The 60,960-nt window shown below is 35.8% G+C and overlaps 4 protein-coding genes across 4 annotated transcripts; all 4 read left to right on the top strand.

Moving 5' to 3' along the window:
- The first annotated feature begins 16,837 nt into the window (after positions 1-16,837).
- LOC104883131 (nuclear poly(A) polymerase 4) lies at positions 16,838-23,736 on the top strand. The gene is made up of 12 exons (XM_010667585.4): positions 16,838-17,471; positions 17,572-17,649; positions 18,959-19,066; positions 19,625-19,687; positions 19,781-19,942; positions 20,449-20,562; positions 20,746-20,808; positions 20,922-21,251; positions 21,336-21,500; positions 21,716-22,507; positions 22,744-22,814; positions 22,917-23,736. Exons 1-12 carry the CDS (start codon positions 17,367-17,369, stop codon positions 22,939-22,941), a joined length of 2,076 nt encoding a protein of 691 aa, XP_010665887.2. The 5' UTR covers positions 16,838-17,366; the 3' UTR covers positions 22,942-23,736.
- Positions 23,737-26,547: 2,811 nt separating this feature from the next.
- On the top strand, positions 26,548-30,677 carry LOC125493663 (uncharacterized). Its single transcript, XM_048637142.1, has 3 exons — positions 26,548-27,991; positions 28,214-28,685; positions 28,790-30,677. The coding sequence occupies exons 1-3, from the start codon at positions 26,548-26,550 to the stop codon at positions 30,675-30,677; spliced, it is 3,804 nt and encodes a 1,267-aa protein (XP_048493099.1).
- Positions 30,678-32,330: 1,653 nt separating this feature from the next.
- LOC104883130 (hexokinase-1) lies at positions 32,331-37,369 on the top strand. Its single transcript, XM_010667583.4, has 9 exons — positions 32,331-32,938; positions 33,470-33,620; positions 33,710-33,892; positions 34,902-34,976; positions 35,110-35,265; positions 35,395-35,493; positions 35,614-35,744; positions 36,588-36,669; positions 36,766-37,369. The coding sequence occupies exons 1-9, from the start codon at positions 32,667-32,669 to the stop codon at positions 37,156-37,158; spliced, it is 1,542 nt and encodes a 513-aa protein (XP_010665885.1). The 5' UTR covers positions 32,331-32,666; the 3' UTR covers positions 37,159-37,369.
- Positions 37,370-38,246: 877 nt separating this feature from the next.
- Positions 38,247-44,018, top strand: LOC104883129 (hexokinase-1). Its single transcript, XM_010667582.4, has 9 exons — positions 38,247-38,740; positions 40,706-40,850; positions 40,953-41,138; positions 42,003-42,077; positions 42,164-42,319; positions 42,424-42,522; positions 42,603-42,733; positions 42,837-42,918; positions 43,514-44,018. Exons 1-9 carry the CDS (start codon positions 38,541-38,543, stop codon positions 43,838-43,840), a joined length of 1,401 nt encoding a protein of 466 aa, XP_010665884.2. The 5' UTR covers positions 38,247-38,540; the 3' UTR covers positions 43,841-44,018.
- The last annotated feature ends 16,942 nt before the right edge of the window (positions 44,019-60,960 follow it).

Raw genomic sequence — 60,960 nt, 5'->3', positions numbered from 1 at the left:
AATCCAATTTAAGGATTGTTGCCTCCTTTTTGTTGCGCTTGCATGATTCTATTAGTTCACTAGCAATAAGTGCTCCGTCTAGGATTTGTCTTCCTCTTATGAAGGAGGATTGTTCGGGCCCAATGAGAGATGATATTACATTTTTGGAGTCTCCTTGCTAGAATCTTGGCAATCACTTTCTACACACAACCTACCATACTAATAGGTCTATAATCATGGAAGCCATTAGGAGAGTCCGACTTTGGTATTAATGCGATGAACATGATTGGAACTTATTGGACCTTATTGGAACTTATTAACCTTATTGAAACTTATTAGACCTTATTGTCCCTGATTGAAACTTATTAGACCTTACTGGACTTGATTGAAACTTATTAGACCTTATTGGACCTGATTGAAACTTATTTGACCTTATTAGACAAAAACATTGACCATGAATAACATAAATATTACCACTAACGTAAATTCTACCCCTCAAAATTTTTTATGGAGTAATAATTATTATAATTCGGCCTTTTAAAAATAATGATTATTAATTATCTCTTATGATAATTAATTTAACAAAAAAATTTACTATTTATATATTTGCCTATACATAACTTTCACCACTAATATATCTAATAGTCTTATTTTAATTTTATAAAACACTGGTAGAAAATCAAAAATTGATTAACATTTATTGCTAACAAGTTAAAATTGGCACATATAAAAAATTCTCACTTCACTTTCATTAATGTGAAGGTAAGTAGATAGCATTAACTCCTTCCTTCATTTCTTCTTCTTTCTTCTCCTTTCATTTATGTGAATGTACTAGAAGATAAAAAGAAAACAAAAGAAAGAGAAAAAAAATGCTCAAAATCATCGTAGCTTTGCATGACATTGCTTCATTCATTTCTTCTCCTTTCTTCCTTCTGTTTTTTCTTTTTTTTTGTTTTTCTCCAATACTCCATTAGAGACACAAACATGAAGTCACCAATCATAATCACCCATCAATTTTCACTCATCCACCTTCAACACCTTTCTTCCTTCTGTTTTTTCTTTTTTATGTTATCTCTAGTTATTTAAAGACGAATTGCAAAATATTGTAATTATAATAATTATTATTATTGTTAACCTTAATTATTTGACAATGATTATAATATTATTTAATAGCAATATGAATAATCAAATAATAGACAATAATACAAGTATAATACTATACATTGTGGTACTTTAATAAAAAATTCTAATAATAACATAATCAGCTAATAGTAATATTAATAATAAAATAGTAGATATTATACAAATAAATAATAAAATAATAGACAAAATACAAATAAATAATAAAATAATAGACACTAATACAAGTATAATACTATATAATCATTGTGGTACTTTAATTAAAATTCTAATAATAACATAATCAACTAATAGTGATATGAAATTATGAATAACAAAATAATGGACAATAATACAAATGTTTATTAAACATTGACTATTTGGACCTTATTAGACCTGATTGGAACTTATAGGACCTTATTAGACCTGATTGGAACTTATTACACCTGATTGGAACTTATTGCACCTGATTGTAACTTATTGGACCTTATTAGACCTTATTGGAAATTATTGCCCTTATTAGACCTTATTGCAACTTATCTGAAATTATCTGAACTTATTGGACCTAAAACTTAATTTTTTAAGTTGAGCATAACGCACTCTAAAGCTTTGTTTTGTTAGACTAAAAGAAACTGGCCTGAACTGATCGAAACTCAATTACAGAGAAAAATTGAAATTAATTGAACGAAACTTAACTGAACTGAAAATAAGTCCAAAATAATAAGGTCTAATACATCATACTATAAGGTGGGTCAAGAGAGGGGAAATAAAACGGAAATTGAAGAAAAAAAATTACAAAAAAATGAATAAAGTAGAAGCGCGCGGTAGAACACAGAAAAAGTTATTTCTTTTAAGGTAAGATGAATGAGCCTCACATGAGAGGAAATATGAGGAATTGAAAAAGTGACATATAAAAAAGAACAGATTTTTCACGTACTCCTGAGGTTTCTTAATATTCACCTAGTACCCTCGTGTTTTCCAATATTCACCAGATACCTCTAAGGTTTGGTGAAAATTCTTGAAATGTCCTTGCCGTTAAGTTTCTGTCAACTTTGTTCGATTTCCGCCCAAATCATTCATATTAACCCAAATTAACTCTAATTAACCCTAATTAACTCTAAATAAATTTTAATTATTCCTAATTACTTTAAACCCCCACTCACCATCACCCAGCCATCCTACCCCCCGAAAACCACCCCCAGTCCCGAAAACCACCCACCGACCTCCCCAACCCCTTAAACCCATCCCATTCACCCCTTTCCTCCCATACCATCCTTCTCCTTCCCCTCCCCCGCCACCATCCTGCCACCCCCTTCCCTACAACGCCCTGCAACCCCATCCACCCCCTTCCCCTTTCTCCTCTCTCGTCAAGCCTCATCTATCACTAGGATTCCTCGCACCATCTACCCACTAAACTCCTTCAATATCGTGGTTATGACAGAGAACAAGAATTCTCGGTTGTGGGTTTCTTGGACATGGGGGAGGTGACAAGCAAAGGGAGGGTGTTTCAAAGGAAGGGGATGGGTTTTTTGGTGGTCGCGTGGGGAACAATGGTTGTGTTGTGGTGGTGCAGTAGCGCACCAGGGGTAGGGTAAGAGAGAGTTATGTGGGGAGAGGTGGAAGAAAAGATACGAGAGAGGGATAAGGCAGTGGATGGTGCTGCACTGCCCGACGAGAGAGGGTGGTGGGCTCCGATAAGCCGGTGGCAAGGAGGCAGAGAGTGGCTGCGGATAGTGGTGCAGCAGCAGGGAGGGGGGGAGTCATGTACTATAAATATTTTATTTGTATCCTCGTAGAGAATAGAGTGTGTTTTCATCAGTATAAAATAGAGAGCAAATATTAAGAATCAGATACAAAGCCTCTCGCTCAAAATTAGTTGTTAGTCACTCCTTGTGTAAGTTCATTCAAGTTCAATCAAAATAGTTATTATTCATATCTGTGTTTCTTTTTAATTGTTTTCAACATCTGTTCAAATTCTCAAAACATCTATTCAAATTTTTAAAACTGATTTCATTTACTTATTAATCCGATATTAATAAATGATCTTTTCAAAATCAAAAATAAATTTCAACACTTTTATTTGCAAAGTTTTTATAAATTCTTTGACGAGATTAATTACCTATCGGACAGTCCCCCTTTCGCTATATAATTAATCTGAAATACAACCGAGACGGTCCTAAACCCGTCCAGTCCTGGGGTCAATCTTAGTATCAGAGCCTCGTTTTGCCAAAAAGGATGCTGTAATAATATTTGTTCAATTTCAAAAGATTAATTCTCATAAAAATTACTTTTCATTAACATTTTCAATGCAGATATTCATATGATGACTCATCAAATATCCGGTGTACCACCTGACTATCTAATGAATTGTACATTCATCACCCAAAGGCACAAAAGGACAATATCACAAGAAGACAAATGAATCATTCTCCAAAATATGCAAAAGTAGCCACGAGCATGAAAAACATATTACTCCACATGAAGTCACATGAAGCCAAGGATTCATTTGAGCAAAAATCCAAAAATCAAAGTTATCAGCAAAGGAATAGATACAAAGTTCAAGTTATCAGAGGAACTCAAGTGGAAACTGCTTCTGTTTACAAGCGGCAATACTTATCAAATGTATTTCACAAACAACCAAAAATCATGTACTATAAATAACCTATTTGTATCCTTGTAGAGAATCAAGTGTGTTTTCATCAATACAAAATAGAGAGCAAATATTAAGAATCAGATACAAAAGCCTCTCTCAAAATTAGGTATTACTCACTCCTTGTGTAAGTTCATTCAAGTTCAATCAAAGTAAGTTATTATTCATATCTGTGTTTCTTTTTAATTGTTTTCAACACCTGTTCAAATTCTCAAAACATCTATTCAAATTTTTAAAACTGATTTCATTTACTTATTAATGCGATATTAATAAACGATCTTTTTAAAATCAAAAATAAATTTCAACACTTTTATTTACAAAGTTTTTATAAATTCTTTAACGAGATTAATTACCTACTGGACAGTCCCCCTTTCACTATATAATTAATCTGAAACACATCTGAGACGGTCCTAAACTCGTCCAGTCCTGGGGCCAATCTTGGTATCAGAGCCAAAAAATCGTCGGGGGTTAGGATCTGCCGATATTAAGTCTAAAATAGTCTAATTACTCATACTAGTACTACTAATCGTGTTAAAATTAAGATGGGTTACTATTTCGTCCTTTTGTGATTTCGTTTCTTAGTGATTTTGATGTACATCATTCATTTCCTATGTGAACATGCTAGTAACTACAATTCCATGACAAACTTCTGCTATATTATATTAGAATAGTTTATGTTTTGATTATTTAAAAAGAAAATCTATTATCTTTATATGTATTAAGTTTAGTTCAACTATCTAGTGTTAGTATTTTTCACTAAAAGCTACCTCTATATCATATAATACATAATTTTGCGGGTTTAGTAGTTAAGAACTTGCACTAACTGTTGGTCAGACGTTGGCCAACCCTTGTTAAATCCGTTGGTCAGCCGTTAAGAGGAGAAAAGGTGGTCCCGATAAGGGTGGTCCTATTGGTCCCATTTATATGCATTTACTTATATGCTACATGCACTAAATTTTATTACTATATGATCATGGATACTTTTTGTAGAAAGTTATTTTCACATGATAGTGATAACTCAAACATAGTACATAGTAAGAAAATATATTTTCCGATTAATTTTCAAAACTGGACTATACCTAAAAAATATGTAGACATTATCCCCATTGCTTCTGTCAATGTTATTACAAAAGATAATAATGAAAAAGAATTTTCATATGAACTTATAGACAAAATTAATGATATAGATATAAAAAAGGAATACCTTTTAAAGTTAAAAGATATTGTTTGTATAGAAGAAAATCCTACTAGAACTGAACCAGTTACTTTATCAAAAATATTTGATCGTTATCCAACTCCTAATATTTTTAAACAAATTACAACTAAAGACTTACAAACTGAAGTTAACACTCTTAAAACTCAAGTAAAAGAGATTAAAGAACAATTGTTAGAATTCAAAACTAAAGACTTAGAACTTCAAACTAGAATAGCTTTATTAGAATCAAATAATAGTCTAAAGGATCAACCTTCTACTTCAAACTCACCTCCTATTCACATTTCATCTCTAGACTCTAAAGAAGATCAAATAAATATTATAGATAGAATAAATTTTCAAAAATGGTATATTCTTATTTCACTTAAAATAGGTAATGATTTTAACTTGAATACTATAGCATTACTAGACAGTGGAGTTGATCAAAATTGTATAAGGAAAGGACTAATTCCTAGTATCTTCTACAAAAAAACAACAGAAAAGTTACATAGTGTTAATGGTGACCTTTAAAAATAAAATATAAGCTCCCTAATGCATATATTATTTGTAATCAAGGTTATTGCTTTGAGAATACATTCATTTTGGTAAAAGATATAAATAATGAAATAATACTTGGTACTCCTTTTATTACTCAAATTTATCCTTTTTCAGTTGATCCTACATGTGTTCATACTAATATTATGGAAAAAAATATCTTTTCAATTTCTTGCACCAGTTTACCAAAAAAGATTTGGCTATATTTACAATCTTTATCTATATTTCAACAAGTAAATATAATAACTAATAAAGAATCTCAAATTTCTCTTTTACAACAAGAAATATCATACCTAAAAATAGAAGAAAGATTAAAAAATCCTTATATTCAAAAGAAAATATGTGATTTAGAACAATAATTTAAAGAAGAAGTTTGTGCAGATATGCCTAATGCTTTTTGGGAAAGAAAAAAACACATGGTTTCACTCCCCTATGAAAAGGAATTTTCATAAAAAGTTATTCCTACTAAAGCAAGACCTATTCAAATGAATCAAGAAATGTTAGAATTTTATAAAAAGGAAATTCAAACCTTATTAGATAAAAATTTAATTAGACCATCTAAATCTCCTTGGAGTTGTGCTGCTTTTTATGTTATGAATCAAGCGGAAAAAGAAAGAGGGGTTCCCAGATTATTAATTAATTATAAACCTCTTAATAAAGTCTTACAATGGATCAGGTTTCCAATCCCTAATAAAAAAGATTTATTGAGTCATCTTTTTAATGCAAAAATCTTTTCAAAGTTTGATATGAAAAGTGGATTTTGGCAAATTCAAATAGAGGAAAAAGATAGATACAAAACTGCCTTTAATGTTCCTTTTAGACATTATGAATGGAATGTAATGCCTTTTGGAATAAAAAATGCTCCATTTGAGTTTCAAAATATTATGAACGATATTTTCAATCCTTATACTCAAAATATTATAGTTTATATTGATGATGTCCTAATATTTTCATATTCCTTAGATCAACATTTCAAACACCTGAATACTTTCTTACATGTTATTAAAAAAAAAAAAATGGTTTAGTCGTCGTCTCTTTTCCTAAGATGAAAATATTTCAAACTAAAATACGGTTTTTAGGACATGATATTTTCCAAGGTACTATAAAACCGATTAATAAAGCTATAGAATTTGCAACAAATTTCCAGATGAAATTAAAGACAAAAATCAATTACAAAGATTTTTAGGATGTCTTAATTATATTTCAGACCTTTTTCCTAATTTAAGACAATTGTTCATGTCTTTACCAAAGGTTACGGAAAAATCCTCCAGCTTGGTCACCTAAACATACACATATTATACAAACGATAAAAGAAAAGGTCAAGTCCCTTCCATGTTTAGGTCTACCAGATTTCAATGCATTCATGATAATAGAAATAAATGCATTCGACATAGGTTATGGAGGAATTCTTAAACAAAAATTACCTGAAAATAAAAATGAACAAATAATTAGATTATATTCCGGCCTATGGATAGGTTCTCAAAAAAATTATTCAACTATTAAAAAGGAAATTTTATCTATTGTTCTTTGTATTTCAAAATATCAAGGTGATCTCTATAATAAAATATTTTTATTACGAATAGATTGTAAATCTGCTAAAGAAATACTACAAAAGGATGTTCAAAATATTGTTTCAAAATAAATTTTTGCCAGATGGCAAGCTATATTATCAGTTTTTGATTTTCAAATTGAATATATAAAAGGAGAAAATAATTCTCTTCCTGATTTTTTAACTAGAGAATTTTTACAAGGAAAAGGCAATAGTAGTAATAATTAAAGTTCAATTATTACAGGAGGCAAAATGAATCAAGATTCTAATGAAGGCAAAGGTATTCAAAAACCAGAAGATTATGTGATGAGATTTCATAAGCTCCACCCATCAAGTGAGAAAACATCTTCATCAGATAAGCTCGACGCGTTTTCCGATTTTCCACCTTTATCTTATTCCCAAGCAGTCAAGTATCCTACTCAAACCTCAAACTCAAAATCAACGACTCAAAAATCCCAATCTACAAATTCCGAAACCCACAAATACATCACAAAACCTCATATGGAACACCTATTCCTTACTCGTTTCATAGAAACTCCTCAAATTCCTGAACTTATCAAATTTACTAATTCTTTTTTCCCAATGTATTATCAATATCGACCTGAAACATCTTATAAAACTCAGAGGTTTTATGTGTTGACCCTTGAGTTTTGAAGATGACTTAACCACAAAAGACATAGTATATTTTATTTATATTGTTGCAAGGTAATTCATTCTCGAGCTAAGAGAATACTTGATTGAAGATTAAAACGGAGAATTAATCAAGATCGAAGTAAAGATGTTCGAGAGATGAAGAATCAAGCATGGAATGAAGATTAGAATACATTAGGGTATTTATTAATCTTCATGTTAAGGTTGAGTAAAAGCTTAATTAAGTTCGTGGTGAATTCTCAAAGGAACTTGGTTCTGTTCCCATGAAAGGAACAGACCTGACACTATAGGAACAAGGTTAGGGAACAAGACTTAAAACTGATTTAGGAACTCCTAAGAGACTCTAATGTTGTGAGCCTAAGTTAAACTTGTGCCCAATATAGTTGTTAGAGTTTTTAGAGTTGTTTTAACTAAGATCCACTATTTTAGGAATTTAGTTTAAGTTTGTTAGGAAAAGATTTTAAAAAGATTTTCTTATTTTAATTTAACCGATTTTCAAATGTTATCTTTTATCTTTTATATTTTATTTAACGGTTATTTCACCAAATACCCCCGACAAATCAAGAAATTCACAATATACCCTCAATGTTTCAACAATTCACCATATACCCCTGACATTTCATTTTTGCGCACCAAATACCCTTTTTTTAACGTCCTTATTTCTCCGTTAGCTTTATTTATGATTTTGCCATTATTAATCCTAAACCCTAATTCTAATCTAACCCTAACCCTAATCTAACCCTTAAACCTAAACCCTCACCCCAAACCCTAACCTACCCAGCCCAACACCCCTCCACCCCCAGGCCCAACCCCCACCCCAGCCACACTCCCTCCCCCTCCCCCGCCAAGTGTGTGCGGGCCTCCCCCACCCCCACCGCGGCTACTTTTGCCGGCCTCCCCCACCCCACCGACGCATCGTCGACCACTCCCTGCGCGTCCGACCCTAATCAGATTTCAACCACGAACAAAGGAGAGAGAAAGCGAGTGCGACGCGCAGCTCCGACGAGCGGAAGTGCGTGGTGATTTCGAGCAGGGGGAGGGGTTTCTGCGACAAAACAGACGGGGGATTTGCGCAATGAAAACAGAGAGGGGAGAGGGTGGGGTTGCGGCGAGGGAGGGGGAGGGGGTGGGAGTTGCGCGACGAAAATAGAGAGGGGAGGGGGTGGAGGTTGCGGTAGAGGGGGGGGGTTGCGGCAGATGGAGGGGGAGGGGTGGAGGTTGTGGCAGAGGGAGAGGGAGGGGGTGGGAGGTGCGGCGGGGGGAAGGGAGGGAGAGTGGTGGGGGTTTTGTGTTCGAAAGGGAGGGTGAGGGGTGGCGAACAAACGCGCAGGGAGAGGAGGGGGTGGCCGGCACGCGCAGCGTCGGTGCGGTGGGGGAGGCCGGCCAAACATCGACGGTGGGGGAGAGGGAGGGGTAGAGGCTGGGTGGTGGAGGGGAGGGGGTGGGGGCTGCCAAGGGGTAGGGTTAGGGTAAGGGGGAGGGTTTAGGGGTAGGATTAGGTTTAGATTAGGTTAAGTTTAATTAGAATTAGGGTTAATGATGGCAAAATTGTAAATAAAGCTAACTGTGGGTTAACGGCAGTTAGGCAAAAGGGTATCTGGTGCACGTTTTCGAAAACTCAAGGGTATACGATGCATTTCTGAAACATTGAGGGTATATTGTGAATTTTTTGATTTGTCGGGGGTATTTGGTGAAATAACCGTTTATTTAAAAGATTTAGTTTTCGAAAATTAATATATTTCCGGTTTTTAAAATGTTTCGGATTTTAAAATATAAAACTGTTTTTCGGGTTTTATTAAAGATATTTTGAAAAAGATATTTTTCCTAAAAACTAGATAAAGTATTTAATTTATTTATTTCCTAAAAATTGGATTGCACACCTAAAGCTACTGCTACACGATTTATGTAGTTAGTGGATTTAGTGGCTTAGTTAACTACAAGTATTTAATTAAATTAAATGAGTTTAATTATTCTTCAAGTTTTGTAAAACCACGTAATGTGTTCTGCTTCTCTTATGAAGTGAAGTATGGATTAGTGGATTTATTACTTGACATAGAATATTTAATTTATTTAATTAATTAATTAACATCATGGAGATCATGTGATAATGGTTAATTAGTGGAGAACATGTCTTGTCTTAATTGTATAATAATAGGCGCCTAATTCATTTGAACAAAGTGTGTCTGACTTAGCTAATTTGTCTTAAGTTATCTAAAAGAGTCAGTGCCTTTTCCTTAAGAGAATTCATACTTACATTAATCGAGTTTATTACTCTTCCATATTTTCAAAGTGTATTTTTGAGAAAAAGGGTTTGAGTGAACTCTTGTAAGTGTGAGAAGCTTTGAGTGAAGCAAGAGAAAGAGAAAGAGAAAAAGAAAGGAACTTCGAGTGAAGTTTGAGAGAAACGTCAGTTGTGGGAACTGTCGTTGGGAACTTGAGTTGAGTGACTTAAGTTGAGAATCGAGAGAAAAGTAATAGGTTGTAATCAGAGTTGTTTTGGCCTATTATAGTGGAAAGTTGTTTAAAATCCCTTGTGGTCGAGGTTGTTTCTTCCTACTAGGCCTAGGAAGTTTTTCCTCGCTAAATCTCTCGTGTTCCCATTGTTTGTTCCCAAGTTTACTTTTAATTCCGCAAAAAGTATAGCTTATTATCTCACTATACTTCACCCCCGGCCCCCCTCTTATAGTGCTCATATTATACAACATTATGAATTCATACTTGTTGATACCAAGTCCGTAGAAATTGAGCATAGTGAATACATAGCCTATTCAAAATGCAAAATCAAGAGGATCATTCCACAGACTGAATGGGTATCTACTTATGTTCCAAAGGAATTCTCAGCCCCCTTTCAGCCACAAGAATATAATTATATCGACTATCAGATAGCATGGTTTCGAGTATTCTTACTTAGAGCATTTAATTATTCATGGTTCTTTTCTATTTGTCCTCAATGTCCAAATAATTTCCCCATATGGTTTTATGAATGGTGGCTCCACTTTGGAAGTTCTCAACAAATATGGCCGATGGAAGTACAAAAATCTTATGATTTCTTCTGCAGTCATGTACAAACTAACACCCCATATTCCACAGACTCATTATTTCATTGAGAATTCGATGTCCCATGGATAATGTGTTGGTCTTATAACATTATTCAATGGTATCAAACACCACTTCCCATGTCTTTAGTAAGTGAATTCAAGATCAAGTGGTGGGAAAAATTTGCCATTGAAAATTTTTGCTCATTAAAGACTGTTCAAGATCAAATGGTTGCAGATAATCAACTTATCAAAGCAATTAAAGAAATTCCTAATCCTCCTACTCCACAAAAGGAAAAAGAAACCATAAAGCCAGAAATTCAAGAATCCGGAATTGAGTTACTCAAAAAGGAAATCAAGCTTCTCAAAAGACAAACTCAACTCTTAATCCGAAATTCAGACCATTCATCCGGCTCATCAGTCCATTCCTTACCTGACGACCCATTCGGAGGACCTTGTGCTCAAAACCCTCATTTACAATAAAAGAAAAAAATTTATCTTTAAAATAAAATAAGCCCGCAGGATTTTCCTGGCAAAAGTTAGGGCATTAAAAATAAAAAATCCGCTAGTGAATATCACTTAGGCAAAAATAAGAGACATATTTTACTTACATTTTCAATGCAGGTATTCCTATGATGACTCATCAAATATCCGGTATACCACCTGACTATCTGATGAATTATACATTCATCACCCAAAGGCACAAAAGGACAATATCACAAGAAGACAAAGAAATCATTCTCCAAAATATGCAAAAGTAGCCACGAGCATGAAAAACATATTACTCCACATGAAGTCACATGAAGCCAAGGATTTATTTAAGCAAAAATCCAAAAATCAAAGTTATCAGCAAAGGAATAGATACAAAATTCAAGTTATCAGAGGAACTCAAGTAGAAAACTGCTTCTCTTTACAAGCGGCAATACTTATCAAATGTATTTTACAAATAACCAAAAATCATGTATTATAAATAGCCTATTTGTATCCTCGTAGAAAATCAAGTGTGTTTTCTTCGGTACAAAATAGAGAGCAAATGTTAAGATTAAGATACAAAAGCCTCTCGCTCAAAATTAGTTGTTACTCACTCCTTGTGTAAGTTCATTCAAGTTCAATCAAAGTAAGTTATTATTCATATATGTGTTTCTTTTAAAAGATAGTTAAAAACTTTGAAAATAAATGTATTGAAATTTATTTTGATTTCGCAAAGATCATTTATTATTATCTAATTAATAAGTAAATGAAATTGGTTTAGAAAAGTGTTGGTCAGCCCTTGTTAAATCCGTTGGTCAGCCGTTAAGAGGAGAAAAGGTGGTCCGGGTAAGGGTGGTCCCGTTGGTCCCATTTATATGCATTTACTTATTTGTTACATGCACTAAATTTTATTACTATACTTGGTACTCCTTTTATTACTCAACTTTATCCTTTTTCAGTTGATCGTATGGGTGTTCATACTAATATTATGGGAAAGAAAATATCTTTTCAATTTCTTGCACCAGTTTACCAAAAAGATTTGGCTATATTACAATATTTATCTATATTTGAACAAGTAAATACAATAACTAATAAAGAATCTTAAATTTCTCTTTTAAAACAAGAAATAGACTATAATATTTTGAGTATAAGGATTGAAAATATCGTTCATAATATTTTGAAGCTCGGATGGAGCATTTTTTAATGGAATATGTTAAAAATTTCGCATTAATTTACCGTATCTATTTTAGACTTTTATCTTCTCAACTAAATCCAAAATGTTTACTTCATCCCATTATAGATGAAACTATACTCTTAAAAGTTGAAACTGAAAGTGCAACTACTTTTACTCCTAAAAAATTAAAATGGATTGAAATTAATCTCGTTAAAGAATTTATAAAAACTTTGAAAATAAAAGTGTTGAAATTTATTTTTGATTTTGAAAAGATCATTTATTAATATAGGATTAATAAGTAAACGAAATTAGTTTTAAAAATTTGAATAGATGTTTTGAGAATTTGAACAGATGTTGAAAATAATTAAAAAGAAACATAAGTCATACTATCATATGGAATTTCATCTTGACCCACACTTTCTCTTAATTTTAGGAATATTCTTCGAGAAAATAGGGATGGAAGACTAGATATAAACATTTCTTTTCAAAAAGATTTATTGCAATCACCTCGTCTAAAAATATTACTAAGGAATACATCTTTATACCAGCGATAATCATCTAGTGTAGGACACCTAAGATTAGTAAGGACTACTTGGTTTGTTGACATTTCTTCCTTTGGATTACCAATAAAATGCATAGCAATCATATTAATAAGAATCGGGCTTCCATTTAAGGCTTGTTGTTCATTTTCTAGTTTGATGTGATTAAAAATTTGAACTTTAGTTTCCATATTAATACTGTTGTCCCACCAATTTCTTAATTGACCAGTATAACCAGTTGTGAGAAAATCTATAATGATATGTTCTTGACAATTCCTTGATCTATAAGTAATTATGGCCATATTCATTTCGAAAAGAACATTTAATATTTCATATTCTGATTTTCCTCAATATTCCATTCATAAACTGCAGTTCCATCATATTGTGAGTCTCTGAATTTATGTCTTTCTTCATATTGAATATCTGGTGGAGTAGGTCTAGTATAATAATTTCTACTAGAGACATTTTTCCAAGAACTATTATTTATTTTATTGATTTCATTTTCTTCATCATCTGAATTGATTAGTTTATTTGAATTATATTTATCCAAAACATTAATATTATTAGTTGACTTGAAAGTGCTTAGGTTAGATAATTTTTCTTCAATCTTACTAATTAGAGGAGTTGTTTTTTCAGGTAAATTAAGAGATTTTTGACGATATATAGGAATACTTGAAGTATTAATATGCGGAGCAACCGAGCAACTATGTCGAAGGGAAATTTTATTTCCTTTTTATTTATAGATAATGTTCCTAGTTTAGATGTAATATCATCAATATGAGGAGATTTTTTTTTACTCTAGTTTTATAGATAATATTTCTATTTGTTTTGAAATGGTAGTGAGAAGTTGGTTTGAATATTATATTTTGGTGATATATTTTTTTTTATGTCACCTAAACTAGTAGAGGAGGAGTTGTCATCTTCTCTACCCCTTTTAAAAGGAGCCATAACAAAAGATCCTTCATTATTATTAACTTGAATTTCGGTTAACTTTGAATTAAACTAATTGTCATGTTTATTTGATTTTTACTGAAAGGGTAAAATATATTATTTTTTATGGTATAGGTTGAAAACCAGGTGAAAAAGGAATATTAATTTCTAATTTTTTCATATCAGAAATCCATTCTAATCTGACATGATTTCTAGCAATAATTTGATCAAAACATCCAAAGAACCAATCTTTTTTTATCATTATTTAGTTTTGAATAAAAATCATTATGAATATATTCTAAGTCTATTTGAAATTCTTTTTTAATAACATTCATATAGGAAAAGGTAGGTGGTTTCATGGCTGAAGAAGTATGTGAATTGGAATTAGTAGAAGATTCTCCTACTGGTTCAGGTATTGGGTTTTTATAGCGAAATTTTGAAGATTCTTCAAAATGTAAATTTTTCGAAGCAGACATTTGAGGATTATTATAAGAATTTTCTTCATATGAAGGTCGAGCATTTTCATAAGAGGTTGATGGTCTAACATTTTCAAAATTAGTACCTAACTTTATTATTACTTGACCATCAGGTTCTTCGATAGTTTGATCAATTTTCTTTTGAGTAATATTTCTAGGAGGAGGATTATAATGAATTAAAAATTATTTAGGAATAGTAATTTCATTCCATTTTAATTTTTCAGGAGTAAAAGTAGTTGCACTTTCAGTTTTAACTTTTAAGAGTATAGTTTCATCTATAGTGGGATGAAGTAAATATTTTGGATTTAGTTGAGAAGATAGAAGTCTAAAATAGACACGGTAAATTAATGCAAAATTTTAACATATTCCCTAAATTGTACTGTTCAATTATTTGAAAGATGGACATCTAGAACTAAAGTGTCTAGTATCCATGGATCGGTTAAGTCTACTGTAAAGTTTGGACAACAATTAAAGTAGATTGGGCCATTACAAATATTAGTTTGAATCATAGCTAAAAGGGAACCTTTATAGCCAACTAAGCGATTATCTCTTAGAGCCATATATATTGGACAATTAAGACCTTCTCTAGACAGTGGTTTTAAGGCTATTTGAATCATACCAAAATGAATATATCTATATGTTTTTAAGTATTTACCTATAGATGTCTTATTAAGTAATTTAATACTTTGAAATTCTTGATTTAAACTCGTGATTTCCTCGTGATGCTTAATAGAAAAAGCGATCTTAAAGTCACATTTTCCTATTTGATAAATTGTATCGATATGTAACCTATGTATAGTCCAGTTTTGAAAATTAATCGGAAAAGATATTTCTTTACTTTGTACTATGTTTGAGTTATCACTATCATGTGAAAATAACTTCCTAACAAAAGTAGCCATGATCATATAGTAATGAATTTTGTCGCAATACTAAATTGCTCTGGTTCAATTGAGTGAGACTGAGATTTTGAAGATCAAATAATTTAATCTTATAAATTGGACATATGATCAAATGCTATAATCACATATTGCACACTACACTTATAGCTATTACTATATATATCTAAAAGAAAGACTAAATAATGCTACACATCATCTAATTAAATATATTTTCATGACTTAACAAAAACTATATTGTAAAATGGATCTAATTTTGAAACATAATTCAAACACCCTTCAATGGCAATTTTTTTTTGATATTTTGAATTAGGTCGCAAAAATATATTCAATTTACATAATATAATAATTTAGGTTGTTTATTCGAAACAAAACTCTAATTTTCTGCCTATCCAAAACTCTTCTAATTTTATGTATTTATATATATGTAGAACTCTATTTTTTAAAATATTTAAATAAAAATTAATGACATGGTAATCCTACATGGCATTCTCTATTTCATAAATTGTAGAATTATATTGTAACTGAATCTTATTACGTAGCATATTTAGAGTACTATCCAATAGTACAAAACTTATAATATTTCAAATTACGTATCCTATTTGAAAGTATTTTTGTTTGAATAAAACAACAAAAGTTATAATGTAATAACTTGAAATGTTCTAATTCTAACATTAATAGGTTTCGTAGAAAAGTCCTAATTTTGATTGAATTTCTAAATCTAATTGCAGTTGATTACTTTAATACGTTAACCCTAATTCTAATTGAATCGCTAATTTCAATTGCAATAAGTTACTTTAATACATTAGTATAGTCAATACTTTATTTTATATGTTACTTTAATATAAATATAAATTTTAATTATATTATAAATGGATCTTATTTTAAAGTACTTCTTAAACACTTTTCAATGATACAAAAATTATAATTAAACATGGCTACAAGAGTATTTTATTACTAGTGTTAACCACTCTGAACCATTAAATCCATACTCATCTCAACTCAGAGCTGGCAAATTTCTCTCTCAAGAAGGCAAAACACTCTTATTCAAATTATTAGAAAATTGTCCGCAGGATCTTCCTGGCAAAAGTTAGGACATTAAAAATTAAAAGACCCCCTAAGTGAATATCACCTAGGCAAAAATAAGGGACATATAATTTATTGATATTGATTCCTTTTTCTTTACAAGAAGAAAATTATCATTTATTGAAAAGCCATCCACCATCTACATTCATTGATAAATGAGATATGAAAGTAGATATGAAAAACAACTAAAAATACATCATCCAAATAAGTGAGTATCTGAAAATATGTTCGAGCCCATTTAAATCGATGTCTACACATCTTTAACCAAATTTTTACTAATCATGCTCTTGTTGTAAATCAGATTTTTCATCTTCCAAATCACATTTTCTCTTGATATTGATTGTTATTGAGTTAGTTTGTGAGTTCCAAAGTTTCAAAATTCTTCTCAAGTTTCAATCTATAGTATGTATGACACAATTACTACTATGGGAGTTTGGAGTAGCATACTAGGCTACTAGCATTGACTAGATACCCGCGTGGACTCTTTATATCTCATACATCATACATTCATACTCCAACAACCTGACGTAAATTCCTCAAAATCTCCCTTTCCATGTTTAATTAGGAAAAAAATCTCCGTTTCCATGTTTAATTAGGAAAAAATCTCAACATATTTATTTTCCACCCCTTTATTTACTCCCATTTATTTACTCTATTTATAAATCAACTTATTTCATTTCATCACAAAATTCTCTTCTCAATCAAATTGGCCGTCACTCACACACTAACCGATCAATCTCACTTTCTCTCTCCTCTTCCCTTCCCCCAAAATCAATTGGAACCCCCTTACAATTCGTCCCTCCTTCCGATTTTTCTAGGGTTGTTCTTTATACTTCTTTATTCCTTCAATTAGGGTTCCAATTTATTAAACCCCCGATTTTTTAATTCTCAATTTTCTACTTTCTTTTCTTTGATCGCGATTTTGTATTTTGAATTTGATCTCGATTTCAGATTCATTCATAGAATTTAGATAGATCATCGCATAATTAGGGTTTTTTCTTCTTTAATTTGCCGAATTTCGGTTTGATTTTGAATAAATTACAGCGTTTTTGTGGAGTTAAAAGATGGGGACTGCGGAGGGATTGGTGATGCAGTTTGGAGTGACGAAGCCGATTTCCATGGCGGGACCTGCTCCTGCGGATTTGAAGAGAACTCGTGAATTGGAGAAGGTTTTTTTTTTTTTTTTTTTGATTCTTGATCATCTTTTTCAAGTTGCAATTCTCGTTTTTTATACTTTGGTTTAAAGATTGTTGCTTGTTTGTTTACCAGTTTTTGGTTGAATCTGGTCTATACGAAAGCGAAGACGAGGCTGCTAAGAGGGAGGCGGTTTTGGCTCGCCTTAGAGAGGTATATGAATTATCTACTTTCGATTGAAGTTATGTTATTTATTTATTTTTGACATGAACTGAATGCGCAATTGTGTCCATATTCGAGCTCAGGTTATGGTTTAATTATGTCTTGACCGTCATGTAAAAAGAGGATCTTAGGATTATATGGAAAGAATTGGATTGAGGGGATGTGTTAAATTGTTCAAAATAAATTGATAATTTTGTTCTGTTATCAGTCAGCCAAGCTTCTTTATGATCTGAAGCTTTGTAGATGTTTATCTTCTACTGCATTGAATTATTTGTGGCATTAAAAAGTTCAATATGCTAGTATATTACTCACCAATTTGATTTTTCCATATTTCCGCGACTTTGGGTTTAGGGTTAGTTATTTACAAAATCTAATGAGATTTTTCTAATCTATAGTTTTGAAAATTTACTTGAGATTTCCACATCTACATTATATTGGATCACTAAGTACTGTTTACAGCAATTATGGTGACCTCTTCTACATTAACATGAACTCTGCTGGACTTAAGCATTTTTGGCAATTATAATGAACAAAAACTTGCCGAGCGTTCCTATTCTTAAGGGTTGATAATTTGAGATTTAGGATGAACATATTGTCATGTTAACTAGAAGACAGCTAGGAGTTCAATCAATGAGAAGAAGACCTTATGCGTGAAAGGTGGAACTGCAATAGGTATTTAGAAGAAGAAAAAAAAAACTAGAGTAGTAGAATTGCACCTCTAATGCAAAAAACACTAACCAACATTTGTCCACTACTACATCACTAGCTTGCCGAACACTCAGTTCTTTTTCCAGTAGTGTTCAAATCATGTCTTAACTTTTTGCAGCCATCTAAAACACTAGTAACGAACTGACTCAATATTGATAACAAGACTGTGAGGAGCTCAACCAATGACATTATCTGTAACTGTTTTCCGCTTATGTTTTGTGGTGGGGTGGATCAGATTTTTCACTTTCTTTTTCCTACAATACTTTGTGACATGAGTGTAAACGGGCTGCAAGAGTCAGTTTTCTTTTGATAAGTGCTAAAATCACTTATTTTTGCTATAGTCTGAAAGAATGATAGAAATCCTGGAGTTGGATTGTAGTTGCATTACTGAATGTTTTCTCATGCTCCAGTCACTACCTGTCTACATTTTTCTACTTAATTATGTGACTGCATGTGCTTTTATTACACTTGCATCTCTGTTATACACTCGTTTTACATTCATTTACTCCCATTTGTATGTATTCCTTTCTCCCTGATAACATCTGCTCTCAATCACTTATTCTGCATATTGATTTATGCTGCAACTTGTCAGCTTGTCAAAGATTGGGTGAAGCAACTTACTCGCATAAGAGGGTACACAGATCAAATGGTTGAGGATGCTAATGCGTTGATACTCACTTTTGGTTCTTGTCGTTTGGGGGTAAGAAATTTATGATTTCATCCTTTTGCTGAAACACATTTTGAGATTTTAAACTGACACATTGATTCATGTTTGAAGAGCTTTATATTGTAGGTAGAGTCTAGCATTTTGATATTCCTACTATTGAACAATATTGGAGGTGTGATTGATGTTTGAAGAGCCTATATATTGTTACTGAATTGGAGTTATATGGTGGTTTAATGTGCTTTTGTCTTTTACCGCAGAGAATTACTATAAGGTTCAAGCATCGTGCTATGTACATTTTCATTTTTTTAAATATTGGTATTAGGTTCATTTAGTATATCTTGTCCTGACTTGCTTTCAGCATCCATGCTCAGTTCATATACTTTATATGACCTTATGGTGAACTTAATAGAGCGCTCCTCTAAAATAAAAGAGAACTTAACAGAGCGCTCCTTTAAAAATAAAAACTTAACGGAGTGTTTTTTGTTTATACTTCTGGAGGCTTCTGTCCTAATTTGTGATGGTGATGTAATAGCTTTCCTCTTTTCCTCATTCTGTCTCTATAAAACTTCTCATTTACATTATGTTATGTAGGTTAATGGTCCTGGTGCTGACATAGATGCTTTATGTGTGGGGCCATCATATATCAGCCGAGATGTAAGTGTTGGATTTGAATTTAGCAATATGCTCCCTTTCATTGATTTTGCAACATATATTTAATCTTGTTTCACTTGCACCCTGTGCCACTAGGAGGATTTTTTCTACTTTTTCCATGATATTTTGGCGCAATTGGAGGAAGTTACTGAGCTGCAACCGGTTCCTGATGCCCATGTACCTGTGATGAAATTTAAATTTGATGGGATCTCTATTGATCTTCTGTATGCAAGTGTTTCTGTCTTGGTTGTACCTGAAGTAAGTAGCAGTTAGTTTTCTTCCTGATAGCTTGTTTAAATTTCTTTAGACTACACTTTGCTTCATCATTATGAAGTACTTCTATGTTTTTCTGTTTCTGTTCTCGTGCCATTTTAAAGGGATTGGTAAGTGTGACCGATGAGGCAATGCTTATGTCGAAGTTTTGTAACATGTACTTGTATCATGTCCTGTGGAATTGCATGTTAATTTTTGCATAGGGCAGTTGATATTCTAGTGTATCCTGTTGGTTAGCCCATCACATTTTTCTTATTACAATATAAAGTGCATATTCGAAGTGTCTTTTGACGCTGTATTTATTTATTTATATTTATAAATTTTTTGGATTACTGTTTTACATTTTGTATAATTCTTCATTTTTAGATTGTTTTCATCTTTATTTCTTATAGTTATAATGACTCACGCACACATAGAAATCCAAACATAACATCAACATCATACCCTTGATCCAGATGATTATATTAATTTAGTGACAAACATTTATGCAGGATTTGGATATCTCCCATGTTTCGGTGCTATACAATGTTGATGAAGCTACTGTTCGAAGTCTAAATGGATGTAGGGTTGCAGATCAAATTCTTAAGCTAGTTCCTAACGTTCAGGTTCTCATGTTCATGAATATGGGCTCACAATTTTGTCTCTCTTTTTTGCTCTTTTTACTGTCGATACATCTTTGTATACTATAGATTCTACCTGTGGCTTTTATCTGCAATACATTTATGGTCCATTGGCAGATTTTATGTGCAGTTGATCTTGATCTCATCATAAATTATCTTCCGTTTCAGCATTTTCGCACTACACTTCGGTGTCTCAAGTTTTGGGCTAGAAGAAGGGGCGTTTACTCAAATGTGAGTTTTTGACATCGCTCCACAGTTTTTAATGGCTTTTTGCTACCCCAATTCGATTTTTACTATTATTATCATTATTTTTTGTTGTTGAATCTATTCTTCTGTTGGCTTAGGTGACTGGGTTTCTTGGTGGTGTAAATTGGGCAATTCTTGTTGCTCGAGTATGTCAGCTTTACCCAAATGCAGTGCCTAGTATGCTGGTTTCTCGGTTTTTTAGAGTCTATACCCAATGGCGTTGGCCCAACCCTGTGATGCTTTGTGAAATTGAAGAGGATGAGCTTGGATTTCCTGTTTGGGATCCTCGTAGGAATCACCGAGATCGTACACACCACATGCCTATCATCACACCTGCATATCCTTGCATGAATTCTAGCTACAACGTTTCACCAAGTACTCTCAGAGTAATGATCGAACAGCTTGATCATGGTAACAAAATCTGTCAGGTGAGGTGGTTGGAAGTTTGTTTTCCTTCATTTTTTTGCTGGACACCTACTGATGCCATACTCTATTTTATTTGATTATGGTAGGATATTGAGCTCAATAAGGCACGTTGGAGTTCTCTCTTTGAGCAGTATATGTTCTTTGAGATCTATAAAAACTATCTGCAAGTTGACATAATTGCAGCTGGCGCCGATGATTTGCGTGCTTGGAGAGGTTGGGTGGAATCCCGGCTTAGGCAGTTGACTTTGATGGTAAGATATGTGATTTCTTGTTTCAGTAAACTAGGTAGGGATTAATCTTGTTATGGATTTTAACTGCCTGGCCAAGGCCTTTCTTGCATTTGTTATTCTTCTAGTTATTGCACTTACTTGCGTTTCTTTTCCTTTGCTTTGTATAGTTCTTTTTCTTTGTTGGATGCTTATCTAATTATTCTCTGATTGGACCTTTGTATATGTTGAATCTTCAGATAGAGCGTGATACTCTTGGGAAACTGCAGTGCCATCCCTATCCACATGTCTTGTTTGATCCATCTCGGCAGTGTGCTCATTGTGCATTCTTTATGGGCTTGCAAAGGAAGCAAGGAGAGGTTGCTCAGGAGGGACAACAGTTTGATATACGTACAGCAGTTGATGAGTTTAGGGACTCGATAAACATGTACAATTACTGGAAGCCAGGGATGGATATATGTGTGTCCCATATCCGTAGAAGGCTACTTCCAGCTTTTGTCTATCCAGAGGGTTACAAGCGTCCTCGACCATCAAGGACTCTAGGTGATCGGCAAGTACGAAGTTCAAGTAGTTCAAGTCCTGAAAATAATTGTAGCAGACCTCTTAAAAGAAAATGTTCTGTTGAGGATGTACCTAGGCAGCTTGGGAAACAACAGTCTCTTAGCCCAGGTGGGGCTTCAGTTTCTCCTGATTCAGTGCTTCAGAATTTTGGGTCTCCATTGCCGGAGAGTGTGGGATCTGCTGAGTGTGATGTTACACCTGTGGCAGACAGGGGTTCACCACCAAGGATGGTAGCACAGCATGAATTGTCAAAGAAGGATTTGGTGTTGAACAATAATGCAGAAGATTTAGGGATGGCCGCTCCACTCAGTGATGTTTTAGTTACAGACAATTCCGGTATTACAAGTTGCAGTTCAGAAGGAAGTGTTGACCAGGGTGTGATTTCGATTCCTTCGTTTGAGGCAGTTTCTGGCTTGCTCACCAAGGATGTTGGTTTGAAGGACAATATAGCTTTGCGAGATGGATCTGAGGTTTTATCTTTATACTCTTTTATCTATTAGTGTGTCTATACAATTACCTTTCCCACTCTTTCCCCTTCACCGCCTACTAATCCAATTGTCTCCTTGCCTCCTTTCGAGGCTTGATTATTAGCAGTTTAAATGAGCAAAAGCCTGTTGGCCAATGAAACTTGTTCATTTGTCTTGAATATATTATGTTGTACTTTCCCGAGCTGACTACTCGTAACTATCTTGTTTATTTTGTGAAGACACATGGAATTGATGGCGTGACACTGAAGGCAAACACCAAAGCAGACGCTGGAAAAATACAAGACTTGAGGCATGCATTTTTCTGACTTGGATCCGTTTTTGACGTATACACATTATAATGTTCATTTTTTATATTGCTTTTCTGGTTGCATTTTCTGTGATCATTTTGCAGGCTAAGTCTTGCTTCAATTGCTTGAAGCGGCTTGGAAGAATTTGAAGAACAGATGCAGAAACCTGGAATCACATCACTGTGCTTCTGGCTCAAGTACTGGGGGGGAGAGAAAGCCAGTTTCTCGGGTAAGTGTAATATTCTGGCTTCCTTCCCTTTGACTGTTTCAGGTTTGCTTGTGGAATATTTGGTTGCTCAATACCGTAGAGTGGAGGACATCTTGAAGACAGATCCCACTTCTGGCCTGTAGTTATATTTGTACATTTAGTTTTAGGCTATTTGACTTTCATTTGACAGCAGAAGTTGGGATTTTAAGAAACATCAAAAGAAAAAAATATATAAGAAAAAGAAGAGATCGTGATGAGAGAGAGAGAGAGAGAGGCAGGGAGGGAGGGAGAGAGAGAGAGGCAGGAAGGGAGGGAGAGAGAAAGGAACAACAGTACAACACCAAGCAGAAACCGAGTAATCATTGACATTTCTTGGTGTGATGATGGTGGCCTCTTAACCTGGTGGAACAATCTGTGCTGCCCCGCCTGCCTTATTTGGGAGGTTTTGAGGTGCTGCTAGTTGATTCAGCTCTGGCCTGCCTGTTGCGCTGCAAGATCGCCGTGTACATTCTTGATTGGAAGAGCACCTAGGGTTTAAATGTGTAATTCTTTGTGTATCTCTGAAAGGTAGTTTTGGGCGGTTGGGGTGGGGTGTTGGGGTTGGTGCTATGGTTAGGTAGTAACATGATGTGTGGTTTTATTGGAATGAAAACAGCTTCTCCTTGTAAATTTTTTTGACAGATTTCATTGCTAATGAAAAATGTCAATTCTTGTCCTGTCTTCTCTTTCCTTGTGTTGGTTTTTTCCCCCCATTTTTTGCTTTTGAAATTCCTTGCACATGCAAACATTTAGCATAAAGAGCAACCTCATCTATGACCGAAAAAAGTGACTAAAAAGAAAAAAAAAATCTATCGCACTCATGATCAAAAACCAAATGATTGATACGGATCGGAACTTACGTGTAAACTGTAATGTTGTACGATTTTATTTTTTTTGTCTTGTCAAGAGCAAAACTACCATTTAATTTACAAAATATGAAGAATTAAAAGACATTGTCTAACAGTAATCTGTTTAACAATATAGACTTGCGACAATGTTATGTTATCAGAAGAGTCTTCTACAGAAGACTTGCTTTAATAATAAACGTCGACATAAGTATGTTCATGTAAGCTATATGAACTCGTTACCACCACCACTTGGTGCCATGAGGTGTGGTCTAATCCAAGTTTGATGCCTTGACTTTTTCATATTCTAACTTTATTTTGGTTCGATATTACCAAAAAAAAATTCAAGTTTAATGACTTAGTGTTCACGTTAGGTTAGAGTTGAAAGTTCGATGTGTTGTTCAGATTTAGGCATTAATTCAATCCATTATGAACAAACTTTGAATTTCAATAATCGAATTCAAAATGAAACAATTAGAGTTTGAGACTAATTCAATCCAATTTGATATGAATTTTCAAACGTTAGATTGAATCATATCCGACTTATCCAAATCCTGATGCTTGAAAAAAATTTGGCTCGATCATCAATATAAAAGTGTTTGATAATAGAAGTATTTCATACGATTTAATTCAAACAATCCCATAAAAATTCATTAATAAATAAATAACTAATAATTCATTACAACAAAATGTTCAACAACAATTTAACAACATGTTCAACTACACAGCAGGTTCAACTTTACAGCTTCAAGTTAGAGTTTTAACTTTCAGGGAAAGAGAAGGGTTGCTAGATCATTTGATTTTTTTGAAAAGAAAATCAGTTAAGCCAAATCATTAATATACAATATAAGACCTATTTACTATTTGGTTATCTTGGACTTTTGGATCCAATCACTCTCAATCCAATCCAATTCAATTAAGAAAACCAATTTTCTTAAAAAAAGTCAATTCGAATCCAATCCGAATATGGCTCGAGTCTAATTCGAATTACTAGTACGTTAGATGTTTTACCCATACGTTAGATAACTTTTATCCTGATAACTTTTACCCGTACGTTAGATGTTTGTTTCCTTGAACATTCACAATTGCTTAAATTAAATTTTGATTTTTTATGACAAAAGCCAAAAAAGTACTTAAAAAATATTTTGAAAAGCTAAGAAATTACTAAAAGAATCCTTAGAGCTTTTTTGAAAAATCCTAGTAGAAGAATATAAAAATATATAATTTTAGAAAATCCCTACAAATTCTCAAACAACCCTAAAAAGTTTCAACGAAATCCAAAAAATCACAAAATGGCATAAATTTATAGAATACAATGAAACAAATGATGAACATATTTATATTCCTCATTGTCATCCATTGTTTCCAAGAAACTATTAGAACTACGTACCTTAGTACTTTGAAGAAAATGGAACAACGAATTAACATGTTCATCGTACATTTTTTCTATAAAGCATGTCATTTTTTTGTGATTTTTTGAACTTTATAAGGGTTTTTCAAGGATTTGTAGGGATTATTCAGAATTCTTTTTATGTGAGTTTTAGGATTTTCAAAAAAATTTACAAGGATTTTTTGAATAATTATTTTAGCTTTTAAAGTATTTTTTAAGTAAACTTATAGCTTTTAAATGAATTTTATTTTTATTTGGTTAATAATTTGAAATCCTTATGAATTGTGCACATGACTTTTAACTAACATTAATTGAAAGGTATCAACAAGGCTCAAGTTGCCCGTTCAAAAGATGCAATAGGGATGCACAAAGATACAGCTGGAGGTAACCTTCCCGCCAATCTCGTCAACCCTCAAAATTCAAATTGGCAACCAGAGCGAAATTTAGGGGAAGGATCAAGATTTAACGCTCTTAATGTGGAGAATATTGTGGAAGTCAATGAAGAAGCCCCAGATTCTAATGAAACTCACTTGGAAGATATCTCCTCAAAAGAAGTGGCCCCGAAACCTAACTTCGAAGCCCAGCCCAGCAGTCCAACCCTTTTCGAAACCGTAGATTTGGCTGCGGGCTCTCAAGATCTAGCCCAATGTAACAAAGGACCGAATCTTTTTATGTTAGGAAAAACAGATAAATTCAAAAAGATATCTTCCCAATCTAAAAATAAACAGAAAATCAAATCTCAAATTCTGAAAATTCCGGCACTCCAAAATTCAACAAATTTGAACCCTTCTAAAGCTACCCGAGCTGTGGTTCCCATGAATACGAAGCCGGGAAAAGAAAACCAAGTTACACTCTATACAAATCCTTTAGCAGCACCACAGAAGCAAATCCAAGATGCAACCCCCACAGCAGTTAACAATGTCTCCCCCACAACGGATCCCACCCATGTTTCCCCCACCTTCAGATGTGATCATATTGAAAATGCCTCTGGAGAAGATTCTATGCGTGGGTCAGCCCATGGAGATGCCTTACCTGGGCATAGCAGACCCCCTGACCCATATTCTGGAGGTCAGGATGGGACATGGGTGGAGCGTTCCAGACCCCGGAATTGATATACTCTATCTATCCCGAATAGAATAAGCAGACTTTATCAGTTATTGAAAGACGCTTATTTGAGCACTTTTCCCTCTATACCGTTTTTAATGGAAGATCGTATTCCTAATTTAGCCTCTAATTCTCTCCCGATTTCCTGAATGGTCTGGAATGTCCAAGGAGCGGGAAGTAGAGCCTTCTTGGTTGCTCTGAAAGAACTTGTCAAAGTTCATAAACCAAACGTTATTGCCTTGGTTGAGACGCACATGGGGGGCCATCATGCGGAAAAAATTGCCAACTTACTTCATTACTCTGGTCATACGCGTGTTGATGCTCAGGGTTTCAGTGGGGGGATTTGGATTTTCTGGCAACCCGAATTAGTTACGGTGGAACCTATCTTAAAACATGAGCAATTTATATTAATGGATATTAAACGAGTTGGGGGAGAACCCTGGTATTTTACTGCAGTATACGCGAGTCCTGATCCTACAAAGCGAACGGAGCTATGGCAGCATCTTAGGGATTTTGCTACTACTCATAATAAACCCTGGCTCCTTGCGGGTGACTTTAATGACACGAGATTCACTTGGGAAAGAAGCTCAAGCTGCGCAGAAACCTCACGTAGGACTGCCAGGTTTAACGAATGGGTAGAGGAGATGGGCTTGTTAGAAGTTGAATTCTCGGGGCCTAGTCACACTTGGGCCCGTGGGAATTCGCTTGAGACTAGAACAAGCGCGCGCCTTGACCGAGCCTTATGCAATGGAGATTGGAGCCTAAAATTCGCTAATGCTGCGCTCAAAAATCTACCAGTAATTCAATCTGACCACTGTCCGTTGTTGATTTCTCCAAATGGGTTTGTACCAATCTCAAATATTAACCGCCCCTTCCGGTTTCAGGCGGCTTGGCTATCTCACGAGAAGTTCAGTGACTTTGTGGAACATAATTGGGATAAAACTGCACCTCTTGTTACTCATCTAGAGGTAATGGCGGGGAAGCTTCAGGATTGGAATAGCACTCAGTTCCATAATATTTTTAAGCAAAAACGCATGCTCATGGCTAGAATATTGGGTGTGCAACGCTGTTTAGCGGTGACTAGATCCCGAGATCACATCAAACTTGAAGCGAAATTACGGAAAGATCTGGATGAGGTTCTGGCCCAAGAAGAATTACTTTGGTATCAAAAATCACGGGTGGATTGGATTCGAGATGGAGATAGAAACACGACTTTCTTCCACCTTAGTACAATAGCAAGGAGGTGGCGTAATCGTATCTCTGCTATTAAGGATTCGAGGGACGGATCTTGGCTACATGATAAGGAAGCAATCAAAAATAATGTGGTTGCTTATTTTAAAGAACTTTTCACTGATGATTCGGGTCCATTAAATACTGACCTACCAGTTGATATCTTTCCAGAATTCTCTTTGGAGGATTGGCGCAACCTCTCTCGCCCTTACACAAAGTGCGAAATCGAGACGGTTGTCAAAAATATGCCGGCCCTTAAAGCTCCCGGACCTGACGGATACCAAGCCCTTTTTTTCCAGAAACACTGGAACCTTGTTGCAGATAATGTTTACCAACTTGTTTTTGACGTCCTCGCGGGAAAAGGTATGCCTCCCCATCTGAATGATACCTTTTTGGTCTTAATACCGAAAGTTGACAATCCGGAACTAGCCTCCCAATTCCGGCCTATAGGTTTATGTAATGTGATTTACAAGGTGATAACTAAATGTATTGTGAATCGCATCAAACCTATGATGCCTCATTTAACCTCTTGTACTCAAACAAGCTTCGTCCCTGGCCGATAAATTACTGACAACATTGTTATAGTCCAAGAAGTTATTCATACCATGCGCAACAAGACAGGAAAAACAGGTTTTATGGCCATAAAAATTGATTTTGAAAAATCCTACGATAGGCTGAAATGGGAGTTTATTCGCGAGACCCTTGCTGAAATCCGGTTCCCTCAGCTTTTAATTTCTGTTATTATGGAATGCCTTACTACCTCTTTAATGAAAGTACTGTGGAATGGCGAGCCAACTGAAGCTTTTCATCCTAGTAGAGGGGTGAGACAAGGCGACCCACTCTCTCCCTACCTATTTGTGCTATGCATGGAACGATTGAATCAAGTCATAGAGGAAGTTATTATCGCCCAACGGTGGAAACCTATCTGTGCAAGTCGAAATGGCCCCCAATTGTCGAACTTATTTTTCGCAGATGACATAATCTTATTTGGAGAGGCTACGGTGGATCAGGCTGTAGTAATCAAAGAATGCTTGCAGCGATTTTGTGAGGCTTCAGGGTCAAAAATCAGTTTTAGGAAATCAAGGGTTTATTTTTCGAGAAACGTTAACCTCGAAACTTCAATGGCTATTAGTGAGACACTTGGTATTGAAGCTACTGAAGATCTGGGGCTTTATCTTGGGATGCCCACATTAACCAGTCGGATAACCAAAAATACTTTGGTTACTTGTGTGAGAAAGTGGATCGCAGACTTGCCGGATGGAAGACTAAATACCTTTCTCTGGCGGGTCGTATTACCCTGGCGAAATCCACTCTTACCTCTCTAGCCTCTTATGCTATGCAAACAGCTAAACTTCCTAGAACAATTTGTGATGAAATTGACAAGAAAACACGTAGATTTGTATGGGGCGGCGATGAAGAAACACGCAAAATTCATCTGCTCTCTTGGGAGTGTCTTCAAAAACCCCGAGATCAAGGTGGGCTAGCTATTAGATCAGCGAGGCAAACAAATGTAGCGTTTCTCACAAAGCTGGGGTGGAGGGTTCTAACCGAACCTAATGCATTATGGTCCCGTGTTTTAAGGAGCAAATATTGTAAGGGTCGCTGTGACTTGGATATGTTTGAACGTAAATCGAATATGTCTAATGTTTGGAGGGGAATCACGGATAATGTGAATACCTTGAGTACGGGGGCTCGAGTGGCAGTGAATAATGGTTGTTCTACTCTTTTTTGGGAGCACCGTTGGGCCACGCAAAATCCTTTGAGGGACTTGGCCCTGAATGACATACCAGCCGAAATAGAAGGTGCAACTGTGGCGGAACTTTGGGACCCCAATACTGGATGGAAATGGGATGAGTTTGCTAACCTTCTCCCGACAAACGTAATAAGAGAAATTGATGCCTTTGAGCTGAAGAATGACCATTCAACAGGGGACCTTCTCTACTGGAGTGGAAATAACAAGGGCAGGTTTACTATTAAGTCAGCTCTAAATATTATCCGACGTGATGATATAGAACCAAGTGATGGATGTTGGGAATTAATATGGAAACTTCGGGTTCAACAACGCATACGGGTCTTTTTGTGGCTCTCCATGCATGATAGACTCATGACTAATGTAAATCGCCATAAACGCAATTTGACAGACAACCCACGTTGTGCTTTATGTGAGGATGAAGATGAATCAATGCTTCATGTCCTTCGTGATTGTAAAGCGGCTAAAGAAGTATGGCGTCAAATTGGTGGCCCAGCTCGTGCAGCTTCCTTTGGCACAGGAACCCTTCGTCAATGGCTCATTTGCAACATTAAGATTCAAGCTCGAAATGATCTTTCTCCGGAAACATGGCCTATATTTTTTGCGATTGTGATTTGGTGGCTATGGAGGTGGCGGAATTGTGTTGCGTTTGGGACTACTCAATCCATTCCAATTGATGTTCACGCTTTCCTCATGTCGAGGTTTGAGGAAGCTTGGAGAACGCTAGGTGACAGCGTATTGGACTCAACCGAGGCAGATAACACTAGGGTTGAGTCATTTATTAGGTGGAAGGCTCCACCTGAAGGCTGGATGGCGTTAAATTCGGATGGGGCAGCCAAGGGAGCTCCTGGACCAGCAGGTGGGGGTGGAGTCATCCGCAACAGTTTGGGGGTCCTCCAGTACGCGTACTCTCTCAATTTTGGGTCATGTAATGCCTTTATGGCAGAGGTAAAAGCTATTGAATTCGGGTTGGATCTTGCAAAAAGAATGAACATCTCAAAGCTCCTAGTTCAAATGGACAATCAAGCTGCTGTAGCCGCTCTAACCAACCGGGAAAATTATGGGGGTGCATGTACTCATATTATCAACCATTGCCGGAAGCTACTAGATGACCCAACCTGGGAAGTGGAAGTTAAACATTGCTATCGTGAAGGGAATAGAGTGGCTGATTGGTTAGCCAATCAAGGTGTAGTTCAGAACAACAAAATCGAGTTGATTCAAGTCCCCCCGCTTATGCTAGGTCGCATTCTTTTTGAGGATATTGTTGGTGTGGCTTATCCACGCTTCATTCCTCCCTAGGTTGTTTTATTGTGTTAGTTTTGTAGTTTAGTTTTGTTTGCTTTGTTTTTCGGCTTGTTTGTTTCCATTTCCTGAGCTTTGCTCTCATTTTGCAACAAAAAAAAAAACAAGGCTCAAGTTTCAACTTAAATTTTTTCTAAAGTCGAAATTAGAAAGTCAAAGTTGAAATTACAAAGTTAAGAGAGAGGTGATCATTTGTGGGTTTGGGCGAGTTGTGGATTGGGCCTAACCTTAAATTTTTGTCCAACGGACCTAATATGCCTAGTTCAAGTCCTTTTATATGGGCTTAAATACTTGTCCATGACCCGCCCTAATAAGCGCGCGAGCTTGCCTGCGAGCTTAATGGGCCTATTAATACCTTTATTTTTTAAAAAATAAGTCTAGCTAATTTTCTTTAATATATATATAGATTAAAACATAATTTTGGTTAAAATAGAAAAAAAAGAGTTGATAATCACAATGTAAGATAAGAGAAAATTAAAAAAATTCGTAAAAGAAAATGTTAGAGGACGACAAATTAAGTTGTAAAGGTAAGAATAAAGATAATCATGTGTTATCAAAGCTATATTAGTGCAAATAAACTATATATTTCAAAAGATACATCAACACTAATGATTATGATTATAATAAACTATATATTCCAAAAGAATAAACTATAATTATGAAGATTATTATTGTTAACCCTATACGACCATGATTATAATATTTTTTTAATAATAACATAATCAACCAATAGTAATATGAGTAGTAAAATAATAGATAATAATGCAAATATAATACTATATAATCATAGCGGTACTTAAATTAAATTTTTTAATAATAACATATCAGTTAATCGTAATATGAATACTAAAATAATAGACAATATTACAAATATAATACTATATAATAATCATAGTGGTACTTTAATTAACATTTAATTCAAATATTGATCATTGCCTATTTGAACCTTATTGTAACTTATTGGACCTGATCAGACCTGATTGGACTTGATTGGAACTTATTGCACCTGATCAGAACTTATTGCGCTGATTGAACCTAATTGAAACTTATCTGAACTGAATTGATTGTGCCTGAAACTTAATGTATTAAGGTGAAGAGAATGCAACCTAAATTCGTAAGATTAAAAAATTAAATTTCATAAAAAAAAAGATATTGTGATAAACGGGTCAAGCGAGCTAGCCGGCGACATGTTTGAGGTTTTCCATATCCACCTATTAATATTAGCAGGCCGGACTTTGTCCGTCCATTTAACTTTTTTTTTATCAAAATTTATTGTCCAAGCCCGGAAATTTAACGGGGCGGTTTGGTAGGCTTAACGGACCGTCACGTCCGTAAACAGCTCTAGAGGACTAAAGTTGGAATTTTCCTTGTTAATTCCTCACCCAATTGTGGAGAAAGTATAGTCCCATATCCGGTATGGGACAACTTTTTTTCATATCAGTTACTTGCTCAGATATGATTTAATAGCGAACTGATATGATTTGATGTAGCCCAGATATGATTTAAGATTTCAACTAACAAGCTCCCCAAAAAAAAATGAATTTTTTTTTTTATAATTTTTTAATACTACTGTTATCATAAAAATTACATAAATACCATGATATTGGCACATACCTGATATGGGAATATCATTGCTCCCCAATTGTGTTGGTGTCACTTGCTATGGAAAAACGTTTACCCAACTTTACAGGAGGAAAAACACCTTTCAAGTTTGAAGAGCAAAACCCAAAAACAAGCAAAGTTCCAAATCTCCCCACCTCTCCAATCACTTTCTTTAAAATTCCTCCACCACCATTCTATAACATTATTATTACTCTACATACTCCTATCTCATAGGAATATTATACTACTATATCTTCACTCTTCTCAAAAAATTAAGATTCTAGGTTTGATGGGTGATTGATTTCTCTTGAAATCCTAAATTCTGGATCTTTTTATTTCCGACTTTTCTGAGATTAAAAATTACTCATTTTGATATTTCAGAAGATGGGTAAGGTGGTAATTGTTGCTACAGTGTTGGGAGCTGCGGTAGTTTGTGCAGTAGGGGGGTTAATTGTCAGCCGTCGGATGAAAAATGGGGCAAATTGGAGGCGTACGATGGAGATATTGAGGGATTTTGAGGAGAAATGTGGGACCCCAATTGAGAAATTGAAGCAGGTGGCTGATGCCATGGTTATGGAAATGCATGCTGGTCTTGCTTCTGATGATGGCAGCAGTATTAAGATGCTTATCAGCTATGTTGACAATCTCCCAACTGGGTATTTTTCTTTTTTCTTTTTCTTTTATTTTGTTGGGAAAGGGAAATTAGTTGTCTATTATGATGCTATTACTTTCATGTAATTTTTGCTTAATTTTGATATGTTCTTTGTATGGTAAAAGTATTTTGATCTGATAGAGTGTTTGCTGCAAATTTTATGCATAGTTATCAACTTTAAAGTGTTTTTTATGGGTTTATGCATAGTTGTTATTAACTTTAAAGTGGTTTTTTTATGGGTTTATGCATAGTTGTTATCAGTTTATGTATATTTGATATCAGTTTAAAATTGTGTTTTTGAATGTTCAAGAGACTTGCAAACAAATTGAAAATGAAGGTTCGATGAGTCACATGAATTGTACAGGTTTTTTTTTTTCTTTTCAAATTGCAGTGGTTTAGGTGTTTATAATAGTGTGTTAGAATTTGGTTCCATTCTTGTGTCTTAGACCTTGGCAATTGGATGGAAGTTATTTACTTTTTTTTTTTTTAAGAGCTTGTTGTTCTTAGTCCATGTTTTCTTTTCCCTTGTAATCAGAGATGAGGATGGTTTGTTTTATGCACTGGACCTTGGTGGTACGAACTTCCGTGTTCTTCGAGTTCAGTTGGGTGGCAAAGATGGTGGTATCAAGCATCAGGAATTTGCTGAAGTTCCAATCCCCGTGGAATTGATGATTGGAACGTCAGATGTGCGTGCTTTTGAATTTGTTGTATTGCACACTTTGATGCTGCTTATTTGTTAGACTGATATATGCTAACTGATAACTATGGATGGCAGGATCTTTTTGGTTATATTGCTAGTGAGGTTGCAAAGTTTATCGCTCAAGAAGGTCCAGAGTTTCAACTTCCTTCTGGTAGAGAAAGGGAACTTGGTTTTACCTTTTCATTCCCTGTAATGCAAACATCCATTGACTCCGGAACTTTGATCACTTGGGCAAAAGGCTTCTCGATAGATGATACGGTAAATTCAAACACACCCTTGTACCAGCTGTGTTTTTGTTTCTAATTACAGTATAGATTGGTGCTAGTCTCACTGTCACACTAAAACTGCATTGAGGGAAGTCTTGCTGAAGTCATTGGTGTTGCTATGGCTATATGATGCATGGTTGTCGGGCCTTGTTGCTCATGAAGACTTGCTAGTGTGTGTCCAGGTTGCGTGAACTTCAGATCATTGTCGGCAAGCAAATGTAATTTGTCTTAAGAGATTTTATATGGGCTAGTTTATGGTGATATTGATCTACTATTATGGACCATATTCTTGAGGCCATGATAGGATCAATAGTTGTAGATATGTTAGAAGCATGACTTGTAGTGGTGGTCCTAATTTTATCTGCCAAGTTCTCAATTCTCATGCACGATTAGTGGTCAAAGCAACCTCATAGAGGCCAACTCTTGATTCCAATGGCAAGATGGCTACTTGACCGTTAACCTAGCTCCTTCAATGATACATGGTTGCTGACTTTCTGTGATAGAGTTGGAGTGAAAGTTAGATAGAGAAGAGAAGTGTGGCTCACTTAGTTCTCAATATATTCACTCTCCAAGGACGTTATATAGGACATTCTTTAGAGAGGTGGAGATCAATACTTTTTTTGTTCTTTTCGTTGGAGAGGGGAATGGGAGCAATGTTTTGCAGGAAATTCAGGAAGAGAAATGTGGCACTTGGTATTTATTGGTAATGGTAGGCACCTATCTTGTCTGGACAGGACCCTCTTTAGAGGCAATTTTGATGTTGTATTGCTGCTAAGCTAAGACGTGTTTCTGTTGCAGCAATGTGCAACCTTGGCAGGCGGCCCAAAATTTTTCTTTATTGCTTTGACTGTTTGACATGTAGTTCTCTTGATGATACCTAATCTGCCATAGAAAATATTATCCATGATTAAATGTGATTGACAAATTGTAGATTCATTTGAACTTCTTGGATGTTGACCTGGATATATCTGCTTGCTAATTTCTGTGTATCTCTATCATAGGTTGGTAAGGATGTAGTGGAAGAGTTGGCAAAAGCATTGAAGAAGCAAGGTGTTGATATGCATGTCACAGCTTTGGTAAGTTTGAACCTGCACGTAGCAGCAATTCTCAATAAAATTATTGTATCTGTTTTCCAGAAACCAATTCAGAAGCCTTTTCTGATTATCACTTCTGCATTCTAGATACGCTGATGCACATTCTACAAACTAGGTAAATGATACAGTTGGTACATTAGCTGGAGGTCAATTCTCAAACAAAGATGTCATTGCTGCTGTGATATTGGGCACAGGAACAAATGCCGCATATGTCGAACGTGCAGAGGCCATACCTAAATGGCGTGGTCCATTACCGAAATCAGGAGAGATGGTACATAAACTGGTGTTAGCTAATACTGATACTTGAAGCTCTTTATCTTTAGGCTTGGTATCAAAGACTTTTTAACAATGTACAGGCACTGTCATACTGTGGTACCTAATTAGCATTGCTATGCTGCAGGTTATCAACATGGAATGGGGCAACTTCCAGACATCAAATCTTCCATTGACTGAATACGACTATGCTTTGGATTATCACAGTCCTAACAGTGGTGAGCAGGTGATTACTACATTTTCGATAGAATGTGTAATGCTCTGAAAATTAGGTAGTCCCTGAAGCTTATGCAATCAATAAAATAATTTGCTAATCATTTTTTTATCTTTGAATTGATTTTGGTAGATTTATGAAAAGATGATTTCTGGAATGTATTTGGGTGAAATTGTACGTAGAGTTCTGTGCCGAATGGCTGAAGAAGCTTCCTTCTTTGGTGATACCATTCCCCCAAAACTGCATATTCCATTCATCTTGAGGTATGATTCACTATAGCAATGACACCAAATATAGCGGGCTCGATCACTTGAAATTGTGTGCATAATCTCTCATCCTTCTCACCCAAGAAAAAGTTATACTCTAATTTCTGTTGTGCGAAACAAATTCCAAATGTAGTTTGTGGAGCTGTTGTACACTAGTAACCAAGCATGGTTATAAAGGGGTGGTGGTTTTGTTCACTTCTTATGGCTCGTTTGGTATTGGTTATAAATGGTGGTAATGGGAATGAATGTTCATTCCCATAGTAATGCTAATTTATCCTAAAGTGTATTTTCTTCTTGAATTTTCATTCCCATCCAATAGAGAAAAACTGCTTCCCCTTGGAGAAAAAAACACAAGTTTAGGGGTGAGATAATTTCCTCATAGAGAAAAAACACATCCTTGGGGGTTGAAATTGCCTCCCCATAGAGATTTTAATGGTGCTTCTCTTATAACCTACACTTAAAATCCATTCCTGTTACTGCAATTTATTAACAACTACCAAACGGGCCATTAGGATCATCCTCAGAAAGATTATACTCTTTTAGTGTAAAATGGCAGCACAGTGTTTATGATGCCAGAAGTTCTGGAGGCCTTTTTAGGGTGTGTTTTCTACTTATCTTCACCTGAACTTATCCTAACTAAACTTATTACACCTCATTGAACTTGATCAGATCTAATTGCTCTTGATGTTTATACATGATTGGGGACCTAATGAGTCCTGATATTACTTTATGACTTTATGTTTTGTACCTGATTGGACTTGAAACTTATTTTAGCAAGGTGAAAAGTTAAAGTACACGATTTCAGAAGGTTGGAGAACTGACTGAAACATGTTATTGCAGGACACCTGACATGTCAGCTATGCATCATGATTCATCACCCGATCTTGAGATTGTAGGCTCTACAATGAAGGATATATTAGAGGTATAAGTTTTTTTTTTCCATTTAATCCCTCTTTTAAAGTAACATGTTTTTCCTTTCTTTTTTCTCTTATTGATGGTTGTAATCTTTAACCTTCAGATACCAATGCTTTCCCTCAAGAAAAGGAAAGTCATTTACGACCTCTGCAAAATTGTGGCAACACGTGGGGCTCGTCTTGCTGCAGCGGGAATTTCGGGGATTTTGAAGATAGTGGGAAGAGACACATTGTCAAGCAACGATGAGAAGCGAAAAAGTGTTATAGCCATGGATGGTGGATTATACGAGCATTATGAAGAATTCCGAAAATGCCTAGAGCACACATTGAAAGAGCTTCTCGGGGATAAAGTCTGGGAAAGAATCTCCATTGAGCATGCTAATGATGGTTCGGGAATTGGAGCTGCTCTTCTTGCTGCTTCTCACTCCCGCTACCTTGAGGACAACGAAACTCAAGAAGATATTGTAGTTGTTCCAGCTATGCTATCAGATGATTAACAGGATAGTGCAACACTTCTTAATCATGTAATCTTGTTGGTATTTTTGCTCTCACAATTTTTTGTCCTCCCAGAATGTATTAAGCACCTTAATGGAAACACATAGGGTGAAAGTTAATGCAGAATTTTTTCTCTTCAAAATCAATAGAATGGGAAATTCAATATGGTGTAACTTCAAACATTTTATATTATATCATACCTTGGTTTAAACACTCTTTCGTGAGTTTCTTCTATCCCATAGGATTGCTACTTCCAAGTTTGACCATATATTATTATCAATATATATACATGTGGAATCTAGTCATCTAGTTAATCTGTCTTAATGAGTATTTTTAACATATTACATCTTTAAATTATATAAAAAGGTAAATGGGTAATTCTTTAGGGAATGAAGTGATACATTAACATTTAAAAGGCCTTGAAGTGCAAAGGTTTTGCATAATTTTGAAACACACAACTTTGCTTTGGGGTCTTTGCCAAATTTCTTGACCTTATTAGTTCTTTTTAATAATGACGTCAGTAGCTTTGTTTGATTTGACGGAAAATATTTTTCTTTTAAATTTAACATTTATAAGTCTAATAAGCTTTGTTTGATTTGACGGAAAATATTTTCATTAGGTTCCCCACATCACATACAATGCACAAGAAAAAAGAAACAAAGGCCTTGTTTGGTTGACAAAACAAATCATGGGAAGTGCAAATTCCTAGGAAGTAGAAGTATATGAAGGTGTTTGGTTGGCAAAATCATGGGAATTTGCACTTCCTAGGAAGTTCTACTTCCCACACAATGGGGGACGTTGCTTACCTAGTTCCCCCTAGGTAAGTGCCACTTCTCATGGGAATTCCATCTTCTCAGAGCCAACCAAACAATTTTGTTTACTTCCTAGGAAGTGAAATTTCATGGGAAGTGAAAAATCAAGAGAAGATCACCTTCCCAAATGCAACCAAACGATACCAAAATAATTGCATACAAGTAGCCAAATAGGGAAAATAGAGGATAAGGATTTATACACACAAGTGACATAACGGTCATAAATCATAATCCACAAGTAGCTAAATCTCTCAAATAGTTTTCTCATACAATTTGGTTTTGCAGCCGCCAATTCACACCCTTTCTTTTTGCTCGTTCCCATACCAAAACAAACCCACAGATCTAGAATTTATATTAATTAATACTACTAGTAGTATTATCTAATCCCAAAAAACAAGAAAAAAAGGGCACATCATTTTCATTGGAAAAGGCAAACTTGTCAACTCCATGCCAGTTGCCACAAATTAAACCCACAAAAGGCTTACTTATAAATACTAGGATATCAGATTCTCCTCACCTATAAAACTCAGAAATTTCAGAAACATTGAAGATAAAAACATAGAAGAAAAAAGATGGGTGATATTGTAAATGTAAATGTTGGTGAAAATTTGATGGAAATGGTGAAGAAGATAGAAGAAGAATTCTGGGTCCCAGCTGAGTTGCTGAAACAATTGGCTGATGATATGGAATTGATGATGCGAAAAGGTTTAGAAGATGAACATTCAAGCTCCATTAAGATGCTTGTTTCTTATGTTGATTCCCTTCCTTCTGGGTACTTTTTTCATTTTCTTTTCTCTCTATTATTGCTAATTATGTCATTTATTCTTCATTCCAAAGATAGATTAGATAAACAGATAGAATTAATTATAAATTCAATTTTTTTTTTTTTTGTTATCGTGTTAAGGAGTTTGGTTGCAAGTATTTTGAAGCAGGTGAAATTCAACCAGTCAAAGTTTTCAATTAGATTTATATCTGTGTACTCTTAATGAGATGATTTAAGCCATTCTTTGAAAAATATACAACTTTTCAAAATGGAGCAGTTTAAGTCAAAGGGGTACATGTGGAATGCAACATGCAATGCAACAGCAGCCTTTGATTTGGAGTTTGGATTTATTCCACTATTATTTCGGTGCTTTTTTTAAGAAAGAAAGTAGTAGACATTTTTAAGTAGTCTTCTTATATTATAAGCGTATCATTTGAGACCATTGACGGTGGGTCTATAATAATTTCATGGCAATTTGCATATGCAGACATATGCAGACAGATCACAGTTCATAACATTGTTAAATAGACATGATAATTAATGGATTTTATATTTTGTTTTTTTGTGCTAGATAGTCACTAGGACAGTGATGAGAAATGATCCCAGTATTTTTTGGAATCGGAAGGAAAACTCTAACCAACTAAGCTATTCCTCACTCTAGTTAATGGATCATGTATGATTCCGTTACAAATACACTCTTATTTTAAGGGAAAAAATAAAAGATAGTTTTGAGAAAAAAATATTAATAAGTTGGGAAGGTTATAAGTTAAATAAACGTAAGCCTATTTACTAAAAAGGGGCGTCTTGGTAATTGTTTCTGCCTAGAAACTATGAAAGGTAAGTGTAGTGTTGAGAGTCTTGAAATTCTGAGATGGCCTGAGGAGGTGAGGAAGAGGTCTTCGATAATCCTGCAAAATACAATGAAAAATTGGCCTGGGAGTGTTCCCAGGAAAGCCCCTCTGACGCTCAAGTCAGTTGAGATTGAGGTAGAGAGAGAAAGTGAGTAAATATAGAGAGATGTTCTGGTTTAGTTAGGTGAGAATTGAATACCTTTGTCTGATGAGACAACCCCTATTTATAGAGGATGAAACCTGTAATAAATGAGGGCATTTAGTCAGCTCCAACTGGTGGAGGATTATGTTCCCTAAAGGTAGCGGTATTTTAGTAACTTCGTCATAGATGGGCCATTCCAAGAAATGGGCCCAAACAGTAATTATTTGTATAGTATCGTGCTCTAAGTGAAAATGAATGCTTTGGTGGAATTTTGGGGAGCATACAGAAATGTAATGGACCAAAAAAAAGGATCTTAAAATTTGATAAGTTTTCAGATGATTGATATGCAACCATATTTTGGTAGGTGAGAGTTCTTGGCTCTACACTACCCAAACTTGGTGAGAGATCTTAGCTCAACCCCCATCACAACTAATGCCTTTGCCTCAATTATAATAATACTCTTAAGTTGGTTCATCAACACTTGGAGTTGTTTTCTCCAAACTTACAAGATCTTCAGTGACATTTTATTCTCTTGATGCCAGATTAGTGCTGGATGAGTCTTTGTCCTGTTCCCTTGCAGAGGTTCAATTAAAGAAGTTATTACTTCCTATCCTAGCCTCCAGGGACAAATATCTAGCAAATGAGGACCAAGATTAGTACAAAATTATCAGTTTTACTATAGTTTCCTAGTAATATGCTTCTAAACTATTGATTTTAACAACTTCAAGACCGTCTAAAACATCAACAAGATGTAATTGCAACTTACTTAATTACGATTATCGACTAGTCTTAGCTTCAAATATGATTGTCTATTGGTTTAAAGGGTGGCGGGATACTTTAAATGTGTCACTCTCTCACGTCAATTGCTAACGATGGAACAGTTATAGATAAGTGAAAAATCCTTGTATAATAGTATTTGTAGAATGTATACTCTATGGATTGATAAATGTGAGTGATTTTGTTGTGGCTGTCACCTTTCAGTGATGAAGAGGGATGCTTTTATGCATTGGACTTAGGTGGGACAAACCTCCGTGTTATGCAAGTTAAACTGCAAGGGAATAGGACTATTGACCTCAAAGCCGAATCTTATATGGTGCCTCCTAAGATGAAGGTCGGGACGTTACATGTAAGTCAAGCCATCCTGCTATTTATGCTGAAGAAGTTGTAAAATATGTTAATACTGTAAGATGTGCTTTCTCAGACGTATGACACAGAGTTCTGATTTCAGGAACTTTTTGACTATATAGCAGAGAGAGTTTCTCATGTTTTTGAAACAGAAGAAAACCATGACTTTGAAGATGTTCCTGGTAAGAGGAGGGAGCTTGGTTTTACTTTCTCATTCCCAGTGCACCAGACGAGGATCAACTCTGGGACTCTCCTTAATTGGACAAAAGACTATAATGCACAAGATGCCGTAAGTGACTTATTTTCAGTGTCTTTTCCATGTTCTGTATCTTGCATTTTGGCTGAAAGATAAATCTCAACAGTCTGACATTGGAAATAATAGCTAAGATTGTTGCCTTTTGCATGTGATATAGCCTCTAAACTAGGCGTAAGCATGCTGTATCATCTACTTTAACAGCCCATTTGATACAAAGTCATATATTGAGGGACATGGTACTTGAATAAATGTGAAATATTACAGGCATCTCATGTGAATGTCTATGGCCATGCATCATTATTAACAAGTATGTAAATTTGTTCATTGGTCTTCAATCTTGACTGAACTCACACTTTGAGATCTCTGGACTTGACTCATGACATGAACAGAGATTTATATTTTAACTCGAATGGTGTTGTAAGAAAGAGTTCATATCTCATATTTTGTTTCAAGACTGTAAGTTCCTTGGATATATAAAATAAACCGAACTTGCTGAAAAAGGAACTGTGTTAAGCTATGGTATTCAAACTCAAATACTCGTGTCAGACTCAACTATTTAAAAATAGATTTCTAATTTTTGGGTCCCAATCCCAAATAAAGTATTGAGTTGTATGTATCCATGTCCGAATATTAGGGATCCGACTTGGGGACTTTAGTGAATGTAAAGTGCGGGCATGCATGGCCTTCTCACACACGCCTGCTTTCATCTATCTGCCTGATAATTGCATTAGGTTTCAGAAGATTGCCTGTATCTTTAACTACATAATAAGTAGAATGCACAGACTTGTGGATTTATTGAACGGAATACTCAACATAGACCATGGCAAATCCATTCAGTAAATATTACTGGGATCATGAACTTTTAAACCTGACATTTCGTCATCTTAACCTGACTAGATTGGCAAAGACATGGTGGAAGAGTTAACAAAGGCTTTGGAGAAACGAGCTATTGATGTTAATGTGACTGCTTTGGTAAGTTGACCTACCAATTGTGCAAGTTAACTAATCAACACTTTTGTGAACCTCAGTAATGGCTAACATTTTCATATGGAACCCAGCTCAATGATACAGTTGGCACTTTGGCTGGAGGTAGATTTTACGACAATAATGTTGTTGCAGCTGTGATTTTGGGTACCGGAATGAATGCTGCTTATGTGGAACAGTCTGAAAACATTGTGAAGCCATATGGTATTCCACCAAAATCAGGACAAATGGTAACTGTCTCTTCTTGATTTCTTTGTGACTGCCAAAAACAAAACTGAATTTTCTTTGTCCTGAATTTATGTGGATAATTTGATGATTTGGCGCCAAAATATAGGTTATTAACACAGAGTGGGGAAATTTCAATTCTTCACTTCTTCCTTTAACCGACTATGATCGTGCGTTAGACAATGATACTCCAAACCGCCACAAGCAGGTGATGTGATAAGCATATATTGATGATCATATCGATAATTTTCTGTATTCTGAAACCTTCAGACCACTATTCTTTGTCAGATTCTAGAGAAGATGCTATCTGGTAGATATTTGGGAGAAATTGTGCGAAGAATTTTGCAACGGTTAGCTGAAGATGCTGCGCTTTTTGGTGACATTGTTCCTCCGAGACTTTGTCAGCATTATGTATTGGGGTATGTCCATATGTGTAGAATTTTAATCAGTATTATTGTCAGGATATATGTCATGTTGTTGCAAAATTTCTGAGGCCTAATTTGATCACTATGGTATATACAGGACGGAAATTGTTTCTGTGATGCATAGTGACAAATCCACTGACTTAAATGTGGTTGGGAAATGCCTAGATGAAGTCTTAGAGGTATGATTTCTTATCAATCTTCCAGGCATTTTATGGCTGCAACCTTTTTCAGGATTCTTTCCTAAGTACTCCTTTATAAGAATGTTGACCTTTCGCTAGTCAATCATTTTCCAGTCTTTATGCTTGACATGATTCAACCATGTTATCTAAAAATGAGTAGGGTAACGACGATTAATTTTTTTCCACCTAAAAAACTTGTGATTATTTATTTTCGATGCAAATTGAACTCTGGTAGCCCTTGTCTGAACTAGTTTGAACATATCTGAACTTACTATATTTTGTTTGTAACTTAATAACTTAATTAAGGTGAAACATAATTAAAGCCCGAGTAATTTTCGGTTCCATATTAAGACACATCTTTGACCAATGTTCTCTCAAACTCCCTGGATTTTTCCCTTTTCAATCATTCTCTTTCAGAACTCATATATGTTATTCTTTCCCTTGTATGTTTCATTACCAGAAATTGCTTTGTATATTTGGGTTGTTTCGAAAATTTCAAGTTAGAATGTTACAAAGTTTTGTTTGCCGATAAAGTTGTTTTATTTCTTTAATCTTCATCTAACTCCGTTGCAATTGTCATTTCTCTAAAAATTAGATAACCGATGTATCCTTGGACAAGAAGCAGCTTATTGTTAAGATATGTGATATTGTTGCTACACGAGGTGCTCGACTTGCTGCTGCTGCAATACTGGCAATCCTGAAGAGGTTAGGCAAAGACAAGACGAATAAAGGGGAGACTGTAGTTGCTATTGACGGTTCATTATTTGCGAAATACACCGAGTTCAAATCTTGCCTGCAGAAGACGCTTACAGAAGAATTGCTCGATGAAGAAGTGTCAAAGATGGTAGTTCTTAGACAATTCAAAGACGCGTCTGGCATTGGTGCTGCTGTTGTTGCTGCATCACATTCGATTAACACTTGATGATACTATCATTTATTTATCGATTTAGTGGAGTTTATGTGAATGTTGTATGCTTCTATGGTTTTTGCTGATAAATGTATGAATAGCTTTTTTCGGACAGCTTAACCAATTCACCTCAATTCATAATCAGTATTCTTAGATAGTAATGCATTATGATACATGCAGGTATCTTACCTTGCCTACTTGCCCATTTATGAACTTTTGTGGCAGTGAAAGCTCAATTTTTGAGTGCAAATATAAATAAAGAACTTTACAGATATATTGACATAGAAATTTAACCTTGTGATGCATGTTTGTGGTTGATACTTGATAGCTCATTTAATTATAAGAAAAATAATATAGGATTTGGGATAGTCTCCTCTTTAGACTAAAACCTAATTTATCAAGAGTTAAGAAAATAGTTAATCGAGAAACCCATAATGCCACATTTTTGTAGTCCCTGTAATCGCAGGCTATGGCGGCAAGTATTTTGGAGTTTTGAATTGTGTTGTATTTCGTATCTCCTGGCTCAATATGTACAGCCCTAGATAATTACAAAGTCAAGTCCCACATGGGCCTAAAATACTCCTAACTCATATACATAACAAGAGGCCCAGACTATATTAACAATACACATGTATAATCCAACACCCCCCTCAAGTTGGAGCATGGGAATTACTAATGCCCAATTTGTCAAGCAAATGCCGAAATGGTCGAGGTCCAAGAGCTTTAGTAAATATATCCGCGAGCTGCTCGGTAGTGGAAACATGAGAGGTAGTGATGAGACCGGCATGAATAGCGTCGCGAACAAAGTGGCAGTCAACCTCGATGTGTTTAGTCCGTTCATGAAACACCGGATTTTGAGCAATATAAAGAGCAGATTTGCTGTCACAGAAAAGAGAACATGCACTAGAGGAAGAGACTCCAAGACTGCGAAGAAGAGCGCGAAGCCACTTAAGTTCAGCAGTGACATCGGCCATAGAACGATACTCAGCTTCTGCAGACGAACGGGAAATAGTGTGTTGTTTGGCGGGTCTTCCAAGAGATAGGAGAGGAACCAAGGAAGACCAGCCAACCAGTAACAGAACAACGAGTCAAGGGGTAACTAGCCCAATCAGAGTCACACCAGGCACTCAAATGCAGATCACAAGAAGAAGATAAAACAATGCCTTGGCTAGGAGATCCTTTCAAATAACGAACCACACGAAGAGCAGCTTCCCAATGTTGTTCGTGAGGCTCATGCATGAATTGAGCAAGAACATGGACAACATAAGCCAAATCAGGACGAGTAAAAGCCAAGTAGATGAGCCGACCCACAAGACGCCGATACTGAGCAATGTCCGAATAGAGAGGACCATCGGCGCGGGCCAAGTTATGGTTTTACTCGAGAGGAGTGTCAGCAGGCTTAGCACCCAAGAGACCCGTTTCAGAGATAATATCCAGAGCATACTTGCGTTGGGACAAGAAAAACCCATCGGGGCCACGAGCAACCTCAATACCAAGAAAGTATTTCAGGAGACCAAGATCCTTCATGCAAAAGCACTCACCAAGATAGGCTTTAAAAGTAGATAAAGCAGCAGGATCATTCCCAGAAATAATGAGATCATCAACATACACAAGGACATTGAGCCGAACAGAATCACGACAACAGGTGAAGAGAGAATAATCAGAATAAGAGTGAGAAAACCCGTACTAGCGCAGAGAGGTGGCAAGTTTGGCAAACCAACACCGAGGAGCCTGACGAAGGCCATAGAGAGACTTTTGGAGCTTATAGACCTGACCAGGATAGCTAGTAGAAAAACCGGGAGGAAGCTTCATATACACCTCTTCATCCAGATCACCATGAAGAAAGGCGTTACGAACATCCATCTGATGAACTTCCCAGTTATGAGCAGCAGCTACAGCAAGAAAAGCTCGAACAGTGACCACCTTAGCCACAGGAGCAAATGTCTCATGATAATCAATCCCTTCCACCTGATGATTACCTAAGATAACCAAGCGAGCTTTGAGACGTTCAACACTACCATCAGAATTATATTTGAGTTTGTATACCCACTTGCAACCAAGAGCTTTCTTTCCAGGAGGCAGAGTGGTCATAACCCAAGTCTGATTGTCCTCCAAAGCACTGATCTCCTTCTACATGGCCTCCCGCCAGCCAGAAAACTCCATAGCCTGTTTAAAGCTCGCAGGTTCAACACCCTCATCAACTGCAACAAGGAAAGCACGGTGGCGTAGAGAAAAATTATCACAATTCACAACATGAGCTATAGAATAAGGAGTAGTACCTGAGGGACTCGGAGTATGTTATGAACCTGGAGGGGGGCTTGTCACATCCACCGAATTCACCAAATAATCCTTCAACAATACATTGGGCTGTTTAATACGGAGGCCGCGACCCAAAGGTGGAGCATCATCATTAGAAGGAGAGGAAATATCATCACAAGGGGGAGTAGTAGCAGCACTAGAGGGCCCAGAGGGTATACGAGCACAAGGCCCAAGGTCTGCATCAGACGCTGGGCCAGACGCGGGCAGAGACAAAGCTGGACCCAGCGCTGAAGCAAACCTGGGGTCCGCGAGGGGAGTTTCGGCAGAATGTGGGTTAGACGCGGCAGAGGCTGGGCTAGAAATGGGGCCAGCCGTGGAAGAGGGCAAATTTTGTGGGTCATCCGAGAAAAAATATAAGGGGTCAGAGGAAGAGATAGGAGAAGAAGGGAGAGAAGAAGAAGAGGAGGTAGTAATGTAAGGAAAAGAGGTCTCAAAAAATTGAGCATCACGCGACACAAACATGTCCCTAGTCTCCAAGTCATACACTTTCCACCCTTTCTTCCCGGTAGAATACCCAAGAAAAACACATTTGCGACCTCTAGGAGCAAGCTTATCCCGTTTAGCTTTTTGGTTATGAGCAAAACATAAACACCCAAAAACTCGTAAAAGATCAAAATCAGGAGCATGGCCAAAGATCAACTCATACGACGTTTTATTCCCCAATACACCAGAAGGAGTACGATTAATCAAATGCATAACCGTGAGAACACATTCACCCCAAAACTCAACAGGCAAGTTAGCTTGAAACATTAAAGCTCTACTCACATTCAAGATATGACGATGTTTTCTCTCAACCCTCCCATTTTGTTCAGGCGTCCCAGTACAAGAAGTCTGAAAAATAATCCCATTGTGATGAAAAAATTCTTGCACGCAATGAAACTCAGTCCCATTATCACTCCGAACAATTTTAACAGTGGCATCAAATTGACGAGATATCAAGGCAAAGAAAGAATGAAAATAGTGATGAACTTCAGTCTTATTTTGCAATAAATACACCCACACAGCACGTGAGTAATCATCAACAATAGTCAGGAAATAAATAGCTCCACAGGAGGAGGGCACACTATATGGCCCCCACAAGTCACAATGTATGAGTTCAAACAGACAACTAGCTTTATTCAAACTAACGGGAAAACTATCACGTGTCTGTTTAGCCATGGGACAAACACCACATATATTATTCAGTTTCTTCCTAGAGGTACTAGATTTTATAGCAGGAAGAATCTTCACAACTCTCTCCGAAGGGTGACCTAACCTTTGATGCCACAAGTCAAAGTCACTTATGCCAGGAACACCAACTGCTTGCGCCACAGCTACCTTGCGAAAGAAGTAAAGCCCCCCTCGCCGTTCACCTGCTCCAATCAGAGTCCCTGAAGGTTGGTCCTGTATAGCATATAAAGAAGGAGTGAATTGGATAACACAACAATTATCAGACACCAAATGCGAGACAGATATCAAATTGCAATGAAATGCAGGAACAAATAACACATCTCGCAAAACAAGACAATCTGTGAGATACACATCCCCTTCTTGACTAGCCATAACTGAAGTACCATCTGGAAGACCCACAGGACGACCTTCAATATCACGCACATTGCTCAAAAATGAAAGCATGCCAGTAATATGATGCGAGGCCCCCGTGTCTATAATCCACTCCGTAGCACAATTCTCACCTGTCATTCGCTCAGCTGAATTTTGCTCTTTGTAATTCATAAGGGTCATAAGGGCCTCCACTTGCTCGGGAGTTAAACTAGCAAGTGGAGTGCCACGACCATCATAGGTACCAAACGCCCCGTCACTCACGACATGGGTTCGAGCAGCCCCCCTGCACCACGCTGCCCAGCACCCGGCAGCAAAGACCCAGCAGCACCTCCATCAGTGTGCGTCGAAGGCCCAACGACATTACCATCACCACGGGCAGCTCCAGCGGCACCGCCATCACCACAAGCAGCCTGACGAGCCTGGATGCGCTCCTCATACCACGCCGGATTCCCGTGGATTTTAAAACACGTGCCAATTTCGTGTCCTTTTTGTTTGCAATGTGAACATGTCAACTTGCTCTTATCAATTCTCTCGAACTTTCCCCGCACACGCTCACCTTGTGCATAGAAGGCATGAACGTTTTCGTGACTAGTTCGCCCACTTGCCAAGGCTCTAGATTGCTCTTCCTGCACAAGTGACTGATAAGCTCGGTTAATGTCGCCTAAAGGCTGATGTGAGAGTAAGTTAGTCCGCACCGCACCATAATTCTTGTTGTCCAATCCGATCAGAAACTGGTGGAAGATCTCATCATCACGATCTTTCGACAGTTTCAACGCCAAACCACATTCACACTTTTTGCACTCACAAGCGGGCAATGGCTTCAACCGCGCCAATTCATCATAAAATCCCATAAATTTCGTGTAAACGCATCAATAGTCATAGTCTCAGTTTGTTTGCAATTCGTAATGGCTGCCTTGATTTGTTGTATGCGTGGCCCGTTCGCAACACAAAATCTACGCTCAAGATAATCCCACAAGTCCTTCGCGTTTTCGTGCAAGGGTATAGTGGTTGCAATTTGAGGCTCCATACTACGCAACATCCATGACACAATCATGGAGTGTACCGTATCCCAGTCAAGTAAAGCGACAGATTCACTCGGTTTTGGAATCGTTCCATCGACGAAACCGTATTTTCGCCTTGCGCGAAGCGAGAGAGTCATCGCTCTTGCCCAACTCACGTAATTTTCCCCAGCGAAAACAACGTGAGTAATCATGTTTTCGGGCTGATCCCCGGATCCCAGAAAATAAGGTGAGGAAGAATTCACCATCCATTCGTTCTTCACACCTTCGATAGCTTTCTTTTCGTCTCTCATCACGATAAACGAATTCCGGCGGTTCACGCGGGTGATGCTAGGATTCCGACGAGATGAAGAGAAAAGGTTCGACGAGCACCGGTTATATTTTCGGCTCTAATACCATGTAATCGCAGGCTATGGCGGCAAGTATATTGGAGTTTTGAATTGTGTTGTATTTCGTATCTCCTGGCTCAATATGTACAGTCCTAGATAATTACAAAGTCAAGTCCCACATGGGCCTAAGATTTTCCTAACTCATATACATAACAAGAGGCCCAGACTATATTAACTATACACATGTATAACCCAACAGTCCCCCTAGTTCTCATGACCAATACTTATATGGTACTGTTGGTCTTGTAAGAGATTGTCTAATTTTAATTTAAAATTACCCAAGCTCAATATTAAGAAGAGAACACGCCACCGTTTTTAATATAGTGACTAGTTTAATCAATTTAGGGATTAGTGTAATCTATTTCATGACTAGTTTAATCTATTCAATAATGACGTTCTTTAACCTATTGAGTGACTAGTTTAATCCATTCGGTAAGACTGTCGAGTTATTTTTTGAAGTTGTCTCTTGTAGTTCGAGAATCAAGCTAAGAATACAAAGGAAGGAGAAGAGAAGAGTTGACACTAATACTATTACACTATTACACTAACAATAACAATAATATTAACAATAACAATAACAACATTGAGCTAAACTGGTTTTTTTTTTTTTAAATAAAATGGTAAGAAGAAATCTTCTGGGTTGCCCTCGCACAAGGCCCTCATCCAAAGGCCCATTTAGATGGTATGCCACCATTTAGATGCTCCAACAGTGCCACTACTTTCTTATTCTTTTTTATGTTATGGACTAATTTTTAGCAATATACTCCCTCTATTTTTTTTATAGGAACACAATATTTGATGAGGAACTGTTAATACTCTCCAATCTGAATCATATTTGACAAAAAATGTACTTCCTCCGTTTCTAAATAAGTGCAACATTTGCATAGTGTTTACTATTCACAGTTTAAACTTTAATTAGTTTTGGTGATTTACATTTTAGGAAAAACATAGTCATGTGGGATCTTGTTAGATTCGTTTGAATGTGAATTTTTTTAATATCAACGTTTTATAATTTTTACTTATTGATAATTGAAGATATTAATGGTTAAAATAATGCATTGGCAAACGTAAAAACAAGAAGTGTTGCACTTATTTAGAAACGGAGGAAGTAATTAAATAATATCGTCAAAGTTTTTTTTTTTCAAGACAAATTTATATATTTGGTGTTATTATTTTTTATGTGATGAAAGTATGTTCAATAGTAATTTTCATAATTTTTCATTTCCATATTATAAGAATATTTATTGTCAAAGACAATTTTCAAAAAATATGTACATGCCTATATATTAGTTCCATATTACTTCTACAATGTTATGGTCCATATATTAAATACGGGATTACCAAAGACTCTTGGGTCCAATGGTATGACTTCATATCTCCCACATGGAAGGTGGGAGACCAAGGTGCAAATCTTGGTGGAAGTAAAATTTCAATATGTTGGGGAGAGGGGGGATTTGGAGCTTATTGGGCCTCTAGGTGAGTATCCCTGTGCGAGAGCAACCCAAATTGTTTTTATCTTACCACGAGTTCTCAAGAGGAGCCCAAAATTATATACTTCCTCCGTTCAATAATAAGTGAAACACTTCTCTCTTTTCTGTGAAAGCTTTTTTTAGAGAAGTGTTTCACTTATTATGGAACGGAGGAAGTATTAAATACGGGATTGGCGCCTAAAACAAGTATTTATCTCTAATGAACCTCCTAAATTTTTTGGAAACAAGAAGACATGAAATTATATTCGCGAAAGTGATCAATAGTGTGCATATGATTATGTAGTTGAAGAAAAGGAATCACCTTCAGACCCTCCCCCCCAATTTGTCTTCCCTCTGTACGATATTATTATCAGGGCATTCTAAAGTACCATAAATATTATGTTGAAATTAAGGTCATTGGTCCATAACGTGCGCAATACCGAAGTAGATATCACCTTGTCCTTTGGCTCATTATGTGTTTCTGATTCCTTTTGTCGTGGATACTGAGATTTCTTCTTTCACCACTTCAGAAGTTTGCGACATTCCTTTCACGTCGCATTCTTTACACAAGCACGAGCACATCTTTTTCGTCCCGCCACTTGTGTTGATCAAGTAGATGATTTCTTTGCTCATAATTAAGCTAATAACATTTGTTTGGTTAGGGACTAGTATGGTTAACTCAGTATTTCAAAATCATCATAAGTGAAGTGACAAAGGTATGTTTAGGGCACTATATATATGTGAAGAGGAAGCATTCACATGTGAAAGTTCCACATTAAAGGAGAAAGACTCCAATTTAGCTTAGCGGATAAAGTCTTGTCAACGAAGGGAGAGAGATACTGAATACCAGATATCGAATTTCGTCTATAGGAGTGTGTTTAATTTATACCCCCTCTGTTTTTTTTCAATTTACTCACCTCACCTTGGGGGAGAACTAAGGAAAAAGTGCAAAAGTATGTTAGAGAAACTGAAAAGGTGGATAGACAAATTGAAAAGTGAGAGAAACTAAAAAGTGGATTAAATATTAAAAAGTAGATGACATGGGTGGAAAATGATGAGAAATTAGATGTGATATATTACCAAAAAAAAAAAGTATGTAGAGTAAAAAGAAACAGACCAAAAAAAATGTGTAGATTAAAAATAAACGGAGGGAGTAGCTATCTAATTAACGCCAAATAATTACATTGAAGGACGAAGAGAATTACCTATATATTGTTATATTACTGCCAAATAATTGTGCCATTGTCCCTTAACTTATAACTAAAGCAAATGGCTCCAGTACCTTTTAAAATTTTGCAATCAACACCTAATTTTTTATTTTTCTTTTTTTGGCCAAATTATGTCTTGTATACTTAAATGGGGCACTAAAAACACATATAAAAATTATTTTCATCTTTTGATCTCATTTTTTGATACGAGTATTAGATTCTATTTTCATCAACATTGTCCCCTCCCTTCTCCTTCTCCTCCCTCTCCCTCTCCCTCTCCCTCCTTTCTCTCTAGGGTTCCTTTCTTTTTAGGGTTTCAACTTTTTACCTCTTCAAGAAATTTGGCCAAAATCTGACCCTTTTTCTTTGTTTAATTAGTTTATTTTTGTAAGTCTCAATATATTTGCGCGTAAGGAGTGTAATTGATTTTGTTATTGTTAATTACTTTGTCTTGATCCCCTACAAGGCGAAGTTATGTTTAGTTGTGTTTTTTTGTTCCTTATAATCTAGTATAAATTGATTTTGTGATGGAGATTTATCCAATGTTGAAACAAATGTCAAGTTATCGCTTACTATCCACTGAAACATATCAAAATCAATTTGAAATTACAACAAATCAGTAGGCCCTCTTGTTAAGGTTGTGTGGAATAACGATATGAAAGAAGGCAACATAAATAATGATCAAATCTGATATACAACTACCATAATAGTTGAAGGAAAATTTAATAGGATCCGAATTGAATTGTATTTATTGGATTTGAATTCTATCGTAAAAGCCATGTCGATTCACCTTTTATAAATGAATGATTTTAGTTTATTAAAAAAGAATATTTTGTTTGAATCATTACTGATAGAGAATACTATTAGGATAATATTTTCTCATTGATCAAATGTATATAGGGTTACAATAATCTGAGTCCTAACATATTTAGGAAATAATGCAAATTATATCCTAAAATAATGAAAAAATATTATCCTAATAGTATTCTCTATCAATTACCACTATGAAACTCCAAAGTTCAAAGAATTAAAAAAGCGATACGATGTAAAATTCTTAAAAGTAATTATGTGCACCCATAGGTTACAAATAGGGAGTAGTAAACTAGTAATTAGATAAACCTTGACTATATCTTTGTCTAAGTAGAAACAAGGACAAGTATTCCTCAAATAGAAGCAGGAATCAATAATGAAACATAATGTGATATAAAAGGAGGGCCAAAGAAACAGGACCCTTCTAAAAACAAAAAGAGCAAATTTTATTTATCAACAAGCAACAACCAAAATGCAAGATGAGACTTTTACACCTTTCTCTTTCTTTCTCCACCAAACTAAGTGGAGCCACCCATTCAACCGCCACAAAACTTAGCTTCTCCGCTTTCTTGCGGCGTTAGTTTCCTGCTTATTTGATGCCCAGAAGTGTATATATTACGGCACAGTGGCACACAGGGTCAAGCCAGGCAAGAACTGACCTAAATGATTTTTATTTGTATTATGCACTAATTTATATCTATTATTATTTTCCTAACTATATTCATATAGTATATTCTTGCATTTTCATATGTTGATCTAATTGATACTCTAAATTGTGCATATTTGCTTCAAAAAAAATTGTACACATATGGTCTCCGATCCAAGGTTTTAATTAATCATGACCACCGTTATTATTATTATTTTTTTTTAATTGGAAAATTAAGTCAGTCCAAGGGCTAACCCTACCAACGCTACTAGTCTTGTAGTAACTACCACTACATTGGCTAGTAAAGCATGCAAAACATGCTAAGGAAATACCCCAACATAATGCTGGGGTAAGGATCAAACCCCTGACCTTAGAGATCAGAGCAGAGTGCTCTACCATATGAGCTAGCTCCTCATCATTATGACCACCGTTATTATATGGCATATACCTTTTCTATACTTAGAAGTTTTTTTTTTTCATTTAATGTAAAAAGCTTTATCTTTTTTTCTATGGTTAGTGTTATAATATTCATCATTCGGCCTCTAAATTTAGGCATTTAGCTTTTATATATTAAGGGTGTGTGTTCTTCACTTTTTTTAAAAAAGTTTGAACTCTAATCAAATATAATCAGAGCTAATCATGTTTAATCAAGTGTAAAAATAAGGTGAAATCACAACTTTTCAGATCCAATCATATCTGAAGTGTTTTATTTTTGTTTATATTTTGTTGCTTTTAATTTAATACATAGGGGAAATGGGAGACGTGTAATTTATGATGAAGAACTTGGTTAATTATTGACGTTTTTAGTGTCGGTATTATTGTATCATAGCATAAACTTATTTGATTAATGTTGTGAAGATTCTGTCACATGGGAGATCTAGCACAGAAGAATTGGGTGGCAAATAAATGTGTTTTCTTTGGTGTATTATAACTCAGTTAGTCAGTTTAATTATTATACTCTTTAACTTCTCCAGCAATTAGGCATGTAGTTCATTCTTCAACATGCTGATATACTGGTATGCTTCTAGCTCGATCCTACATCAAAATCGGTATTACAGTCATGAGGTTGTTGGCCGTTTGCTGTAATAATTCCATTTCTTGTCTTTTTCCATGTATGAGGAGACAATATATAGTCATTCAACTATATTAACATCTAGAAGCATGTCTCCCGAGTTATTACCTTTAAATTTATTTTATTTTAAATTTTGATCCCTTGTAAACATCATGGCCTATTGGCCTGGGATGGGCTATGTGCACTGTTATAACAGACGTGAAAAAGAAACAAATAATCGAATGCAAAATAATGAAAAAACACACAACAGTACATTGTTCACCAATTTGTCTACGTCCACGGGCAGTGAGAGAGAATATTTTATTATGTAAGGAAAATTAGATTACATAAAGAATTAGAATAAATTCGTAGTCTAAAAACTACGTAAAATAACCTATTTATACCCCGCATTAAAAAAAACGCGTTTCCGCGTTAAACAGGCCACCGCCCGATCAGATCGGTCTACATCTGCCCAATCAGGCAGTAATTTTTCAAAAATGAATTGCTCTCGGCCCGATCAGGCGACCACACCCAGTCGTAAGTTCGCTAAGGCGCCCGATCAGGCGAACACGTACGCTCGATGCCATCGGGCGACCTCCAAAAGCATGATGTTAACAAAATTGTCTTGGGCCCGATGGGGCGACACTCCAAAACTCTATTTTGACGCATTTTGTCGAACACATTCAAGGCACTATTCTTAGAAATCTCCACCTTGACTTGAATCCTCTCACAACAAACTAGAAAACAGATGCAAACACCCAGATTCTCCCTATGAACAGATTTGTCCCAAAAGATAACCAGATCAGATTAATCCCCAAGGACCCCGGATTTACCCCCACAAGGGCAACTAACAATCACGAACATCGAGTAAGTTCAAATAATGTTGTAACTTAATCTGTGGAACCGACTTGGTGAACATATCAGCAGGATTATCAGCAGTTCCTACCTTCTCCACCTTAATTCTTGTCTCACTCCTCAGAAAATGATATATCACATTAATATGCTTAGTCCTCTCATGATGGACTTGATCCTTGACTAAGCATATTGCACTCAAACTATCACAATACACAATAGCCTGATCGTGATGTAAACCAAGATCACTGACTAGCCCTTTTAACTATGTGCCCTCTTTGAGAGCTTCTATCAACGTCATGTACTCTGCTTCAGTAGTTAACAAAGTAACTGTAACCTGCAAAGTTGCCTTCAACTAACAACAGAACCACCAAGAGTAAATACTTAACAAGTCATGGACCTCCTACCGTCAACATCTCTTGCATAATCAGAATCAGAATAACCAGTGACTAAACGTTGAGTATCATTCCCATAAATGAGACCAATATCAGATGTACCTCTAAGGTAATGAAAATCCTCTTGACTGCATGCCAGTGCTCCTTACAAAGGTCACCCATGAACCTACTAACTACACTAACTGCACGTGCAAGATCCGGCCTAGTGCAAACCATAGCATACATCAGGCTCCCTACTGCACTAGCATATGGAACCCGACTCATGTACTCCTTCTCCTCAGCAGTCTTGGGTGCAAAAGCAATAGAAAGATTATTATTGGACGCACTTGGAGTATCTACAAGTTTAGATGTTGACATGCCAAACCTTGACAAAATCTTCTGAATATAACCTTTATGTGACAAGAAAAGCTTCCTTTGACCTCTTTCCTTATAGATCCCCATCAGCAAAATCTTTTTCACAGCACCCAAATCCTTCATATCAAACTCAGCACTGGGAAGACCCTTCAACCTTTGAATATTAGACTTGGTCTTTGCAGCTATGAGCATATCATCTACATACATGACTAGATAAATCAATGATCCATCACCCAGCTTGTTGTGATACACACAACAATCATACAGACTCATGTTATAGCCCAACTCAATCATATATATATATCAAACCGTTTGTACCGCTGCCTAGGAGACTGCTTTATTCCATACAAGGACTTCTTCAACCTGCAAAATAATCTTCTTTTTCAGGAACTTGGAACCCATCTGGTTGAGTCATATAAATCTCCTCTTCCAACTCCCCGTGTAGGAAAGCTGATTTCACATATAGTTGCTCAAATTCAAGATCCCGCAACTATTGCTAGTAGCACCCTGATGCATGGGTGAGAAAATCTCATTATAATCAACTCCTTCCCTTTGAATGAACCCTCTTGCAATAACCCGAGCTTTATACTTGACCCCCTCAGAAGGTGAGATTGTAACACCCCCAAATTACTCACTTTTAAATAAATAATTTAGTAAATAATATTTGAGTAATTTAAGAGTATTACCGCCACGTGACTAACACGCATTCGACAACCAACTACTAACTAACAAAATAACTTGCAGCGAAAAAATTTAACCAACAATAATAATACTTCTTTATTAATAAAAGTAAATATTGTCTCAATACTCAAAATAAACGAAACACTCTAATCTAGGTCAAGATCCCCTTCCTATTATGCTCCCATGCACATCCAAAATTCACCTGCAAAACAGCTTACCAAAAAGGTAAACAGGGCAAAGCCAAATAGGAAAAAGAAAATACGCGTCAGTATAAAACTGAGTACGAAATGTATTAGATAAGTAACACATTTGTTAGTTCATAACAATTTTTCGTTTCGAAAACTCCATCACCAATAATTCAAGAATAACTCTTTAAGAATTAACTATTTTCAAAGACTTAATAATAATTTAAGAATAACCTTTTAAGAACAAACTCTTTTCAAACACTTGAATAATAATTCAAGAATAACCTTTTAAGAACAAACTCTTGCCAAACACTTGAATAATAATTCAAGGAGAACCTTTTAAGAACAAACTCTTTCCAAACACTTGAATAATAATTCAAGAATAACTTTTAAGAACAAACTCTGGATTAAAAATAATCCTGAAAACAATTCCTCTTTTTATCTCCCCTTCTATTTTGCTAAGTGTGCACACACCCCAAGCTAGTCATCCCATCACGGAGCTATATCAAGGGGTAACTATACTTGCCAACAAGTGGACTTTGAATCTCTTGATATTAATCAAGCGGAAATAATAATAATAATATGACTTGTAAGTCATGAATAAACCTCCTTTCCTCATAAACAACTTTTTGAACATTCAAAGTTCATAAAACCAATCAACCTTTCCTTGAAAAAATATAATTTAATTTTCCAAAAAGGATAACAAAACTTCTACATATGAAAATGATTGATAAAATCATTCCTTCTTTTTACTTTCAAGAGTGAATAATAAAATATTGTAACCATTTCAAATCAAATTTCTAAACCAATCCAACCATTAAATCAATAAACAACTTTACCACATAAAACCATATTTCAAAAGATCTAGCTACATAACGTATCTTGATCTTGCACAAAAGTATACTAGTATCTTCACTTATTCTTATACTTGGGCTTTCTCATAACCAACCAAGAAGCAATTTACCACATGAACTTAATCATGAATTTAAACATGAATGATCTATTATGAGTATAATATTTTTGAGTAAGAAATCTGAAAATATTTTTCTTAAACCAAAGAAAATTGAGACTTGAATAAGAAATATAAAACTAGAATAGATAGGAAGAGAAAGAAGAACTTTGAAGTAAGAGATTATGGGTTCTTCAAAGTTTTTGTGTGGAAAAGATGGCTTAAGGTATGGGGTATTTATAGGAGTAGAATAGGTAGTACTTAATTTCAAAAATTAAATAATTTGTAACCTTCACCATAAATTGGGAGATTAAACCAAGATTTGTAACCTCCATCATAAATTTGGAAGTTATAGGAAAGCAAAACTTCCTCCAATCACCATAAATCCCGTAGGAATATATGGCCCTAAAATTTTTTTTTTTTTTTGGTTTTCTGAAGTTTTTTTTTACTAGGATTTAATACCAAAAGCTTAACAAATTCAATTTTGGCACCATATTCCCGCCAAAATAATTTAAAATCAATAAAAATACTAAAATACCCTTTGCTTAAAATATTTATTTTGAAAAATAAATATTTAACTATTTAAATAAATACTAAAAATATGGGGTATTACAAAGATCCCTTCAAATTTCTTGAAAACCCATTTGCACGTGACAATATTTTTCTCCTTAGGACGTTTGATTAGCTCCCAAGTCTGAATTTTATCCAAAGACTCCATCTCATCTCCCATTGCAGCGAGCCATTGAGCAGAATCGCTACCAGAGACATCTTATTTACAGGTGGATGGCTCATGATTTTCCACCTCTTTAGCAACCTGCAGTGCATAAGCAACCATATTACACTCCTACCAACTCTTCTAACTCTATCAAGTGCTATGCTCGGTTGATGTGCTTCAGATGAGGTTGATTGATGACTACAAGATTCAGTAGCACCATGCTGATCTTCTCCATCTTGGCGATGTGATTCACTCCCATCGTGAGTGGCTTGACGCTCCACCTGTTTATCAACATCACTACTAACAGACACCACAGTAGACTTCACAGAAGAGTTAAGCATAGAAATTTCATCAAATATTACACTCCTACCAAGTATAACACGACTCTCAGAAGGTGACCAGATTCTATAGCCCTTAGCTACACTCCCAAAACCCACAAATCACTACTACATTAAAAGGCAAAGGCAGCCCACCAAAATCGTTGCAATAGGGCTAAAAATCGTTACAACAGGCCTACTGCAACGGTTTTGTACCGCTGCACTTGTTGGCATTGCAGTGGCCATTATTGAAGCAATTGAAGGTGTTATCTACATATGGGCAAGACCAGGATGTATAAAACGGACCGACATCATTGAATACGCATTTCCCATCAATAATATCACATGAGTTATTCATCTTCCTAACCAAAGTTGAGCCTTTTTTCTTAGGCAATAATCTAGGCATTAGACTAGTAATAACCAAACTTGAGTTATTCTTGCTTAAGCTTCTTGTAGGAGGACTAGCTATTAACATGGACTCTTTCGCGGCCTAAGTTGTTCGAAAAAGAAGAGATGATATTTGAGGTGCAATGAAGGAGGAAATGTTTGAGAAGAAAGAAGCAGATGAGTTGGTGTTGGAAGTTGGTGTTGGGGTTGACTTAAAAGAGTTGGATGTTAATGGCAAATTTAGTAAAGTGAGGAGAGAAAAGAGGAGAACAAAGAATGTTAAGATGATCGTATGAGTTCTTTGTTAGTCGGAGGTATTGAAAGATTGATGATATGTTTGTTGGTTGTGCCATGTTTTAGCAGAGAAAGGGAGAGATGGAGTTGTTTGACTTTGTTCAATGATGATGATTTTTAATTAGCTATGACTTATGAAGTTGCCCACCCTCTAATATGGGTCCAAAAACTTAGCGAAATGAACTAATAATCTATTAAACAATTGTCTGTGCTTCCTAATAAGAAGCAAAACTCGTAGATGTGTAAGTTCTTATGTGCAACCAAACGACCGCTGAGCTTCAAGATGTCCAAAAAAGCATCTCCGATTAGTCGTAGATTGTTTAGTACCCAAATGATCATCCTTATTGTTACATATCAAGAGTAATTCTAAATTGTAGTGGAATGGATACATGACAGCTATTGCAGTATGTAATAAAGAATAATTCCCTTCATCATAAATTAGTGACAAATTCTCAAAAGAAAAAGTTTCAAGCATACTCACGACATCTCACAGCAAAAGTTGTGAGAGAATAAGTCTAGGTAGTATAGTCAATAATTACTTACTACCATGGTTTTACAATAGTAACAGAATTTGCCCTATGACTGAAAGAAAAATGCCAGACAGTAGGGAATATGTAGCCTTGCACCCGATGCTTCCGCTCCCTTCATTAGCTTCAATGTGCTCTCCCACATCAAAATTACCTGCACAAAACTTCAGTGATTCAACTCGCGAGGAAGTGAGACGAAAAATGCAACTTAATATCAGCAAAAATAACAAGTTGTTACTTCTTTCATCACCATGTCCACAACCTGCAAGAACTGTATCCCTGACATCCTGAGCGGTGGCCCTATTAAAGAACAAAAAGTGACCCATAATCCCATCTATGCAGTCTAGCATATGGTTCGTCTCCTCAAGGCAGTCCCCGCTACAGCACTCATCAACGTGATCGTGGGGTACATGGAGCTCCCCGTGCGCTGTTAGTCTGCAGGATTCATCACATTGGTTGTAGATCTGCTACATGAGATAACAGAGTTAAAGAACTCGGCTTGAGCTAGTAAATTCCACCATGGTAGCCAAAACTGAATTGAAGGCAAGGTTTGCAATCTAGATCGTACACCTTGGAGGATGATGCATATCACGCTATGAATTGTATGTTCTTTCCATTGCACTTGTAGGTTTGTTTTAGTACAATATATCATTTGCATGTTGTTAGTCGAGTACGAACACTTAAACAACTACGAGAGGGGGGGGTGAATTGTAGTTGAGGAGATTTTCAAACTTTTTGCGAAAATAGAAAGAATGATTGAATACGAAAGAAGTAATTGTATGAACAAGAAAGAAATAGGAACATGGAATTTTTACAAGGAAAACTTCCTAGGCCCAATAGGAAGAAAAACCTTGACCATGAGGGATTTTGACTCAATTCTCTTTAATAACTTTAGGCCAAAAGAACTCACTTTTGTACAACCTAAACTCGGACCTGCTCTGTTCCTCTAGGAACTGGTTCCTAGTCAACTTGTTCCCCCTGAACAGTTGACTTTCTCTCTTGACTTCACTCGAAGTCTTTTCTCTT

Source organism: Beta vulgaris, chromosome 9, assembly GCF_026745355.1.
Source record: "Beta vulgaris subsp. vulgaris cultivar EL10 chromosome 9, EL10.2, whole genome shotgun sequence".
Lineage (NCBI taxonomy): Eukaryota > Viridiplantae > Streptophyta > Magnoliopsida > Caryophyllales > Amaranthaceae > Beta > Beta vulgaris.
Note: the sequence above shows the minus strand (reverse complement) of the source record. Positions and strands in the feature narration are given on the sequence as shown.

Excerpts from the sequence above, each read along its gene's own strand:
- LOC104883131 (XM_010667585.4), top strand. The coding sequence starts at position 17,367 with ATGGGGACTGCGGAGGGATTGGTGATGCAGTTTGGAGTGACGAAGCCG. Across the intron at positions 17,472-17,571 it reads GAACTCGTGAATTGGAGAAG|TTTTTGGTTGAATCTGGTCT; the intron begins GTTTTTTTTTTT and ends TTTGTTTACCAG. Across the intron at positions 19,067-19,624 it reads TTGGTTCTTGTCGTTTGGGG|GTTAATGGTCCTGGTGCTGA; the intron begins GTAAGAAATTTA and ends TATGTTATGTAG.
- LOC125493663 (XM_048637142.1), top strand. The coding sequence starts at position 26,548 with ATGGTCTGGAATGTCCAAGGAGCGGGAAGTAGAGCCTTCTTGGTTGCT. Across the intron at positions 27,992-28,213 it reads TGACGTCCTCGCGGGAAAAG|TCCAAGAAGTTATTCATACC; the intron begins GTATGCCTCCCC and ends ACATTGTTATAG. Across the intron at positions 28,686-28,789 it reads CGATTTTGTGAGGCTTCAGG|ATCTGGGGCTTTATCTTGGG; the intron begins GTCAAAAATCAG and ends AAGCTACTGAAG.
- LOC104883130 (XM_010667583.4), top strand. The coding sequence starts at position 32,667 with ATGGGTAAGGTGGTAATTGTTGCTACAGTGTTGGGAGCTGCGGTAGTT. Across the intron at positions 35,266-35,394 it reads TACCGAAATCAGGAGAGATG|GTTATCAACATGGAATGGGG; the intron begins GTACATAAACTG and ends GCTATGCTGCAG. Across the intron at positions 35,745-36,587 it reads CATATTCCATTCATCTTGAG|GACACCTGACATGTCAGCTA; the intron begins GTATGATTCACT and ends ATGTTATTGCAG.
- LOC104883129 (XM_010667582.4), top strand. The coding sequence starts at position 38,541 with ATGGGTGATATTGTAAATGTAAATGTTGGTGAAAATTTGATGGAAATG. Across the intron at positions 42,523-42,602 it reads CTCCAAACCGCCACAAGCAG|ATTCTAGAGAAGATGCTATC; the intron begins GTGATGTGATAA and ends ATTCTTTGTCAG. Across the intron at positions 42,919-43,513 it reads GCCTAGATGAAGTCTTAGAG|ATAACCGATGTATCCTTGGA; the intron begins GTATGATTTCTT and ends TCTAAAAATTAG.